The 72089-nt window shown below is 39.7% G+C and overlaps 1 protein-coding gene across 1 annotated transcript; it reads right to left on the reverse strand.

Moving 5' to 3' along the window:
• Window positions 1-7562: 7562 nt before the first annotated feature.
• LOC126188226 (methylosome protein 50-like) lies at window positions 7563-53718 on the reverse strand. Its single transcript, XM_049929779.1, has 7 exons — window positions 53476-53718; window positions 53222-53388; window positions 52625-52800; window positions 52361-52533; window positions 52109-52286; window positions 18000-18077; window positions 7563-7807 (listed from the first exon to the last, which is right to left on the reverse strand). The coding sequence occupies exons 1-7, from the start codon at window positions 53597-53599 to the stop codon at window positions 7639-7641; spliced, it is 1065 nt and encodes a 354-aa protein (XP_049785736.1). The 5' UTR covers window positions 53600-53718; the 3' UTR covers window positions 7563-7638.
• Between the last annotated feature and the right edge of the window lie 18371 nt (window positions 53719-72089).

A 72089-nucleotide genomic window follows, 5' to 3' on the forward strand; every position in this document is an offset into this window, starting at 1 on the left:
AACTCCACTCAGTATGCACGCAGAATAAACATTGGCTTTCTTCCTCTTCTTGGCATCCATGTCCCTAAGGGGCCACATAATCCGCCTAACAATAGTGATGCCCCATCCACTGCAGCTTCAAGCTGTGTAACCGAAGCCATCACAGCCTGGATCTGAGAGCAAAATATCACCAACTCGACTGATCCACACACAACAGTCACAGTCCCTACCCATACTAGAGATCAAGGAAAACTACTAAGACAAACAGACTATCGACATGTGCTGCAGAATTCTACAGCAGACCCTAATGAAGGAGCAAGAACTGTCTCTAATATCCCATAGATTCGTAAACTTAGCTACCAAAGCACTAAGATGAGAATTAATTTAAATGCAGAAACTCGAGAAACTAAACTAGCTAAGCACACAGATAAAATTATACAATTTGCTCACAGTTAGGAATTTCTAAAAGTCTCAAAATCAGTTACTTCCCTGTTGCTGCTTCTGTTTCGGCTGGGTGCTGCTGCTGCTGCCCGACTGGCTGATTAATGCCAACAAGTGGGCACTAGCTTTTAAAACAAACAACTAACGGCTTTGCACTACAGAACTCTACTGTAGCACCTAAGAAAAACATATACGTAATAAATGCTTACGCAATATTTTATTTTCACTGTGTGTCAATGAACGATGACTACAACCTTCTCCAAGTAAGGAGAATCAATCTTGTACATGAGATGCGCATAAATTAATGTAGGATGTATATTTCCTGCATTTTTCTTCACTTTGTATATCAAACACTATGCAATTAAAACTGCCGTGAGTGCCCCTATCATTAAGAGGCTGATCTATTATTACTTCCCCAGGGTTGGCAAGCCAGCGTCCATGTCAGATAATGCATCAAATATAACTAGTAAATGCTGAAAAACATTCCTTTATAATAAGCACATCCAGCACACTGATATCAAAATTTCATCACGAGGCAAACCCTGTTGGATGTACTTTTAGGGAGCTAAACAGCTTCATTTGCACTTACTGTGCTAATAAGCAGACACTCTGGGTTGAGAACTGGGCGTCTTTTGAAGAAGTGGTAAACAATCTGCCACATTCATCTACAAAATGTACACCTGGTGAACTAGGGTTAAGGAAAGGAATGAGTGGAGAGACCCCTCTTTCTTGTTTTCCCAAGGAAATTACCTTGTGGGAAGAGAAAGTGAGGCAAGCTCATAAACCTTACAGAAGGGGCACATCAAAGGAAAAGTAGTTTGATCTTTCACATGGATGAAAAAGTTCTCATAAGAAACCATATTAAGTCCTCACTTATAAACAAAATGAACAAGAAATGGCAACTCAAGTTTATAGGACCATTTGAAATCGTATGTATCCCACATCTAGGGATTTATTTGCTGACACATCCAAGAGTGCATGAAATAAAATGGTCATACCCACATCAAGATTTATTAAAATATGTTCAATAAGATGACTACACATTTATTTAGGATATTCTCTATATAAGATAATTAAGAAATTTTGCTGCAGTGTATACATGTAAATATTGTCCACCTGATTAAAATATAGTATAGGATTTAAGTATGCATGCGGACTGCTAAATATGCATACACTTAAGGCTGTACATAATATATGCTTATGCAATATTCTATTTTCATGTCGTGCATTTTTTCTTCCTTGGTAAATGTCTCGTATATATGTGTATAGTTGTGGCATAAGAGCAGTTTCTAATCAGAAACTATACGCTTAACAGGCCTGACGAGGTAAAATATGCTAATTGTTTTCTTTTCTACACAATCAAAGTAGTGTGCTTTTTAAGGAGCTTATGCGCAAAGTTATTAATGCATGCGCTGCATAAATTTAACTGTAGCCTAGCCATAGTAACAGTTAAAAAGAACACAGGTACAGCTCAATTGCTGTGACCATTATCTTAAATAACAAAGTAAATGTCATTCCTATGAATGTTGACTGACTTCACTTCAGAGTGAATATGGTAAATATGTTTACATATTCAGGGTCCAAGGTATAAGGAAACTATGCCCGAGTAGTCTGAACAGTCTAGGAGAGCATGGCTACCATTAGGAAATATTCCAATCTTGTTACTTTTCTGAGCTTTATTAGTTTGATTCTCTCAGCTCTCCTGATCATTAAAACAAGCAGAGATGGTCACTATCAAGAGTGTGAGAATCGACATCTGTCAAAATTATAACAACACCTATGGTAAACAAGCCAGCGTGACAGAGTAACCAATGAGAAAAAATTCTCCACTGTAGATAAAATATAATAGCCATGTGGCTCACATGCTGGAACTGATGGTCTGAGATACATTTAAGTGTGATGACATGAACAGAACTCTCCACACCAAATATACTGTATATACAAAGCCTGAAACTAGTCACCCAGGGAGAAAATAGTCTCAGTTTAAAGAATAAAAAATGTCTTTTCTTCAAAAATAACAATAATAACAAATAGTTCCTAACAGAAGTACACTTAGTGCATTAAAGTGTGTATTCTTAGATGCAATACATACAAGAACACTAACAATCTTGCTTTAAGACACTAAATATTTAGTAAGAGAGGGTAGACCAAAAGCAAAACTTTGTGGAATCAAAATGTATTGTGTTAATATAACTGTGCAACAACAGTTGTTTGCATGCAGTACACACGAGATCTGAATTCGAAATGATGAACTGATTGTCAATGGCCACAAATAAGATTGTTTCACAAATGTTTAGAACTGGTTTCTGTCACTTACCTTATCTGTAACCAATGAGTTGTGAAATGGAATCCATGTGTGGGTGTAGTACTCATTTATTCACGGACACGCGTCTCAATGGTTCTTGTGAACTACATTCAAAGGAGGCACGCATATTACTGTTTGATCAGGGTATGGCACACACGACAGACTGATACACAGCTGTTATCAACAACATGAAATTCGACAGCCAAGGAACTTTACCTATTAAAGCAAATGTGCTTCAAGTCATTGTGACAGTGTTTTGCTTTAACACATTGTTCGCCGTACATTCAGTGATGGATATTTCACCACCAGGCCACACAAAACACACAGCGTTAGACATGAGGCCACGCTAGTGTGCGGTTCTGCTGTTGCTACTGATATATGAAATTTATTTCTCAAGTATTTTTTGAAATTTTGACCTCTGTTCCCACATACTAATAATGATTATGGTCCAGATAGTTTTAGTTATGTATTACACATAGAAATGTGTCTCTCATATCTGATGAGACGATCAGCAGTCACTCAAGCCACTGTTAAGATGTCCAGAATATTTTAATGGTGACCTCATCTGACATTCTTGACTATCAACTCATCTCTCCCACTGTTTCTGACTGCACTTCGATGACCAATGTATAAAATGAAAGAATTGTGTGTGTGTGTGTGTGTGTGTGTGTGTGTGTGTGTGTGTGTGTGTTACATAATGTGGTTCAGTCAATGGCAACTGTTATAAATAACAGCTGTAATAATAAATCACCTATGCACCTACAACCAACCTTTTGTTTGTTCCTTTAGAACAAAGGAAGTTATGAAACTCCCTGGCAGATGAAAACTGTGGACCAGACCAAGACTCAAACTCAGGACCTTTGTCTTTTGCAGGCAAGTGTTCTACTGGAAGAATTAAAGCTGTGAAGATGGGTTGAGAGTCGTGCTTGGGTAGCTCAGATGGTAGAGCACTTGCCCGCGAAAGGCAAAGGTCCTGAGTTTGAGTCTTGATCTGGCACACAGTTTTAATTTGCCAGGAAGTTTCATATCAGTGCACACACTGCTGCAGAGTGAAAAATTTCATTCTGGAAAGCGAGGCATGGTACTGTTCGTGTAACTGAACATCGAAAAAAATTGAATGATACCTTGATCACCAATCTCTTGTACTTTGGGAAAATCTGAAGATTTTGATGTAATTTTACATGTACTAATTGTTTAGTAAACGGAACTGTTCTGTTGAAACAAGTACTACAAGAGGTTGAAGACCCTATGTGTCACTCTCCTTTGTCTTCCATACACCACTGCCCAATGGTGGTGGTAGGAGTAGGAGTAGGAGTAGTAGTAGTAGTAGTAGTAGTAATAATAATAATAATAATAATAATACAGTAAAATTGTGATCCAAAGTTGAGCAAAATCAATTCAACCTCTGGCAACAAACCATGAGTATAGTAAAGTGTGTAAAATCAACAAAGTGTGTAACTGTTGGACCCACATTAAGTTGCATTAAGGTGGATTGCATTAAAACAAGTGTTCAGTGCATAGTGCTGTGGAATGTGGAAAAACCGCAAATTGGCGTTCATAAGAACAACACCAAAAATGCAACAGGAGCGTAATATGTAAGAAATTGTCCACGCAACCTGCCACTAATGATGCCTTGCAGAAAATAAAGGCGAAACACGTATGGCACTAAAATTGTGTTTTATTCAGTTGCTGTCAGGCGGTCCATAAGTAAAAATTATCAATATACCACATTATCTACCGACTGAACATTAATGTAGTAACGTGAACACTAGCTTCTTAAAATAAAATTCAACAGATGTACATTGTGGAATGTACAAAGAAAACAGTGAATATAAGATTTTGATTTGTACTAATTCTGGTGTGTGAAATGTAAACTAAGAAGAATTCTTCGTGTGCGTCTTGGAAACAAGCGATAATTTGCCACGGAACAATGACGTTGCTAACTCCAATGTATCTCATCTGATATCAAGCTTCATTGTATTTCACTCATTGTAATCAGATAATTTTAAATAATCGTGATGCCAACTTTACAGTGTCTTTTCTCATGGAGAAATCATGCAAGTTGGATTTGTGCATGTTCGAGTCTTACAGTGGTTTTCATTGTTCATAGATTTGCCCTCCTTATCTGTAATTGTTTGTTCATTTCACCATCTGCTTTGATTTAAAAAATGATTTGCAGTTTACTGATGTGTTAATAACTAATTTGTTGATTTATGAGATGATGCAGTGATTGAGTGATGGTCACACTATTTCAAATCAAATCAATTTAGTATTAAAATAGGACCTGCACCTTTTGTAACGTCCGATTTTCATATTAATGCAAATAGTACATTTGGCTTGGAAAGTTAATTTTCATATTTTAATCATTGAAAAGGTCATCTAAACAAGACTGTGATCAGGAATAATGATTTCACTTTCTGCATTGCAATGGCCGTAGCTTTAGAAATGTAACATATGATTTTAACAAAGAATTTAAATGCTAATACCAGACTAGAACTGGAAGCGAGGTGTAGCAAAGCTAATGCAGTGAGCGCTCAGCTACGATCTACTCTCTTCTGCAAGAAGAGAGTCAGTACCAAGACTAAGTTATCTGTGCACCGTTCAATCTTTCGACCAACTTTGTTGTATGGGAGCGAAAGCTGGGTGGATTCAGGTTACCTTATCAACAAGGTTGAGGTTACGGACATGAAAGTAGCTAGGATGATTGCAGGTACTAGTAGATGGGAACAATGGCAGGAGGGTGTCCACAATGAGGAAATCAAAGAAAAACTGGGAATGAACTCTATAGCTGTAGCAGTCAGGGCGAACAGGCTTAGATGGTGGGGTCATGTTACACGCATGGGAGAAGCAAGGTTACCCAAGAGACTCAAGGATTCAGCAGTAGAGGGTAGGAGGAGTCGGGGCAGACCGAGGAGAAGGTACCTGGATTCGGTTAAGAATGATTTTGAAGTAATAGGTTTAACATCAGAAGAGGCACCAATGTTAGCACTGAATAGGGGATCATGGAGGAACTGTATAAGGGGGGCTATGCTCCAGACTGAACGCTGAAAGGCATAATCAGTCTTAAATGATGATGATGATGCCAGACTAGCATAAGTTCAGAGTTCTGTGTTAAAAATCAACCCCCCCCCTCCCCCCCCCCCCACAGTTGAATTACACAGCAATATAAAATATAACTTCAGTGATAGTAGAGTTTCCTACATCATTTTTTACTGTAGGGTATGACCATCCCAAGGATCTTTCACCATAATGAGAAATTATGATTAAAAACTAATGTAAACAGTAAACACACATTTATATGTAAACAGCCATCTGACAAAAAAGATGTCTGTTCAAAACCAATAAGAGTACAATTTGCATAAATAAACAGTAATATCAACAGTGGCTAGTTGCCTTTTTTCCCTTCTTCACAAGAATTGATCCATATGCTGTACACAGTCATGGTCTCAATGTCAGTTTTTGACAAAATAGTGTGCTAACATCTGTAATTACTTTATCAAAAAGTTGAAGTTATTTCCAATAAATGATATTTTCCCATGTATTAAATGCTTAAGGTAAGTATACATTACATAAATATTATTGTTTAGGTCTTCAGTGTGATGATTAGTTATAGGCAGCTCTCTTTGTTCACATCTGCATATTTACTGTGACCTACATAAACACACATTCTTTAAATAAGTAGCAATAAATTAACACAGTCTGCTGGCAGAAAAGCACCAATTCAGACAGATGGGCATATAAACTGTTCTAAACACGTTTTATCAGTAAGAATCAACATGTTTTGGCAATATTAGATTGTCCTGTCCATTTAATGTTATGAGCATCACAGTTTCACTGACCATTTTTTGCTATTGTTCCTAACCCGTAAGTCGCCAGTCAATATGATGAACTAAAATTAAGGTTTATGCTGCGTCATCTGATACACCATGGATATGTTCAGTCATAGGTTACAGCGAAACAACTGTCTCACTGATACACATACATGCAAAACTTTGTCCATCCACAAAAGTAGTAGCAGCATCAAGGTCTGGAAATTTGACAATATGGACAGGAGAGTGGTATGCTGACTATCTGCGTAATGTCGAATGGCTGAGGATGACGTGGCGGCTGTTTGGTATTCCTTGGACCTTCACTAGCTGGACAAGGAGTTTGTCGGTGGCTATTTGTAATTCCTATGGTGATGTTCAATGGAAATCCAAGTGGACTGAACAGAATGACATTTGTCTAATGTCGAGGTAAACTGGTTTAAATCATGTTCCTTCAACCACAGAAACATTGTGACACTGGGCATTGTCAGCTGTCTAGCTGGTAAAATAAACAATTTCCCATTACAGGCTTAGGTAACATGATTTACACTAGGTGACTGTCTATTACAAGAAACAAAGAAAAAGTAATGCGAACTTTCTTGGTTATGTACAGATGATCGATGACATCTTTTTGCTACTACTGTTTTCAGCATTAGTCTTCTCTAGACAGGTTCAAGTAACAGCAATAAGTGAAAATCAGTTGAGCCTTGTCCATTCCTTGTTATTTTTTGTCAACTGCTTGGTCATTGAAACATACTGTTTGCCAAGGTCACTAACATATTCTCTTCTTACTCATTCTCTTCGCATCATTAACTATGTTTTTCTCTTTCAGATTGTTTCATATGATGCAATTAAGTTCGATTCCCGAGGTGGGTGGTTTCAATGTGTGTCTCCATGAATTAATGTTTCTACTGCAGAAGGATGTTTAGTGGGAAAGGACAAATTATTAAGTCCTTAGTAACCAAGCCCCAAGACAATACATTAAGCAACTGCAAGAGACACAAGAAATTAAAATAAAAATATTTACCAGTTGAGAGAAATCCTTTATTTTAAAAAAATTCTTCAAAATTAATAACATTAAGTAATTTTCGAGGAGGAAAAGCTTTCCTAAGAAAGGGCACGATCTCCACCAACTTCGTTTACTTCCATTTCTGCTGAAGCTTCACTTGGAATATGGCGAAATACCTGCTTATCCCATCCACAGGTGTAAAATGATGTGTCCCTTTGATGCCATGCAATACCACGAACAAAGTCCTTGTGACGGTCATCAGAATAGCTGAAATACAAATTAAGTCTTAATATATATTAAACAAAATTTGTGGACCAAATGAGAAGTGTGATTATCAACTGAATCTAGATATGACAATGAATAAAAAAAAAAACAAAAGACGCTGGCAACAAGAGGGATATGGAACAGGAAGTAAGAAAGAAAGCACATCACTCAGACGCCAGGCCAAGAGGATGAGGGGAGACAAAGTTGAAAGGGAAGCAGTAATATGTAACTGATCTGCATGTCCAACCACAGCTATCCGAGTGAGCTGGAAAAAAGAACCTCAAACTTCAGTTTTTGCCTAACTATAAATGGCAGCCAAACAGTGTCACTATAATGCAAAGAAATTCTCCACCAACACATCTATTACACCAGAATTTACAGATTCTCTCCTCCTAAAGGTAATTACCAGACATACATTGTGTCTCCTTGTAATTTTAATTTAAGGTTCTACATGTGTGGAGTAGCCATGTGAACTTACACCAAATACAAGACTAATGTAATTTACATCGATTTAAATTGTGAACTGTGTCATTAAAACTTAGTTGTGGATCATTAAAATTACAACACGCATGTTTAAAATGGACACAGCTTCATCTGGGAAAAGGAAAACCTTTCTTCACTACTCACTCCAGTAGTCTCTGAAGCATCCACTTTAATGGCAGAGCTGAAGCTAGGGAGTTGGAGATCGATCAGTAAATCATATAGTCATTCAAAATAATCTTCAGTGTACTGCAAAAAGGTGGGAATTTAAGGAGATGGGACCTGGATAACCTGACTAAACCAGAGGTTGTACAGAGTTTCAAGCAGAGCATTAGGGAACGATTAACAAGAATGGGGGAAAGAAACACAGTAGAAGAAGAATGGGTAGCTTTGAGAGATGAAATAGTGAAGGCAGCAGAGGATCAAGTAGGTAGAGAGACATATTTAATTTAATTGATGAAAGGAGAAAATATAAAAATGCAGTAAATGAAGCAGGAAGAAAGGAATACTAATGTCTCAAAAATAAGATCAAAAGGAAGTGCAAAATGGCTAAGCAGGGATGGCTAGAGGACAAATGTAGGGATGTAGAGGCATATATCACTAGGGGTAAGATAGATACTACCTACAGCAAAATTATAGAGACCTTTGGAGAAAAGAGAACCACTTGTACGAATATCAAGAGCTCAGATGGAAACCCAGTTGTAACCAAAGAAGGGAAAGCAGAAAGGTCGAAGGAGTATATAGAGGGTCTATACAAGGGCAATGTACTTGAGGGCAGTATTATGGAAATGGAAGAGGATATAGATGAAGATGAAATGGGAGATATAATACTGAGTGAAGAGTGTGACAGAGCACTGAAAGACCTAAATCAAAAGAAGGCCCCAGCAGTAGACAACATTCCATTAAAACTACTGATAGCCTTGGGAGAGCCAGCCCTGACAAAACTCTACCATCTAGTGTGCAAGATGTATGAGACAGATGAAATACCCTCAGACTTTAAGAAGAATATAATAATTCCAATCCCAAAGAAAGCAGGTGTTGAAAGATGTGAAAATTACCGAACTATCAGTTTAATAAGTCACAGCTGCAAAATACTAACGCAAATTCTTTACAGACGAATGGAAAAACTGGTAGAAGCGGACCACGGGGAAGATCAGTTTGGATTCCGTAGAAATGTTGGAACACGTGAGGCAATACTAACCTTACGACTTATCTTAGAAGAAAGATTAAGAAAAGGCAAACCTACGTTTCTAGCATTTGTAGACTTAGAGAAAGCTTTTGACAATGTTGACTGGAATACTCTCTTTCAAATTCTAAAGGTGGCAGGGGTAAAATACAGGGAGCGAAAGGCTATTTACAATTTGTACAGAAACCAGATGGCAAGTATATGAGTTGAGGGACATGAAAGGGAAGCAGTGGTTGAGAAGGGAGTGAGGGAGGGTTGTAGCCTACCCCCAATGTTATTCAATCTGTATATTGAGCAAGAGTAAAGGAAACAAAAGCAAAATTTTGAGTAGGAATTAAAATCCATGGAGAATAAATAAAAATTTTGAGGTTCGCCAATGACATTGTAATTCTGTCAGAGACAGCAAAGGACCTGGAAGAGCAGCTGAACAGAATGGACAGTGTCTTGAAAGAAGGATATAAGATGAACATCAACAAAGGCAAAACAAGGTTAATGGAATGTAGTCGAATTAAGTCTGGTGATGATGAGGGAATTAGATTAGGAAATGAGACACTTAAAGTAGTAAAGGAGTTTTGCTATTTGGGGAGCATAATAACTGATGATGGTCAAAGTAGAGAGGACATAAAATGTAGACTGGCAATGGCAAGGAAAGCGTTTCTGAAGAAGAGAAATTTGTTAACATCGAGTATAGATTTAGGTGTCAGGAAGTCGTTTCTGAAAGTATTTGTATGGAGTGTAGCCATGTATGGAAGTGAAACATGGACGATAAATAGTTTAGACAAGAAGAGAATAGAAGCTTTCGAAATGTGGTGATACTGAAGAGTGCTGAAGATTAGATGGTTAGTTCACGTAACTGATGAGGAGGTATTGAATAGAACTGAGGAGAAGAGAAATTTGTGGCACAACTTGAGTAGAAGAAGGGATCAGTTGGTAGGACGTGTTCTGAGGCATCAAAGGATCACCAATTTAGTACTGGGGGGCAGTATGGAAGGCCAAAATCGTAGAGGGAGACCAAGAGATGAATACACTTAGCATATTCAGAAGGATGTAGGTTGCAGTAGGTGCTGGGAGATGAAGACCACAACAACAATGATTAATTAGGTCTTAGAGATTGTGTTTGTGATAAAATCTAGCTAACTGGTAGTAATGTGTCCAGTTCACTCTGAAGCACCTATCCCGAATGCTCTCTTTCAGGTTATCTACCTAGTGAAAAATTTATCAACACAGTACTATCAGCAGGGGCAGCAGGTGATATCAATGGCCACAAATGGCTCTGTAACTTCTTCAAAATGTATTGTTTGACCTCTGGAAGGCAGATGTCTTCTGATACTATGACCCCTGTGGCATTTCGTGCTACAACCTCAAAGCACAATGTGCGTATTAAAATTCCAATAAAGTACGAATGTCAGAGTGTTGCTTAATGAGGTCTTACAAAATCCTCTTCATTAAATAGATGACGATATGGGAAAAAAAAAAGGTCATACAGTGATATTCAGTGAACTATAGGTGACACCTGTACTGGTAATTTTATCCTAGTTGACAGTGAATGGGATGGAATGGAATAGGCAAGAGGCACATGTTACTTATGAGTAACATCATACAACACTTAACCTGTCACCACCAAGGTCATCTTTCCTATTGAGTGCACCGTCTCTCAGTCCAGTGGTGTTGGTGGTTTTCCAGGTTTCCTGTAAACTCAGGCATAGTGCTTTTAGTGTACTCAGATTTAAAGTTCCTACATGTGAGTTCTGAACCTGTTCACGTCCCACTGAAATACACTTTCTTTTCCTCTTTCTCTCTATCTGCGAGATGCAGCAAGTGATTGGACAAACAATGTTTCATTCACAACCAGATAAAGAACACGCTGAGCTATCTGGGTTGTATTTTGATTCTTAGGTCTTGGTCAGATTTTTATGAACTTTTCTCTTTACTTTTTACTGTGACAAAGATATGTAAGAAGTCAATTACAACTTAATAAAACCCACAAAGACGGGATTGAACAGCCTGAGGTCAAATAGTGGAGTGCCAAATATGAAGACGACAAACAACAAGAGGAAAACTAATAATGGAGATGACAAAGCTTTGTCACAGCACAACTAGCTTTATAGCATGACCAAGAACACTTGCTGTCCAGCAAGATTGGCATGGTACTGTGGCACAGTGAGGCCATCATTGCATCACAGAGCGACACTGGCGTTTGTAGGTGCAGCAGTGTTGTCTAGTGGCCAGATCAAGTTCCATACCCTCCAGCAGGCTTTCAGTATCATCATGCTTTGATACCACCCCTGCAATGGGCATGTAGGGTCGAAAGTGTCCTCGATGATGCATCGGAGAGTGAACTAGTGGCATGGTTGGTATTCCATCACATTGGCCCACTGACTGGTATGAGTAACTGGGAGCTGTGGTTCCTGGGACTGTGGGACCAGGAGACTGAGAAGTTTGCAGTTGTCTCCCATGATGGAGACGTTTGCTGCTTGAACATCCACATAAAATGCTTTGCTTTGTAATTAGAGGAATGGGTGAAATGGCAAACCAAAAAGGTATTTTATGTTGTTGGAGGCATAGAATTGTTTGAAAGCTATCACTATGAATGGTTCGGGGAAGCCCTTCAATGGACAGAACCAGGGTGCTCTAATAACTGAGCATCTGCCTTGACGACTAAGGACATAAGACAGTGGGAGAGGCATGCCCAGGTCCAGGTCTCTGGACTGGTGTTCTTTGAAAAGCACACAGCCCAACTGTGGAATGCACAGTGCATGACTTGCCACAAGAGACACACACACAGAGAGAGAGAGAGAGAGAGAGAGAGAGAGAGAGAGAGAGAGAGTGTGTGTGTGTGTGTGTGTGTGTGTGTGTGTGTGTGTGTGTGTGTGTGTGTGTGCGCGCGCATGCAGTGCAATTCATGGAGCCAAAATTAGAAACCAGTACAAAGTCAGATTGTTCTGTGTCTGAATGTCAAGGGTGTATAAGTGGACACGAAAAAATTTCCACATTTTTCCCCAGATTTTCCAGTTAAAAATGCACTTTTTCTATGTTAAGTGACAGTATACTTTCCCTCAGAACTGTAAATCATATAAATGCTTCGAATGGTTAAGGTTTTATACACTAGTGTAGAACTTCCCAGTGCTGAAAAGAATGTTTTGGAAAGATCTTTGATGTACAGCAACAGGTACACTAGATATTTTCATATTATGAAAATATAAATCCGAATTACTACTGACAGCCTTGGGAGAGCCAGTCCTGACAAAACTATACCATCTGGCGAGCAAGATGTATGAGACAGGCGAAATACCCTCAGACTTCAAGAAGATTATAATAATACCAATCCCAAAGAAATCAAGCGTTGACAGACGTGAAAATTACCGAACTATCAGTTTAATAAGTCACAGCTGCAAAATACTAATGCAAATTCTTTACAGACGAATGGAAAAACTGGTAGAAGCCGACCTCGGGGAAGATCAGTTTGGATTCCGTAGAAATATTGGAACACGTGAGGCAATACTGACCCTACGACTTATCTTAGAAAATAGATTAAGGAAAGGCAAACCTATGTTTCTAGCATTTGTAGACTAAGCGAAATTTTTTGACAATGTTGACTGGAATACTCTCTTTCAAATACTAAAGGTGGCAGGGGCAAAATACAGGGAGCGAAAGGCTATTTACAATTTGAACAGAAACCAGATAGCAGTTACAAGAGTCGAGGGACATGAAAGTTAAGCAGTGGTTGGGAAGGGAGTGAGACAGGGTTGTAGCCTCTCCCCGATGCTATTCAATCTGTATATTGAGCAAGCAGTAAAGGAAACAAAAGAAAAGTTCGGAGTAGGTATTAAAATCCATGGAGAAGAAATAAAAACTTTTAGGTTCACCGATGACATTGTAATTCTGTCAGAGACAGCAAAGGACTTTGAAGAGCAGTTGAACGGAATGGACAGTGTCTTGAAAGGAGGGTATAAGATGAACATCAACAAAAGCAAAACGAGGTTAATGGAATGTAGTCCAAGTTGGGTGATGCTTGATCTCACCAAGCGATGATAGCAAATACTCAGAGCATAGGACATGATGTAGTCAGCCAATAGCAACATCGTTGTCAAGTCGTGCAAACACATCGAGATACGAAAAGTTAATGGTTTAAATTAACACACATAGTGTAGCTACAAGAAAAGCTAAGCATTCATATATAATATTGGTCTTTTTGAAGGTTTTACACTTAACGATACATCACACAAATGTGCCAGTAAAATTTTAAATAACAACATAAATGTATGATCTGATCTGGTTTCTAAATTATTCTAAGTGGCTGGTCCTCAAAGTGTTAAGTTTTAAATGAGAGTCAAAACTGTGCATTTTAGGAAATTCATTGTACATTCTCACATGTAACATAATTCATCTTGCGTAAAACTAAATTTATTTTGAAAGTAATGCGCTTCGAACCACCATTCACAATATTTTCATGTGACCTGTTAGAAATATGTTTGTTTCAGCAGTTGCCAGAGTGTGCCAGAAAACGGGCACTACAGCACATGTGTTGCTACAATGATGTAGGAAGCCCATGTGTTTGTTTGTAAGTATGTAGCATGAAGAGCTCTTACATTGTGGCATAACAAAAATGGAACACCAGAGCATACTCCAAGATCATTGGAATTTTATAAACCATATTAAAATACGAATTGCACTTTAAGCTGAATTACGCATGTCCAGATTCACAATGAAGTAGGCCCCAACCTGATATTCAGCTTTTCACTGCGGTTTTTTGGATGCAAATCTTCTTTGAGTACCACTACTATATTATCTCAGGTTTAGTTCTTTACTATGGCATAATGCCATGCATGTCAGAAGATGAAAACATGCACTTGAAATTCAGCAGACAATTGAAACCAGCCAATAGTGTGGAATGAAATACTTTGTTTCAAATAGATTAACTGTCCCAGCAGAAGAGATTAATAAAAGCTAAATTTCTTTAGCATACTGAAAAAATAACTTCATTGTCCCACAAAGAGATTAATGCTCGACTGCCAAAAACACAGAAACAAAATAAAATCCAAAAACTGAAACTAAAAACATGTTTTAACCTCCTGTAATTAGGTGACTATTTTATTCACTTAATAGCTCACAGCCACAGAAATCTCTTTTGTTTTCATTTGTCATGAAAGCTGTAAATGAAGAGGTAACAGCAAAAACACTAAATGTAAACACAGGCCACGTGGAGACTACTTCCCTTCTCATTACAACTCAGATTGTTCTGCACCTGCACAAATCTGGCAACATGGACTCACCAGAAAAATTTCTCAGGTACCATCTGACTGCTTGCTGCTACTGCTGGTACAACTAACAGCCACACTTCAAGCAGCAATAAGTAGGAGAAGGTACTGCTCATACATGACTCAACAACACATGCACCCACTGGCAACTGCTCAAATGAACATAATATAAACAGTTGCAACATCAGCTCATCGGGAGCAGTTCACTGATATGAAGTATTGTACAGTCTTCGTCCCGAAGCCTTTGACATTTTCCTGTTAGCAGACACCTGTGTGTGCACTGTGTTTTGTTGTCTTAAATGACATTTCCTTTGCAACTTAAGTCCCCCCCCCCCCCCCCCATTTATGTTTTACTGCTGCAGTCATATTCTGCAGTAGCAGAGTATAGTAAAATTCTTTGTTAGGGTATCAGTTCTTACCAAGCAAAATTATAAAAAAAATTAACTAAAAAAAAAATCCCTGAAATTCCAGAAACTTTCCAGGTTTCTCTATTTTCTCCCAGATGAAACAATTCCCAGATTTCCCAGTTGTCCAGGGACATAAACACCCTGCTATGTGGAAACATGAGATTTCCTGTGGGTCAAAGGCCAGGTTGGGTCCCGCAGCTTAGTGAGTTGGAGTGTCAGTATGTTGTGAAGTGGGTTTGTATTTTATGATTTAATTGTAAGAGCTGTGGAAAAGCACTCAGCACAGATCGTTGACTGTCAATTCTGGAACAATGGCGTGCTATCCAAATAACCAACCAGTGGTGTGTGGTCTGTAATTAATATAAACTTAGCCCCGAATAGGTCAACATGGAACTTCCTAATGGTAAAGACAACCACTAACGCTTCCTTTTCTATCTGCAAGGAGATCTTTCGAGTGGAATGTCAGCGCCTTTGACGCATAGGCAACTGGTTGCTCAGTAATGCAACACTGCACCAATGCCATATGGGGAGGCATCTGCAGTCAAAATGAGTGGGTGCTGGTGTTATGGTGGAAAGGGCATAAGGCATGGTGCTAGGTGCAGCACACATTTCAACTATAGCCATCCACCTGTACTGAACGCCTTTTTCCACAACTGGTTTAGTGGATGCACGATTTAGTCCACTTCTCAAGGAAAAAATATGACCAAATAAGAAGACGTCTATTAGTTGCCTCTTAAGACAGGCAAGAAAGGGCCACAGGTCTATTCTAGCCACCACCCACCCTCACCCCTGACATTGCACGGGGGGTAGTGACTGGTATGTCTCCCATTTTAACATATTTCTGGATTAAATTAGTGAGGTTCAAGCTCAAATGGAAGATTACAAACAATCTTTCTTCCTTTAGACTGTATGTGATTGGAACAGGAAAGGGGGTAGGGCAAAGGGGGTTAGGTGTACGCGTGTAGTGATACACACACTACTCTCCTCCACACAGGATAAGGTAGTTTGCAAAGTACAGATGTTATCTAGTATTTTCTAATTTAACTACTTCTCGAACACTGACCTCAATTTGTTCCGTAAAGAGTAACAGTTTTGTTACTGTAAGGCTATCGCCATCTTTTCTAGGTCATAGTAGACATTGAGAAAACAGTTTAGGTCAAACTCCTTACTTTTTTACCTTATTATTCCATGTAGTGGTCAGAGATGACAATGTCAAAGGGCTATAAATCTCTGAATCACGATTACTAGCTATGTCTGCTGAGGTCATGTCAGTACAGCCATTTGTTTGTATAACTTTATCTGTTTCATTAGTGATCATCTCCTCTGGTGTCACTATGATCAAAGGCTTTCCCCAAAGGAGCACCCAGCCGCAGCTACAGTCATCCAGCCAAGTAGTCATTCCCTAGAGTCCCAGGAATTACGGGCAACTCCACACAGCTCAAGCATTATAAGTAGATACCTGCATCATCATGGGGTACACTAAGACCTCTCCACATCAGACTGGCTACAGAGTTGTTTCTCTCTCTCTCTCTCTCTCTCTCTCTGTCTGTCTGTCTGTCTGTCTGTCTGTGTGTGTGTGTGTGTGTGTGTGTGTGTGTGTGTGTGTGCGCGCGCCCACACGAACGAGATGTGCAGGACTGAAAGTATCCTTCCAGATGACATACTGGTGTAAAATTTAGATAAATAATGGGTCAAACCCTAGAGTGGGAAAAAAAGAAGTTGCACTGACAAAATTTAACCAAAATGACGTCCTGATACTAGTTGTATTGTCAATATGGGAGCCAGCCTAAGGTGAGCCTCTATCATTCTCTCTTATACCAATCAGGTGGTAACACGAGCTTGTTCTAACACTCGTCTCATGGGGGAAGCGTGCGCAGGATAGTAAGAGATTAAACTTGCAGTATGGAAATAGCAGTTGAACTTAAGTGTTCTGGGTTTCATGTTTATCACATCTATGCTCAAAACATGATTTCTGAACGAACTGGGTGGGGGTGAGGGCGGAGGGAGCGATAGACGGAGAAAGAAAGGGTGGAGAGGGGATTGCAGCATGAGAAAAGAAGAAATGCCAACATGTCTTCGAAAAACAGTCTCTCAAATGAGTTTTGAGCACCCTGGGAGAGGGGGGAATCAGTTCAATTATCCATACGAAAACACACAAATGTCACAGAACAGTCCACAGGGTACTCACAAGTTCTTATTGAACACAGGGCACAATACTTAAGCATTCCCAATGGGTACCACGAATCAGCATTACAATAATTGACTTATCTGTCAACAAATACAATGGGGTCGGTAAGATATTACATAGCATACCATACTTATTTCCAGTTCTTATGTGTGGTTTTTATGGAAGTCTAAACTGCACGGCTCCTCACAGAACCATTATATATGTATATTGCACCTCCAAGGGACAATGGTTCTGAATATTTTAAAAACATCTTAATTTTTATAATATCTTCCTTTCACAGCCAAAAATCATTTTTAAATAACTTGTCCAAATTAGATACGGATAATCATTTCCATCATTTGTAGACGAAATACAGATTTCACAATTCTTATCCCTGAATCATAATCACATGTTCATACTTCCCAATACAAACAGGAGAACTAAACGGTAAGATATGCTGCATATAAAGCTATGTTCACCAAAAAAAGCTACAAATAACTATGCCACAGAGATACAATTACTTTGTGGAAGAATTCTTGTAAGAAACTAATCAGTTAGATAATCTATCATTAACATCATTTAAAGCTAAAATACTCCTCCCTAATTTGTAGTTTGCACTGAATTAAGAAATCTCAACAGATCAAAGTCATCATAAATTTAATAAAACGGAACACCAAAATTCCGTAAAGATACTTACATTTCTGTTGCTGTGTCGCTCTTAAAGTCGAATACTTTTACTTCTGTACTTTCAGCACAGGCTGCCAACAGATCATGGCTGTTATGAAAAAAAGAAAATCTGAATTTCTGATCAGAGGCAACTTATGATTACATAAAAAGAAATCTTCACTAATGTGGCATCGTGAAGTATAACTGAAAAGATTGGTGAATTCTGCTATGTTTTTACTTCTATGTATTCACTATTTTGAATATTATAAGATACAACAAACACTGATTAAACTATATAAGCTACTGCATTGCTGTCTTTGTATAACACAAACAAACACACAAACACACAAGGTAACTCACATTCGGCTTCTTATTCTGATTACTAAATTAAAAAAATAAATGCAGCAAACACTGTTTCCCCCAGCTCTTCGACAAATCCACTACCGCACACCTGGTTTGTTTCAGTAAATCTAGTCTTAAGTTTTAGATAATCTCAAACTGGGTAGCTCTTGTAGTAGGGTCTTTGTGTGTTTCATTTCTTTGGTGCATTCTGTTGCTGAAATGTATTTTTCTTCAGTTGATGAATTAACCATTTTGCACTGCTTCTTGAAACACCAATTAACGGGAGCACCATTATAGACAATGCATACATTTCGACTCTTTCCGTCCCTTCAGTCTTTGGCATTATCAGAAAAAACAGTAGATATATAGATGAATAGTGTCATCTTCACCTTCTTCCTTATTGTAGAAAAGGGCATAATTCATGGAATCTTTTAGATATCTCAGAGTTCTTTTGAGAATTTGGCATTTTTTGAGGTCGCGGTAGGGGATGGTCTTCCGTGAAACAACTCCCACAGATTGCTGCCCACTCTGTCTACCAAATCATTTATGTATATAGAGACAACAGCGGTCCTATCACATTTCCCCCCAGGCACTCCAAAAGTCCCGTTGTGTTCATCAGAGACAAGTGTATAATCAAGAGTGCCCCAGGGAAGTGTGCTGCTGTTCTCTACATACATAAATGATTTGGCAGGCAGGGTGGGCAGCAATCTGCAGATGTTTGCTGACAATGCTGTGGTGTACTGTATGTTGAAGTATAGTGACTGTAGGAAGATACAAGACAGACAAAATTTTTAGTTGGTGTGGTGAATGGCAGCTAGCTCTAAACGTGGAAAACTTAAGTTAATGTGGATGAGTAGGGATACAGTTTTACTGGTGTCCTGCTTGACACAGTCAAGTCCTTTAAATATCTGGGCATAATGTTAGAAAGTGATATGAAATGGAACAAGCATGTGAGAACTGGGTACGGAAGGAGAGTGATCGACTTCGATCTACTGGAAGGATTTTAGAAAACAGTGGTTCACCTGTAAGGGAGACAGTGTGAGTGTGAGTGTGAGTGTGTGAGACACTGGTGTAACCTATTCTTAAGTATTGCTCGAGTGTTTGGGATCCATACCAGGTGGGACTGAAGGAAGAGATTGAAGCAATTCAATTCAGAGGCGGGCTGCTAGATTTCTTATGGTGGGTTAAAAAAATATGTAAGTGTTATGGAGATGCTTCAGGAACTCAAATGGTAATCCCTAGATGGAAAGCAATGTTCTTTTTGAGAATCACTATTGAGAAAATTTAGAGAATCGGCATTTGAAGTTGACTGCCAAATGATTCTACTGCTGTCTACATACACTGTGCATAAGGACCACAAAGATAAGAGATATTAGGGCCTGTGCAGAGGCATACAGACACTGTTTTTCATACCGCTCTATTTGCAAGTGGAACAGGAAAGGAAATGACTAACAGAGATACAGGGTGCCCTCTGTCACGCACCGTATGGTAGCTTGGAGAGAGTATGCAGATGTCTGGTTTTACTTTCCAAATACAACAGGTAAGGAAATTAAATATTTTCATCCTCTTGATTTTCTTTGCTTTTATTCCGCTTTGGAACTAAAGGAGTCTTGTGACCTTTCAGTCAGTTATACCAATTTCCTCCTCCACACACTGCTCTTGATGCAGAAATATTCCGTCCTCTGTCTTCACTATTTGTATCCCTATGTATGCATCTAGATTTTCTACCACAGTCACTTAAATTTTTCTTCAGTATGTTTTCAGTTTTCTTCAATTCTTTTGCTATTATGATTCTAAACATGCTTAGCTACACAAATTTCTTTTGTTAAATATTTAAATATGTGCTGATCCGATTGATTGAATCTGTCCTGCACCTAGGAAATCTTCCAGTTTTATTCCATCTAAATGGAGTTCATGTACAGAGGTTTATTCAAAACAATTTTTCCAACTTCTTTGTCTTCTTCAGGTATCTTCATGAAAAACACTACATCAATCACTCCTACGGAAATTTTTCTCCACTCAGAGAAAACAACAGTCTTCATCAACAGATATCTATTACTGGCCTGAATAATTCCTTGAAATCCACATCTCTTGTTATTGACAACCTGACAACCAGCCTGGCCTTACATCAACCACCATCTCTGATTTTAAAGGCCATTTGCTTGTCATTCTCTCTTTCCTTTTGCCTCCTTTGGATTTGCCAGCCTCCACACTTTTATCCCATTTTCTTTATATGGACCATTACCACATTCTCATATTGAAGTAATGATGTTCCATAATCATATTTTAACGATTTCTTCAAGTTTGATCTATCCCTAAAATTGTATTTTCTTTCTTTATAGCATCCTCTGCCTAAGTAACTTACTTCTCCTGTTTCTTTATTTTCATTTTCATTTACTTCATTGTAGTATCGTTTGATACTTCACCAATAACAAGATTTTTCTATACAGTTTCTTTTGTCACACTCTTCAAATTCAACTTCTCCACCTGCTTCCTTCTTTCTGCATCAAACAGTCTGCAACCATTTAGAACATAATCAACAAAAATGTACGATTTACTTCTTTCATCTACATGGAAGATGATAAAGAAACTAGTACACCTGCCTAATATCGTGTAAGATCTCCACAAGCATTCAGAAGTGCTGCAACACGACGTGGCATGGATTCTACTATCTGAAGTAGTGCTGAGGGGACTTTACACCATTAATCATGCAGGGTTGTCCATAAATCCGTAAGAGTACGAGAGGGTGGGCATCTCTTCTAAACAGCACATTGCAAGGCATCCCAGATATGTTCAATAATGTTCATGTCCTTGGAGTTTGATTGCCAGTGGAAAGGTTTAAACTTAGTGTTCCTGAAGCCACTCTGTAGCAATTCTGGACATGTGGGGTGTCACATTCTCCTGCTGGAGTTGTCCAAGCCTGTCAGAAGCCAAAGTAGACATGAATGGATGCAGTTGATCAGACAGGATGTTTGCGTACGTGTCACCTGTCAGAGTCTTATCTAGACTTACCAGGTGTTCCATATCTCTCCAACAGCACACGCCCCTCACCATTAGGGGCTATAAGCTCAGCTGAAATTTTTGCAAAGAACCTAATGGAGTTCCGAAAGGATAGGCTAAAACACGTTTGGCGGTGGCGTGTTTGTTGCTGTCAGAAGTAGTTTACCTTGTCGCGAAATTGAAGTAGATACTTCCTGTGAGTGAGTATGGGCAGAGGTCATTGTTAGTAACCGGAATAAAATAATAATTGGATCCTTTTACCAACCTCCCAATAAAGATGATACAGTTTCTGAAAGGTTCAAAGAAAACTTGAGTTTGATTTCAAACACGTACCCGACTCATACAATAACAGTTGGTGGTGACTAATTTACCATCGATATGTCGTCGAAAATACATGTTTAATTCCAGAGTTAATGGATAAAATATCATCCGAAATTGTGCTAAACACGTTCTCTGAAAATTATTTCAGAGCAGTTAGTTCATGAGCCCACGCAAATAGTAAATGGTTGTGAAAACACACTTCACCTCTTAGCAACAAATAATCCAGAGTTAATAACGGGCATCAAAACTGATTCAGGGATTAGTGAACGCAGGGTTGCATATCTAGACTGAATATTGTAATCCCCAAATCCTTGAAAAATAAGCGAAAAATATACTATTCAAAAAAGCAGATAAAAATTCACTTGACACCTTCCTGAGTGACAATCTCCACTCATTCCAAATTAATAATACAAGTGGCTCAAATTCAAAGAAATAGTATCAGCAGCAATTTAGAGATTTATACCAAATAAATTAACAAATGATGGAGCTGATCCTCCTTCGTACACAAAACGAGTTAGAACACTGTTGCAGAAACAACGAAACAAACACGCCAAATTTAAACAGATGTAAAATCCCAATATTGGCGATCTTTTACAGGAGCTCGAAATTTAGGGCGGACTTCAATGCGAGATGCTTATAACAGTTTCCACAATGAAACTGTCTCGAAACCTGGCAGAAAATCCAAAGAGATTCTGATCATATGTGATGTATGCTAGCGGCAAGAAACAATCAATGTCTTGTCTGGAGATACTATCGAAGACAGTGCTGCCAAAGCAGAGTTACTAAACACCGCCTTCCAAAATGCCTTCACAAAATTCCAGACTCCAAATCGAGAACAGCTGCCAACATGAGTAACGTAGAAGTAAATATCCTCCGAGTAGTGAAGCAACTTAAGTCACTCAATAAAAGCAAGTCTTCTGGTCCAGACTAAAAACCAATTAGGTTCCTTTCGGAGTATGCTGATGCATTAGCTCCACACTTATATGAAACCATTCGCTCGACGAAAGATCCGTACCCAGAGACTGGAAAGTTGTGCAGGTCACACCAATATCCAGGAAAGGTAGCAGGAGTAATCCACTAAATTACAGACCCATATTGTTAAAATCAATATGCAACAGGATTTTGAACATATATTGTGTTCGAACATTATGAATTACATCAAAGAAAACAGTCTACTGACACACAGTCAACATGGGTTTAGAAAACATCATTCCTGTGAAACACAACTAGCTTTTTATTCACATGAAGTGTTGAGTGCTATTGACAAGGGATTTCAGATCGATTCCGTATTTCTGGAAGGCTTTCGACACTGTACCACACAAGCGGCTCATAGTGAAATTGTGTGCTTATGGAATATCATCTCAGTTATGTGACTGGATTTCTGATTTCCTGTCAGAGGGGTCACAGTTCGTAGTAACAGACAGAAAGTCCGAATAAAACAGAAGTGATTTCTGGCGTTCCCCAAGGGAGTGTTATAGGCCCTTTGCTGTTCCTTATATTTGGGAGACAATCTGAGCAGCCATCTTCGGTTGTTTGCAGATTACGCTGTCATTTATCGTCTAATAAAGTCATCGGAAGATCAAGACAAACTGAAAAACTATTTAGAAAAGACATCTGAATGGTGTTAAAAGGAACTTGTTAAACTTCAGTTACATGATAAATCATGTCTAATCTAAAAGCCGTAAATTCAACTAAATACCTAGGTATTACAATTACAGACAACTTAAAATTGGAAGGAACACACAAAAAATGTTGTGGGGAAGGCTAACCAAAGACTGCGTCTTATTGGCAGGACACTTAGAAAGGCGTTTTTTGTTGCAACGGAATCTTTTCACGAATTTCCAATCATCAACTTTCTCCTCTGAATGTGAAAATATTTTGTTGACACCGAACTACACAGGGAGGAATGATCACCACAATAAAATAAGGGAAATCAGAGCTCATATGAGAAGATATAGGTATTCGTTCTTTCTGCGCGCTATATGAGATTGGAATAATAGAGAATTTTTAAGGTGGTTCGATGAACCCTCTGCCAGGCACTTAAATGTGATTTGCAGAGTATCCATGTAGATTTACATTAAAGAGCCTCCACCAGCTTGAATAGTCCCCTGCTGACATGCAGGTCCACTGATTCATTACGTTGTCTCCGTACCCATACCCGTCAATCCGCTTGATATAATTTAAAATGAAACTCGTCCGACCAGGCAACGTGTTTCCAGTCAACAACAGTTCAATGTTGGTGTTGAGTAGCCCACACGAGGCATCAAACAATGTGTCTTGCAGTCTTCGAAGGTACATCGGTGGGCCTTCGGCTCCGAAACCCCCCATCAATGATGATTCGTTGAATGGTTCACACGTTGACATTTGTTAACGGCCCAGAATTGAAATCTGCAGCAATTTGTGTAAGGGTTGCACTTCTGTCATGTTGAACGATTCTTCAGTTGTCGTTTGTCCCATTCCTGTATGATCTTTTTCCAGCCACATCAATGTGCGAGATGTGACTTTTTACCGGATTCGTGATAGTCACGGTACACTCGTAAATGGTCAAATGGGAAAATCCCCACTTTATCACTACCTCTGAGATTCTATGTTCCAACACTCATGCACCGACAATAACACCACGTTCAAACTCACTTAAATCTTGATAACTTGCCATTGTAGCAGCAGAACCGACCTAACAACTGCACCAGGAACTTTTCTTACATGAGTGTTGCTGGCCGCAGTGCTGTATCCTGCCTGTTCACAAATCTCTGTATTTGAATATGAATGCCTATTCCAGTTCCTTTGGCGCTTGTGTAGTTTCTGGAAGTGTTCTTTCATCTAGTTTCTGGAAGTGGTCTAAATTTTTGGCAAAAACTCAAGATACAACAGTTTTAATTCTTGACAGACCTAGCCTCCCACTGTTCTGTAGATTTACTTTGATAGCTGAGCTATCGAATAAATGTGTTAGCTGTGTGCACTACTTCTCCCCGTAGCTCTCTGGTCAGTTTGCTGACCACAATCATAGCTCTGGCCTTTTTCATTGTCAGATTTAGTCTACTTTCTCTTTTAGTGTAAGAACTATAGTACATTCCTTTTCCTTCACAACAATTCTTAAACTCAAGACTTGTGTATTCACCACCTATATAATGTCTTCTTTTTGACACAGACTGACTGATTTTTCACTTTCTAACACTTTTTTTTTATGAACACTATACCCACTGACATACATCTTACAAGATTTGCTACACAAAAATGAATGAAATCATTTAATACTGTCGTGTAGAATATGCATCCACTAAATGTTAGGGGGATCACCCCACAGATATCAACATATATTATTTCAAGTGGTCTTGTTGCTCTTTCTCTCACAGCAGGAAATGGCTCTCTTGATAGCTTAGCTCTCACACAAGTTTCACACAGTTTTTCTGTCGAACTTAAACTATTTGGATCTCCATCACACATTCTCTTGTTGGTGTGCCATTCTCATCCTTCACTTGTCAGTAGTGATTGCATTCTGGGTTTAATTTTCACATTTTGTCCTTTTAAAATGTCTTATATTTATAGACGTGAAAGGAATATTTACTAAAAACAATTGTGCAATATTTTTCAATAATGTCTGTGTAAGACATCAGATTTTTACAGTAAGACATCAGATTTTTACATAGTTAACCAACAAACATTACACCCTTGAGAACACAGTTTTCACTTCCGAAATTTCCTGTTGCAACTATTTTTCTTATTTGGCAACTTTCATGACACTATCATAGTCCTTCACATTTGCTAACTTGCCCACTTCTTTTCTGAATTCTATTTCATTCATATCCAATAAATGTAGTGACTCCCCTCTTGTCCTATTCAGTGACAGGATTTTGTTTGACACTTTCTAATGCTTCACTAAGACTGCTAATTTTGGGTTCTCTCTGTCATTAAAATAACAAATTTATTCATGGTTTGTCCTTTTGAAGAGAGGACGGGGTTTGAAAGGCCTTTGTTTTGTTACCACGTCTTCTGTGGTCATTTTTATTGTACACATAGCAAATTCTTCCTTCTCATGCTTCTTGCAAAATTTTGACATTCATTCACAATTAGGTCCTTTCTTTTATTTTTACTAGAATGAAAATCAAAGGCAATACTCTCTTCCTGATTATTACTTTTTAATTGTTCCTCTTCTCCAACAATCCCTGCAATTAAATTTTCAATAGTCTTCTCACTACTGGGTGACTAATTCCATGCAGGAGAAAAATATTTGAATTCATCTGTTAAAACAGACCATGTGTTTTCAGCTCAACTTGGCTGGGCTGCTTTCGCCTTTATACGTTCTGGTAACAAACAGGTATTGTTCAGGGTGGGGGGGGGGGGGGGGGGGGGGCGGGGCAGAGGGGGGGGGGGGGGGGGGGGAGAGAAGTATATTGGACACGAATTATTATTTACTGCCTTGAAACTCACGACACAAAATATTTGATCATCACAGCAATTCTGAACCAAAACTTGAAAAGCCTACGACAGAATATAAGCATGTGGGTAAGTGTGAATGTCTCATAAGGAATCAAGTGTCTGCGATAAAACATGGAGTGTCTATAATAAAACAAAAACCAAAGAACAGCACAGCTGCACCAAGACAACACAGCACTCTTAGCAGCCTGACATCCTTCGACCATAAATATAATAGACTGGCCCTGACGTCATTTTCGTGGCTCCAACATCTCTGGGCTAAAGTCACGTGAATGTTGGCAAAACATGGTTGTTTCATGTTGCGCTTATGGCTGTACTCAGCGTTTTGTCGGGGGAAATGGCATTACATTTCACGTGTGTTTCTATGATAATGCAGATGCGTTTATTGAAATCTGCTGAAGTGACTTTTATATGTTTTTTACACTTGAAATAGAGTATCACGTAAATTAAAGCGTTGAAAGTGATGCCTGTAAACTCAGACTCATATTACATTTTGGAAAGTATCTGTGATAATTCAGTTCCAGAAGTAAGTATAAGTGTTTCTCGTTCCTACTCATAGGTTCCCTAAGGATGAAAACCGAAGACAGCTTTGGATACAGGCCCTGAAACGGAAAAACTTTAAGCCATCTGCACATAGGCGCCTTTTGTATATACAAGGTAAGAGCACCTATAGTCGACATATGAAGAGCATTTTTTTCTACCTTCTAATACTATTAAATAAATGTAGGTTCCAAAATTATTTTCTGAAACTTCAGAGTCTCACATTTCATCTAAAATATCATTTTTTTAAACTGATAGTTTAAACTTTTGTAAAAATAGTAGGAACTGAACCTTTGAAGTGCACCTAAAATTGATACTCTAAAATGGACCTGCTCCTAAAGTCGACAATTTTGGGACCTATAGTTGACATAATTCCCATATCCCATTTTCTTTTATAAGTGACTAGAGCTCAAAACGCGGCGAATCCAATATTTAAAGTTTTGACACGAGCCCACTCTTATTGTTTAAAAGAATTTTAACGACGTTTTACTTTAACTGATAGTTTATAGTAATTTAGTCCCGCTGCCCACCAGAGGGGCCTTCGATACATTTTTTAGATTTTATAAATGGTACTGTGAACAAATCCAGGTCAAATGTAGTTCTGACATAATTTTTCACAAATAAAAAAGTAATTTTTGTTGGAAGCGCTTGGCAGTCAATTGAGAAATGTGGGTAAAATACGATACAAACACAGGATGGCAGACCGCTCATTTGAAATCCCGCCACGTTTTGCCAACAGTCACGTCGTTTATGTTGGAGCCACACGAGCCCTATAGCTTCTGCACAGCAAGGCCAGTCTACTAGTATCTATGGTCGAAGCTGACATAACACTAACTTCCATGCTGCACTTGCTCTGTGCACAACTCAGAACATAAGCTTGCCCATATGTACCGCAAAACGGCTGGTCACTGGGATAGCAGATACTGCTGAAGTAGTCATTACGTCAGCCCCTCAGCAGAAGTGGAGTGTTGGTGTCCAGGATGTGTGGGGAAGTGTACTCTGTGTCCAGAGTGAGTCATCTGTGCTGGTAGTTGAGGTTGTGCTTGCAGCAACAAACTGGTTGTCTGTACTGGAGGCAACAGCTGCCCCTGATTGGCTGTGGAAGGTCCTGCACTGTGGAGTAGGAATGCTGGCTTCACCTGTGATGAAGCAAGCTGGGATAATTTTAATTCCCCTCTTGGTTTGCCATCTGCCCCTAAATTTGTTTTTTTGTTGGTTTTTTTTCCTCTTCAATTTTAACTAATCACCATTAACATACGTGAATATAATCTGCATTTTCATAATAGAGAAAGGTTGACCCTCAGTTTTAAAGATTATAAAAACAGATAATTTTTTGCTTAGTTTTTTGTATGTAATTGATTTTCTAATTTATTTTGACTATTCCTAGTTAGTAACTTTTGTTACAGGGTGAAATCAGTAACTGTTTTGCAACATAAATTATATTGTTGACATATAAACAAACAAATTTTGTAATAATTGTAAACATTTAGAAGACAAAATGCTATTATTCTTAAAGTACCTATTTGGCTCTATTCAAAAATATGTTAGCAAAACCAGCCCTGAATTAATTCCAAAGTAAATAACAGTTTTGTCAAAAATATTGTTTGAGTTGTTAATTTCACGATTTAAACAATTTGGCCCAACTCTTGTAGTAGAAGAAGAAGAAGCTGTTAAAAAGACGTAATTTTTTGACATATTCAGTTGATTTAATGAGTTAAATTTTAGTTGTAACTCCTGTAAATTAAACTCCGAACACTGTAGTTTCAGCACCTATTATGGGCCCAATTTTTGGTCACAAGGCAGTCAGTCCAAGGCAGAATCTCAGACAAGTAGCCTGTGCTGGTTAGAACAACAACAATGCTTCAATTTAACTGTGAAATAAATGTTAAACAATTAGGGCATGTGTAAAAACCAATGACAGTGCATGCTCCATATGTACCTAATTATTCTTCAAGAACTGAACTTTGTGGTTAGGTTTTACTGCTCGTAGACGTTCAACATGAAACTATTGTAGCAGTATGTGAAGTTTCACCTGCTAACTATTAATGATGCTTATCAAAAGTTTAACAATAGTGCACTGGCCATATAAATGTATTATTAGGGGGTTGTGAATTGTGAAAAAGTACTGTAAAACATAACTGTACATATGTCGGCTACATCATTTAAAGTAGTCAGTGTCTGAATCCACACAACCCATTTTTCAGTCAGTACATTGACACTGAGGACAACAAATGATGAAATAAAAGCAGATGGCACTGCCACACACCCTACTAACTGAGACCATAGACTGTCCATTCTACAAAATACCTGTAAGGTGTCTGTAATGGTGCCTTCACTCCTGCCATGCATAGCATGACATGTGTGCACATTTCCAAGTCATGGAGTATGCAAAAATAAGGTGTACCATGTTGAGAAGCTTGCAATGGATGAGCTCATGCTATATGTTCATGAAGCTGGCGCAAGAGTTCCATTTGGTCCTGTTGGATACAGAGAGTGTTTGTATCAACAAATTTACTCTATGTCTGTTTTGTACGCTGTCCTTGAGCCCAAGAGAATGAATGACAAGGCAGTTGTCCAAGACATGTCAATACATAATTGCTGCTTCAAAAAACGGTGCCAAGGCTCCAGCATCCCGTTACTGGCCAGGTGGCAGCTCATAGCCTTGTGATGCTTATACCCGCAAAACTTGGCAAGATAACTGGACAGTTCTGATTCAAATTGTCATCTCCAATCAATAGTGATATTCTGAGGACAACTGAACCTAGCTAACAAGGTAGAGGCAGAAGCAGAGGCTAGTTCAGCTGTAATATTATCTAGGGGAACTGCTTCTGGCCAGTATGTATGCCAACCAATCATTATGAATAGATATCTGTTGCCGTTTAAGGGCAGCAGTGGCCCCACAACATCAAAGACGAGAGACTGAAGGTCGGTCATACTCCTGGATGACATAAATCGTGATTGTGATCAAACGCTTGCTTGGGGAATGCTAGTAAAGGGAACGGATGAGGTCTTCCTTTAGAGACGCTGTAGTATAGTTTCACCTCTGTCCCAGGAATGTCAAACAACTGCAGATGAGGTGATGAACTGGCATCATCTACGAGTGCATGAAGTTCATCACCAGCTTGCTGTGCCTGCATCAGTACTGTAAAATCTATATGGCTTGTCACACAGCTGACGCGCGATAGGCAGTCTGCTACAATATTGTCTAAGGCAGATACGTGGTTAATATCTGTGCAAAACTGGGTGACAAACTCCAGCCAGTTGAACAAGAGTGAGGGGTTAAGTTGTGCTGTTCCATCTGAATGCATGGATCAAGGGCTTACAATGAGTAAATATAGTAAACACGCAAGCCTTAATCTGTGGGCGGAAGTGTTTAACAGCTTCATATACTGCGAACAACTCTAGTGGATGAAGTGCTCCATTTCATTTGCGATAGCGATAGCTTCCTTGAAAAGAAAGCTAACACCTGCCAGGCACTTTGTGTACTGTTGACACGCTGTGGTAGTAAGTTTGACTCGCATCAACAACCAAAGCTAAGAGCTATGCAGATTCAGATGTGCAAGCAGTGTTTCATTAGCAATATTCTGTTTGATGTTGTCAAAGATGGTGTTCATCTCCTCTGTCCACTGTATCAGACAACTGTCTTTCCTCTTTGCTCCTGCGAGCGCTGGTGTCAGCAGTTCCTGCAACTCGGTAGTGAGCAGCAAGTGACAGCCATAGATATTTAACATACCTAAGACTCTGCATAATTCTTTCATGGAAGAGGACTCTGAAATGCGCATTATGGCACCTACTATTGCTATTCAAGGCAGGGAACCGGCTGACGTGATCTAGTGCCCCAAGAAAGGTGATTTCCGGCAGTCTGAAAACTGCCCTTGGCAGTGTTAAAGACACAGTAAATTGGTTGGTTGGTTGGTTTGTGGGATTAAAGGGACCAGACTGCTACGGTCATCGGTCCCTTGTTCCAAAACTTAAAAACTGCCACAGAGAGTAAAAAACTGGATAATAGAGACAACAGACAACACAGGACAAGAAAAACTCAGACAAAGAACAGACATAACAAATTAAAATAACACGGAGTGTGGCAGTGGTTGGCCGACCATAGAATAAAAAAGGAAAAGCCAACCACCGAGAACACATTAAAAACTCAGTTTAAAACTGTAGGCCACAGGCCAGAAACAACACAAAACAATAAAATAAAACATAAGCACTCATATTAAATGATAAAAACCCCCTGCCCGAATAAAACGTAAAACTAAGCCAGCCATGGCAGGGTCATCAGTTAAAAGGGCAGGGAGCATATCAGGCAGCGCAAATGTCCGCCTGACCACAGCTAAAAGGGGGCAGGCCAACAGAATGTGGGCCATTGTCAAAGCCGCCCCGCAGCGACACACAGGAGGGTCCTCCCGACGCAGTAAGTAACTGTGTGTCAGCAGGGAGTGGTCAATGAGGAGCCGACAAAGGACGACTGAGTCCCTGCGGTTGGCTCGCATGGATGACCGCCACACAGTCGTCGTCTCCTTAATGGCACGGACTTTATTGGGCATGATCCAATCGCGCCATTCAGCGTCCCAAAGCACAAAAACTTTTTGGCGGAGGACCGCTCGCAAATCAGTCTCTGGGAGGCCAACGTCCAGAGATGGTTGCCTGGTGGCCTCTTTCACCAGGCGGTCAACATGTTCATTGCCCGGGATACTGACATGACCGGGGGTCCACACAAAGACCACAGAGCGGCCGCAACGGGCAAGAGTATGCAGGGACTCCTGGATCGCTATCACCAGACGAGAACGAGGGAAATACTGGTCGAGAGCTCGTAAACTGCTCAGGGAATCGCTACAGATCACTAAGGACTCTCCTGAGCAGGAGCGGATATATTCTAGGGCTCGAAAGATGGCGACCAGCTCAGCAGTGTAAACGCTGCAGCCAGCCGGCAAGGAAAGTTGTTCGGAATGGTCCCCTAGAGTTAGCGCATAACCGACACGACCAGCAACCATCAAACCGTCAGTGTAAACAACGTCAGAGCCCTGATACGTGGCCAGGATGGAATAAAAGCGGCAGCGGAAGGCCTCTGGAGGGACTGAGTCCTTCGGGCCCTGTGCCAAGTCGAGCCAAAGGCAAGGGCGAGGAACACACCATGGGGGTGTACGCAAAGTGTCCCGAAAAGGAGGTGGAACAGTGAAAACCCTAAGCCCGGAGAGAAGCTCTTTGACGCGGACCGCGATCGTACAACCTGACCAGGGCCGACATTCTGGCAGATGGACGACCAATCGCGGGAACAAGACGATAGTTTGGATGCCCGGGCAAGCTTAAAACATGGGCAGCGTAAGTGGCCAGCAAACATTGGCGCTGTAACCACAGGGGAGGGACACCTGCCTACACTAGTATGCTGTCCACAGGGCTGGTCCGGAAGGCACCAGTGGCTAGTCGTATTCCGCTGTGTAGGATTGGGTCCAGTATCCGCAGCGCAGATGGCGATGCTGAGCCATAAGCCAGGCTCCCATAATCCGGACGAGACTGGATTAACGCCTGGTCGAGCCGTAACAGGGTAGATCTGTCGGCGCCCCAGCGGGTGTGGCTCAAGCATCTCTGAGCATCTAGATGCCGCCAGCACGCCTGTTTAAGCTGCCGAATATGAGGCAGCCAAGTCAGCCGAGCATCAGAAACTACACCCAAAAACCTGTGGGTCTCCACCACAGCAAGGAGTTCGTCGGCAAAATAAAGCCGCGGCTCAGGATGGACTGTTCGGTGCCGGCAGAAATGCATAACGCGGGTCTTGGCAGCCGAAAACTGAAAACCATGCGCTACAGCCCAAGACTGCGCCTTGCGGTTAGCGCCCTGTAGCTGACGTTCAACAGCTGCAATGCCAGTAGAGCGGTAGTAAAGGCAGAAGTCGTCAGCATACAGGGAAGCGGAGACAGAATTTCCCAAAGCCGCAGAGAGTCCGTTTATTGCGATTAAAAACAGGCAGACACAGAGGACAGATCCCTGTGGTACCCCGTTCTCAGGGACTCGGGAGGAACTATGGGAGGCCGCGACTTGCACATGGAAGGTACGATACGACAGAAAATTTCGGATAAAGATCGGCAGAGGGCCCCAAAGACCCCATCCATGAAGCGTAGAAAGTATGTGATGACGCCATGTCGTATCGTACGCCTTCCGCATGTTGAAAAAGACAGCGACCAGGTGGTGACGACGCGCAAAGGCAGTACGGATGGCCGACACCAGACTCATCAGATTGTCGGTGGCGGAGCGGCCTTTACGGAACCCACCCTGAGATGGAGCCAGAGACTCTAGTACCCAACTCAAGTGCCGGCGCTCACCATCCGTTCGAGAAGCTTGCAAAGAACGTTGGTGAGGCTAATGGGGCGGTAGCTGTCCACCTCCAAAGGGCTCTTGCCCGGTTTCAAGACGGGGACGACAATGCTTTCCCGCCATTGCGACGGAAACTCACCCTTGACCCAGAGACGGTTGTAAAGGTCGAGGAGGCGTCGCTTGCAGTCCACTGAAAGGTGTTTCAGCATCTGACAGTGGATGCGATCTGGCCCAGGAGCGGTATCAGGGCAAGCGGCAAGGGCACTGTGAAATTCCCAGTCACTGAATGGAGCATTGTAGGATTCAGAATGGTGGGTGTGAAAAGAAAGGCTCCGACATTCCATCCGCTCTATAATGGAGCGGAAGGCCAGAGGGTAATTGGAAGAAGCGGAACTCAGAGCAAAATGCTCTGCCAAGCGGTTGGCAATTTTGTCAGAGTATGTACAAACTGCTCCATTCAGTGAGAGCACAGGGACGCTGACAGGGGTTCGATAGCCATAGAGGCGTCTGATCTTGGCCCAGACCTGCGATGGAGAGACATGGAGGCCAATGGTGGACACATACCGCTCCCAGCACTCCTGCTTGCTTTGGCGGATAAGGCGGCGGGCCCGCGCACGCAGACATTTGAAGGTAATGAGGTGTCCAATGCAGGGATGTCGCTTGTGACGCTGGAGCACCCGCCGGCGATCTTTAATCGCTTCAGCGATCTCAGGCGAGCACCAAGGCACAGTCTGCCGCCGAGGGGCCCCAGAAGAACTGGGAATGGAAGCTTCGGCGGCAGTAACGATGCCCGTGGTGACCGATTGAACCACCGCATCAATGCCATCATTAGAGAGAGGCTCAATAGCGGCAAGTCCCAGTCTGTCTTATTCATTGCCCACCTGCAAGGGCGCCCAGAAGACTGATGCTGTGGCAGTGACAGAACGATCGGAAAGTGGTCACTACCACACAGGTCGTCATGCACTCTCCATTGGACAGATGGCAAGAGGCTAGGGCTGCAGATCGAAAGGTCAATGGCGGAGTACGTGCCATGCGCCACACTGAAGTGTGTGAAGGAACCATCATTTAACAGCGAAAGATCGAGCTGTGCCAATAAATGCTCTGTGGTGGCGCCTCGACCTGTCGCCACTGACCCACCCCACAGAGAATTATGGGCGTTGAAGTCACCCAGTAATAAGAAAGGTGGCGGCAATTGGGCTATCAGCGCAGCCAGGACATGCTGCGCGACATCACCATCCGGTGGAAGGTAAAGACTGCAGACGTTAACAGCCTGTGGCGTCCACACCCGAACAGCGACAGCCTCTAAAGCTGTTTGTAGAGGGATAGACTCGCTGTGAAGAGAGTTAAGGACATATATGCACACGCCACCAGACACCCTTTCATAAGCTGCCCGGTTCTTATAATAACCCAGATAGCCACAGAGGGCGGGGGTTCGCATTGCTGGAAACCAAGTTTCCTGAAAAGCAATGCAGAAGAAAGGGTGAAGGCTGATAAGTTGTCGGAGCTCAGCTAGATGGTGGAAGAAACCGCTGCAGTTCCACTGGAGGACGGTATTGTCCATGGCTGAGAAAGGCGTGACGGGACTGGGAAGGCAGATTACGCCTCTGGGTCACCTGCTGCCTCCGATGGAGCACCCGGGCAAGTGCTATCCATTGCATCTGAGGGACCGGCGAGATCGAGGTCCTCAGCGGACGCAAGAATCTCCACCGCATCCTCAGACGCAGAGCTTGTAGGTAGCGGTGGAGTACGTGCCACTGCAGGTGCCTTGGTCTTACGGGTCTTCAATGTCGTTTTCTCTCGCTGTTCCTTTGGTTGTCTTTGTTGAGAGGGCTTATTTGAGTCAGTCTCCGGGACCGAAGATGATCGTGAAGCTCGACGACCAGCGACCTGTGGCTTCTTCAGCCACTGGTTGGTGTCTGCTGTGCCGCTGGTAGGAACCTGGGAAGGGAGTGACCCAAGGGATCCCTTCCAAGCAAGAGAAGCCAAAGAAGACTTACACTTCTCCAGCTTAGAAGTGGGGACTGGTGTCCCCGGTGGTTTAGTGGGTGCTGCTCTCGAGGTAGATGGTGTGGGAGCAACAGCGAGAGAAGGGGCCCCCCATCGTCAAGGGGGCAGGTGAGGTCCTCTGACTCCGAAAGTTGACTGTTTGTGGTGAAGCTAAAGGAGCTGGAGCAGGAGTGACAGTTGAGGCATAAGATGCCATCATGTGCACGGGATGTAGCCGTTCAAATTTCCGCTTAGCCTCAGTGTAAGTCAGTCGGTCCAGGGTCTTATATTCCATGATTTTGCGTTCTTTCTGTAAGATCCTGCAGTCTGGCGAGCAAGGTGAATGAGGCTCTCCACAGTTGACACAGATGGGAGGTGGAGCACACTGAGTATCGGGATGAGATGGGCGTCCGCAATCTCGACATGTGAGGCTGGAAGTGCAGCGGGAAGACATACGGCCGAACTTCCAGCACTTAAAGCACCACATCGGGGGAGGGATATAGGGCTTGACGTCACAACGGTAGACCATCACCTTGACCTTCTCCGGTAATGTATCACCCTCGAAGGCTAAGATGAAGGCACCGGTAGCAACCTGATTGTCCCTCGGACCCCGCTGAACTCACTGGACAAAATGAACACCTCTACGCTCTAAGTTGGCGCGCTGCTCGTCATCAGACTGCAAAAGTAGGTCCCTATGGAAAATAACACCCTGGACCATATTTAAACTCTTATGTGGTGTGATGGTAACGTTAACATCCCCAACTTGTCACAAGCAAGTAACCTGCATGACTGGGCGGAGGATGCCGTTTTTATCAAAACTGACCCAGAGCGCATTTTGGACAAGCTTTCCACCTCCCCAAACTTGTCCGCTAAATGCTCTACAAAGAACTGAGGCTTCACGGATACAAAGGATTCCCCATCAGCTCTGGTACAGATGAGATACCGGGGCAAATACGTGTCACTGTCATTCATTGCCTTTCGTTCCTCCCATGGTGTGGCCAGGGATGGGAACGATTTGGGGTCATAAACGTTACCTTTAAAATGAGCCCTCGAATGCTTAGAGACTGCTGGTGGCTGGCCACCAGCAAGAGATGATGTGCCACACTTCACTGCGTGTCATCCACCCTGATGCCACTTACTCCGACCAAGGGCCCTCCCCATGGGCGCCACCCAGCCACAGCAAGGGCCACCTGGCAGGATGGCCATTGCCGGGAGTCCTGATGCCCCAGGGAGATGGGCATCTACTCCTTGGCATACATGGGGAGTAAATGGCGCAGGCATCAGTAGAGCGATCCCTGTGTTGTCAGGGGGCTACAACCAACAGGGTACATGGCGGACCCACCACAACGGACTGGCTACCGTGCTGGATCTTAGGTGCAAAAATGTATGAGGTTGTCGTCGCAGCAAAAAGCAACACTGCACAGTGCAGCGTGGAAATCGCACCCAGGGACGTATCCTCGCCCAAGAGATGGAAAACGAGCTGGACACCATTGCAACGGCGAGAAAACCGGCTAAAGGTCTCAATGCACAACAGATACAGTGCACCATGTAAGGCACCCTTCGCCAATTGGCTCGCTCTTTGGAACAATTTAGAAAGATGGAGGTCAAACCCGAGAGCGGACCATCACATAAGGCCGAAACATTTGAGACTCCTTTTAGTCGCCTCTTACGACAGGCAGGAATACCGCGGGCCTATTCTAACCCCCGAATCCACAGGGTGGGGAACACTGTAATTTTCTAGGTGACTAATACCCTCTTGCCGGTGTTTGTAGTGTTGCTCCTTGTCAGCTCAGAACACTAGCAGATCATATAGATATGTGAAGCATAATGGAAGGTCTTGGAGGATCAAATCTACAAAACTGTCAAGTCAGTGACATTTTGGCTGAGTACTGTGGCACAAACATGCCCTTAAAAAGCCCAAAAGGCCTGAAGGAAGTGTGATCAGTAGCACAAGGTCAACGATATAAAGTCAGTTCGCAATAAAAATATTTCTGTTACTGTTAAATCAGATATATGTACAGTATTTAACAAGCATTTTCTGAACATTGCTGGTGAATTAAATAAAAATTTAGTTTCTACAGGGAATGATATAACTTTCTTGGCAAATGCCTTTCCGATATGTCTGAAATACTCCTCTGTGATACATAAAAGAGGGAGATTGAGTCAACAATTAAATCACTAAGACTAAGGACTCATGGTTATAATGGAGTGTCTAGCAGAATATTAAAGTACTGTGCTGAACACATTAGCCCTGTATTTAGCAATACTTGTAATTTTTTCCTTTAAGAATGGTCAGTTTCCTGAACAATTAAAGTACTCAGTAGCAAATCCACTTTATAAAAAGGGAGAAAGGGATAATGTGGATAATTTTAGACCTATTTCTATGCCATCAGCGTTTGCAAAAGTTATTCAAAAGGCTGTGTTTGTAAGGATAACTGATCATTTTATACCACGCGATTTGCTATCAAATGTACGGTTCGGCTTTAGAAGTTGTTAAACAACTGAAAATGCTATATTCTCTTCTTTGTGAGGTACTGGATGGGTTAAACAAAAAGTTTTGATCACTTGGTATATTTTTTGATTTAACTAAGGCATTTTGTTTTGTTGATCACAAAATATTGCTCCAGAAGTTGGACCATTACAGAACACAGGGAGTAGCTCACAATTGGTTCACTTCTTACTTTAGCAACAGCCAGCAGAAGGTCATTATTCACAATGTTGAGAACAAGTGGGGGCTGTTCCAGGGATCAGTGTTGCGGCCACTCCTATTCCTTATTCATATAAATGATATGCCCTCTAATATTATGGGTAACTAAAATAGTTCTATAGTAAAGGGTGTTGTGTGCAACATTGGCTCAGTTTCAAATAGTGCAGTTCATGATTTAAGTTAAGGGCTAGCAGAAAATAAACTAATGCTAAATCACAGTAAGACTCATTTTTTACAGTTTCTAATACAAGTCAACAAAAACTTACATTTTAATTTCACAGAACGGGCAATTGATTAGTGAAACAAGAGTTCAAATTTCTAGGTGTTCAGATAGACAGTAAGCTGTCATGGAAAGCCCACATTCAGGATCTTGTTTAAAGACTTAACACTACCATTTTTACTACTCTAACTGTATCTGAAGTGAGTGACTGTTCGACACAAAATTAGTCTACTTTGCTTATTTTCATTCGCTTATGTCGTACGGTATTTTATTTCGGGGTAACTCTTCCCATTCTAAAAGGATACTTTTGGCTCAAACAGGCTGTTCAGGCAATAAGTGGTGTAAGTTCGCTAACCTCGGGTCGATCCCTGTTCATGAGTCTGGATATTTTGACATTGGTCTCTCAATACATATATATTCCTTATTGTCATTTCTTGTTAACAATATTGGCTTATTCCCAAGAATAAGCAGCTTTCATTCAGTTAACACTCTGCAGAAAAACCTGCATTTGGATCGACTTCCTTTACTCTTAAGCAGAAACGCTTGCAGTATATTGCTGCATCCATTTTCAATGAGCTACCACTTTAATTCAAATATCTTAGCAGTAATCCATGCACTTTCAAATCTAAACTAAGAGTTTCCTCATGGGTCACTCCTATTCTATGAAGGAGTTCCTTGAAAAATTAAGCTGATTCTTATTTTATTGTTGACTGCGTTTACTTAATCTTATGCACTGACTTTTTTCGGGTTCATAAACATTAATTTTTAACTGTTATTACTTTAATGTCGTAATTTTATGTACTGACACATTTCATGACTTGAGGTTTGCTCCTCAATTTGATCCTACGGAACTTGACATGTAAAAAGAAAACTACAGAGGGTTGTGCCATGCAGAGTGTGGTTGTAATCTTGCAGCAGTGGCACGAGATATCTGATCAGGTACCATTCTTGCATTTAGTGCATGGTACTCTCCGGAAGGGCACCAAACCCCATTCTTTTCAGGCACAAGGTGCAAAGCTGAGGACCATGAACTGCTGGATGGTCTGATAATGACATCATGCACCAAGGTGCTAAATTCTACTTCTGCTATGGCCAAGCCTATCGGGCACCAGAGGTCTCATCCTGCACGAGACGTGCAGTCCACGTGTTGTATGTGCAATATCTGTTTCGGAAGTGCTTGGCGGTCTGGTTATGCTTGGGTAAAGGGTAAGCAGGATGATGTACTCACCCTTGTGCACAGACTACCTTCACACCGTGTCAGGTGGTACTGCGGTGGAATCTGGCGGCAGCAAGTCTGGTGATACTGTCAAACAGCCGAGCATTTACCCCATCAGGCAGAAGGTTGTAGTGAGCCAAAAGATAAGAGCCGATGGAGTTCCATGCGCTCTTAGTCCTAGATTCATTTCCAAAGCCATCCCATTCGTAGCTATGGCTGAGCTGTTTGCTGCCATTAAGAGTGCAGTGGATGGTCCGCAGCAATGTCTCTGAAATCGTGGGAGAATGCTCAAGTCAGATTCAGTATCAATGAGAAACTTCAAACCAGAGCTGCAATCAGTAATAAACAGGCACTTTGATGATGACGGGCCACCAGCCTACCTCTAGGACTGCCTTCTGTGGGCATTTAACATAGCTGCATGGTGTGGTACATTTCCATGCTTGCTCTCTGAACCATTAATGGTACCAACACACCAGCTGTTCTCAACAAGATAATTTGGTACTGCTGGTAGACCGACTCCTAGAAGTCGGCTACAGTGCCTGCAGCAGTTGTCTTCTGAACTGTTTGGTGACAATAACTTGCCGAGCTGGGCACACAGTAGCTTGACTTTGGTCACAAGGGAATCATAATCGGCAAGTGCTACAGGCATCTGTGGTGCCGTGGTACTATAGCACTGCACTAACCTGTGCTGGAACAATTGCTTCTTGCATGCCATCAGCCAGTTCCTATACTATATCCAATGGGATATCATTCCAAGTTGCTATTATTGCCTTAACTTGCAGCAGTAACCTGCAGCTTCACAGAGTGCACAGCAAATTATCTGAAACCATGATTAGTATCCACCTTACTGTGAAGGTGCTGTAAATACTGTGAGGGTTTTAGATGATCTAGGTCCTTTTTTCATGAACACCTGAAATGTCTGGAGCTCTTGTCAAGCTGCAACTTGCCGTATCAGCTCCGATTTTAGCTTAGCATATGATTTTTCCTGTGGTAGCACAGTGATAATGTCCTACACTTCAGCTGCATAGTGATTATCTAATTGGCTCACCGCGAGTGTAAATTTTGTCGTGCCTGCAGTAACTCCTGCACAAACCATAGGACTAGGTTACAAGGCCAGAATGAAGATTGGCCGACAGCCAGACAGGAAACATTCAGCTCTTCAGACATTTCACTGTATGTTAAACGAATAAACTGATCTTTTACTCTTTTCATAGTTTTCCACTCAAGAATGCACCTGGGTCATCACTTGTCAATTTTAGGCTCCACCTGGATGGCTGACATTGCCTTTACGTGCTCTATTACCATAAAACAGGTAATGTTCCGGAGGGAACAGTTTCGTTGGATGCAGAAATTATTCGCTGCATTGGAAATCACAATACAACCAATTCGATTAACACAGCAATTCCGAACAAAAACTCAAAAAATTTGAAAAAGTAAGTGTGTGGGTAAGTGCAAATTTCTCATAAGGAACCTATATAATACAAAAACAAAAAACAGCACAGTTGCACTAACAAGGTCAAATAAGACATGCCGAAACCTACCCTGAATTTTTTTTACACAGGAAGAAGACAATGAAAGAAATGCATTGCCAAAATTTTAGCTGCTAAGAGGCACAGCAAGTAATTTCTAAAAAATGTTGAAGTTACACATTTTTACCATGCGAAGAACAGCAGCTTGTACAGCCCTGCCCACTTAGAGTGCAAATCGGCAAATCATTCACGCAGCACCGGAGTTCATGGACACCATTTTCAATAACCTAAAGCCGGTTTACAATGGAGCGAATGGAAATGAACACGTGCATGAGCATTTGTAAGTTTCATCTTAGTATCGGCTATGAATTTATCTATAGCATTGTCTGTCACTGACAGCTGTTCTACATGTTTACATGACAAACATGGTAATTTTGTTACTTCCTATTCTGTACAATTTCTTGAACCTGCAAAGCCAGGTCAATGAAGCCCGGAAATTAGCAATGTTCATGCCGCAAGCAATTTGGAGGGCCCAGTCTTTTATATCTCCATTGGCAACAGTCCATAGCCTCTCAAACAGCTTTAAATCTTCCAAACAGTTTTTCATTCAGATTGTTTCGGGTTTCCGTTTGGCACATATTTCTTACTTCATGTAATTCATTCTTCCGTTTTTACAGTTCATGCGCCGATTTTACAAAACAAAAACGCCTTTGCACACTGCGTAACATCAAGCGTTTTTTCCCTCCTTCATTTAACCAATATTTCACTGCCTTTTCTTTGCCGCTGAAAGCTGTTACTGTATTTTTTTTAAGGCTTGGAAGGTATTTTTCTTCAGAACTGTTACTGGCACAGCTGACATCTGAGCCACAATTATTGGAATCTTCAGTTATTTGCCATTTCTTCTACCGTATACACAATTTCAAACAAAATGTCGAAATCATTCAAATGAATGTCAAGAAAATCAACTAACAAATGACACATATCATATATACGTCCTCAAAAGAAGTAGGCGATTTCAGTTGGAAACCAAGTTTTTCATATTTCACCACTCCTAAAATGAGAACATTAATTTGATTCCACACTACGGTGAAACTGGAAGGGAAAATAAAGAGGTACTATTAGCACGCGTGCCTTATGAAAGAACAATAAATTTTAATTCAACTTTATCTGTATGGTCAATGCTTACCAATGCTGCAAAAAGCAACTGATAATTCGTAATAGATGTTATACAAATGTACTGCCGAACTAGAGATAGAGATAGAGAGAGAGAGAGAGCGCGCGAGTGCTGCAGCACCACCAGGGGTGTACATTTCTACCCCCGCCTGGCGCACAACAAATTTGGAAATTTTCAGATATTTTTCTAGTACTTGCAGTGCCTCTTAGCAACTAAAATTTTGTAAAAGACTTCAGGGTAGGTTTCAACATGTGTTATTGGACCATTCCCTTGTGAGACCCAACACTGTGTTCCTAGCACTTGAGCACCATACCAATTTCCGCACTGCACTTGCTATGCACAACACTGCCAACACATACCGGGGAACTGCTGGCCGAGGTTATAGCAGACACTGCCGAATTTGTCACAACAGTACTCCGAGTAGGATTATAGTTTCCAACATCTTTTCTGCCTTGCAGACAATTCAGTTCAAATGTCCTATTCTGCAATGCCATTATATTACTAGTCTAGTTTTATCATGTTTACAACTATAAAATTATTTAAGTAACAGCCAAGATCTTTGAGAAAAATCGCTTTTGTGTATTGCTTAAAGTTTATTGGACATAGCCTTGGAAGTTCCACAAGACATGTGGCCTGATGTTTTTGTCAATTGTCCTCAGCATATAATGCTATGCCTTTGTCTTTTTATGCTGTTTCGCATTTTTCAAGAGATTCAGTTCCATCCACAATATCAGAGAGATCTCAAATTTTCTAATTTCAACACCCACACGACTAAGTACAGTTGTCTGAGCACATTTAAATCACGAAATTCATTTTCTGGATACACTGAATTTTTTCTACTTTTTGCTTGTTCTTATGACCTTTCATTTTTTTCTTTGTTACTCATGTCCTCTATTTTAAACTTCTTTTTAGAGGTCTCAGGTCATAAGCTGTTGTATTTCCACATTTCTGCACACTGGCAACTTCAGGGATCACTGTCACTGCCTGGTTGCAGTGGGATACCAGCAGTCGTGGCTGCTATGCCTCCCCTACTCTTTCTTTTGGTAACTGGTAAGTTTCCTTCCATTTTCGTTGTCACCAGCTGAGGTTAGCCCCATTCAAAATTTTGGCTTCTATACTGACTGAGGCAGTCAGCTCGAGAGGCCCAGGCTTAAATACTTCAGGCACGGACAATGCTGTGAGCAGCTTAGGCTGTGTGTGCATTGCAGTCAGCATGGCCACGGTTGGCAGCAGGGCCTCAAATACTCTCTACAGTGCCTCAGCCAGACGTGTCACCTTTTTGAGCACTGCAGAGTGTGAGACAACTATTGCAGCTAGGTCACTGTTGTTCGCACTGGGTGCTGCACGGCGGCTCGGTGCAGCTGAGGCGTGGTCATAGTGTTGCCACACCTCCTGCTTTCCACCATGTTGTCTGCTTCTGCTCTGCATGCCTTCCTTCTTGGTGGGTCAGCTCGCTGATCTGGTGTGCCATCCCAGACACACTTCATGAGACAGATGCGCCTTCTCCGATTGCCATTTGCTTATGGGCCACGGGTGTTGTTCTCGCTGGCCAGTGTCATCTTTACATGGGCCTACCTTGTCATTGGCTGCATGCCTGGACACAAACAGTGGAAAGACTATCCGGCTGTCTGCTTGGGTGGCAGCTTGCTGCGTTGGCGAGCTACTGTGGCTATTTTAACTTCACAGCCTCTAACTCACTATGTGCGGACCGCTGCAGTTTGCACTCTTGGGTGTGCGCGTCTGGATATGAGCAGTGCCCGCTGGCATGGTTCTTGGCACATTTTGCACATGCCCCTGGAAAGGAGCAGTGGCGAGTCTCATACCCCACCTATTGGCAGCAGAAACTCTTCACCATCCCCTTCTGCTTCAATGATCCACTGACCTTTGTGTTGGCCACCCACTTGAGATTTAAGAGTTGTCTGTTCTCAAGTGTGTCGGCCGTGATGACCAACAGCAATAACATCCCCTCGTATGTGACACAGGATTTGATGCATGTTACTTTACACACATCAAATTTCATGTCAGTCAGCTCCTTCTTCAGGAATTCAGGGCCTATTGAATTGGGGAAGCCCTTGCATATGACCTTCAAAAGTTTTTCTGGAAGTGAGGCACACGAGTACCAGTGGATCGCTCACACTGATGCCTCAGCCGTCACATCCGGTAGTCTGCTGAATTTACAACCTGAAGTCGCACCAGGTTTTCTCCTGCTGCCCTTACTATGTCGTCAGCACAGTCAACTTATTCAGGAGCTGCAGGAATCCTCAGTAGTCCTCCTCCACTTTAAGTACAATGGGAAGTGACCACCTCTGTCCGGTTGACTGTTGTTGCTGGGTGGGAGTTAGCAGAATCTTCTTGTGTAGGGTGGCCGCCTTGGGCAGCGGTATCACTCCCCTGCTGCTCTGCCATATCTTCTTCCATCAACATGTTGAAACGGTTGGCAGCTTATGTAAACCATGGGGAGGGGGAGAAGCTGGCCTCGCTGCTCGCTTTGACTAGAAAAAGGCAAGCCCCGCCATGCTGTTGTCAGCTATGGTGCCCTTTTTGCTGCCTGTAGTTGAGACAGTGGGCTATCTGTTCTTCTTGGGTGCCTTCTTTTGGATGCCTGTCTGCACCACATCTGACCTCTTGCGCCACTCGCCATCGAGGTGGAACAGCACGCTGGCAGTTTTGCGATGCTTGCACTCTGCAGTTGGAAGCGTGCTTAGTGCTGGGTTGTGCACCAGTCGGTCTTCATCACTGGACAAGTCTTCCATCTGTTAAGTCCAATGCAGGCAGTGTCCGTGTAGCAGGCGAGAGAGAAGGCTCCACCTGACAATGGTCTGCCACATCCAACTCTTCTGTCATCAGATGTGAATGGCCAGATGAAGCCTGTTCGGAAGCAGGCTCAACCAAGCAGTGACCCACCACCCCATCCTTCGGAAGATGTGTGCCAGGTCGCATCCATGAGTCATCACAGTGGAGCGACAGCATTAGTACATCTGTTCTCTACTGCACCGAGCGTGCGACTCATGATACTTATTTTGCATTCATTTTACTTTATATATTATAAGACACCGACTAAACTAAGTAAGTTGTTATATTGCCATCTTCATAAAACACAGACCAAGAATATCATCCCCCCCCCCCCCCCCCACACACACACACACACACACACACACACACACACACACACACACACACACACACACACACACACCTCAATGCAAACAACTGTGTCCAATCGGATGAGAAATCTTGGGGTGGGGAGGGGAGACGGGGTGGGGAGGTGGGAGGGACAGAAGTGCTGCTTGAGGGAGCATACAAGAACAAGGTGCAGAGAGGGTAGGGTAGCTAGGTGTAGTCAGGAGGTTAGATGGAGGGCAGGCTGGGGTAGGTGAGAGTGGGAAAGGAGAGGAGTTAAAAGGCTGTGGGTGTGAGATGTTGTCTAAACTCAGCAGCAACTGACTCAACTGCCTCTCATTATGCCCGAAGATGAAAATGTTCTACCCTCTATCCTTCCCATCCTTCCCCCAAGAGTGGTATTCTGCCACCTACCAAACCTACACAATATACTCGCACATCCCTACAGAACCCCTGCTCCCAAACCCTTGCCTCATGTCCCTGTAATAGACTTGGAAGCAAGACCTGTCCCATACATCCTTCCACCACCACCACCACCACACCTGTCCCGTAATAGGCAGAACTGACTGAAACCATTCATGCAATCTTAAGGCCAAGCTGCATTCTACGTGGGCGTGACAACCAACAAGCTGTCTGCATGAATGGCCACTGAAACTGTGGCCTCAACCTTTGTTGGTCATTGTCCTCCACCCACCAATCCCCATTGTGTTCCCATTAACACCCTTCTTTTCCACCAATGCACCCACATCCACAGTCTACTTCTTTCCTTTTTCAATCACCCCCCTCCCCACCACCGTCTAACCTTCCGTCTGGACCTGGCTGTGTACCTCTCCACCTTATCCCTGTATGCTCCCTCAAACAGAACTTTACTGTCCTCACCTCCTACCCTTCTATCCCTCCCCCTTACCCCTACCTTCCAGATTACTTCTCCCACCATGCACAGTTGTTCGCAGTGGTCATGTGTTTGACTTGCATTTGCATGAGTGTGTATGTGTGTGGTCTAATTCAGAAGGCCTTTTTGACAGAAAGCTTACTTATTTAGGAGTCTCTTCGTTGTGCCTATCTGCGACTCAACATTCTCCACTATACTGTTAGCAGCAATCTATCCTTTCCATAATACACTTCCTATACATATTATGCTCTCTCTTTTGCATATATGCTTTCTCTTTTCCGTTTAACCAGACGGAGCCACAGCAACACATGGGTGGGGACAGCTGGCATATAGCAAATACGACCTGTCAAATACTGTGGGCAAAGTTCTGCACATGAAGAAGAGTGCATGGTAAGTGCTTACTACAAGTAAAAAATACTCAAGCAATATCGTTTTGGGACATTATTTAGGGTAAAGGTCAAATAACAACAATGTGAAAATTAGCCACTGGGGGAAAATAGTGAATTTTTTAGAGCTCAATTTGGAAAAGGGTGAAACAGTAAGAAGTCCTCATAATGCCACTGCAAAATTTTCAAGGGTACTTGAAATGGAAATGTGTAAGACCACATCAAACAACTGCATTTACAACAGTCCAATGCATCTGTTTATCCATTTGGCTGTTTCAATGGGTAAAGTGCAAGTGATCAGATTCTTTGCCAATTCCCTCCCTACCTCCCCTCCCTTTTTCCAGGTGTGGCCACAAGTCAGCTTTTCTTCATGCTAATCTTAAAATAACAGTGAAATTTTTGTCACCTGAAGATTATTTTTGCTGTAAATAATTTTTATGCAAAGCTGTAATTAATTTCTTATTTGAACAAATAAGAATTAGAAACACTGAGCTCAAATTTTTATTTTGAAATTATTTGCTATATGGCTTACTATCTTATCAATTCACCCTTGCAAATAAAAGATGCAGCCTTAAATGAAAATATAGTATATCTTCATTACAGGAACGTGACGACAGGAGAAGAAATATCAATCATTACTGTAATGAAATTAGTTATGACAATAGCCACCAGATGACAAACAAATTACTCGGGTAAATACATTTGATATGAATATATGCACTATCCTCACATAATCCTACCTTACTTTGTATACCTTTTATATATATTTATATTTAATCTGTAATGTTTCCAACATGTTCACTCCTTTTACCACCCTGTAGGCAGCAGTCAGCCAGCCAGAACAGACACGAGGCCTAATCCTCGAGTGGTGTTTACATATCTGACACTGTTGTGCTGAACGGTGTGAGGATGTGAAACAAGACAACATCTCTCTTACCACATCCCCGTCTACAACTTTGAAAACATTACATGCTAAATATTTTCTGACGTCTTACGTTATTTCAACCATGTCTGTCTTCAGAAGGCTATTCCCACTAACATGCGTAATCTACTACCCCCTATATAACGAGTACTGACTTGACAAAAATTTTCAGCAGCCATTCTGCAAACTACAGACTACTATATACTTCTATAACCCAGGTTAAAGCTCAAAGTGAAAGTGCTGCCTCTGTTAAAGGAGAGATAGACCTACGAGTCCTACCTGTGTTGCTTCACTGTCAAAAATGCTTATTCACTTTTTAATTTTGCAGTAGAAGTTCTGTTAGTATATTTTTAACTGGGCTAGAGAGTGAGTGTTCCCGTCCCTTTCACAAAATCTTGGTTGTAATGACACTGTTCAGTAGCATGGCCTGGATTCTACACTAGGGTGGAAAGTGATAATTTGGTTGAGAGTTTGCAAAGCCATCAAATGTGAATGCAAAACAGACGTTACACATTGACTTGTAAAAATCTGAAGTCGGTGTTCACAGGAAATAAAATGCATTTTTCCATTATAATAACAAACTGCACAGCAAATTCAGAAAATATACATTATATACTGACCAGCACAAAAAAACACCACCCAATAAACGACACGTTATCTTCACGTAATGATCTGTTTAATCAAAGCAAAGCACTTCAACAAATTTTTTGAGACAGAATATAACACTGGCATTGCTTTGCAAGCAAATGATGAAGTGTTGATTGTTTATTGCACTAGCCTCAATTGTTTCCTGCACAACCTGGAAGACATTACTGAAAGTAAGTGAATAGTGCATTCCCACTCTTATTGTACACTGAACTGTTCCCCTTTCAGTCACACATTTTTGTAGGATCTTTCTGCGATTGTCATAATCAGCTTTCTGGAGTAAACGTGCCATTAATAGCCCCGTACAAGCTGCAAAAGATGTTTTGGTGGAAGATACAAGTGTTACATTGCAGAAGTGTTGAGAACTACGCCTTCCACAATTTCCATAAAAGTGTCAAATTTAAAATAAATTTGTTTTTGTAAAAAGTGAAGTGCTGCACTTTTCATGCCAGTCAATGTATCAAGTGCAAACCTCCAATATTAGGAACACATAACACATATAAACTACAAAAAATGAAATGGGATCTGCTATGCGAGATTTAGCTGAGCATGCTTCAGAAAATGGTTATTGGATTAAATCTGATAAAACATCTGTACAGGCTCACACTAACAACTGCCAATACAGTAATTATAGAAGCTGTCAAAATAAAACTCACTGATAACACCCTTAATAGAGAGTGGTCTGTAACTCAGCATGGTGTGCAATCCAGTGATTGTGAAGTTGAAGCAGACACATCGAACACCAAGTCATTGGGTGTCCACATATCACAACCCCACGAGCACATCCCAGCTGACAGCTAATAAAGGGCAGAATAGTATCAAACTGGCAGTCTTATCACTTGACAATAGCCGCAGAGCACCTGTCAAAAGCTTGTAGAATTTTAATGACTATGTGGCTGGAAGGCCGAGAATATTTTATTCCATGTTACCAAACCAAGACACTTGCATTCTTACACGACTGCCGAAGTTTTAGTTTGTTACTGGTTTGAACTCCTGTGACAAAAGGCAGGCAGAATAATTTAACAGAAAGGTACATCCCTATACCACTCCAAATCCCAATCCCCTGCCACATTTATCACATCCCTGTGGAACACCCAGGTGGAGCTCAATCCACCCACCCTGCACTTCCTATTCCAGTCCTATCACAAGTTAATCCTATCCCATCAGGGGCCTGAACATCTGCAATAGTGGCCCTGCCATTCACCAGCCTCGTACGGCTTTTTTTTTTACTCATATGATTACCAACCAGCTGTCTACCAGGATGAACAGCCACTGCCAAACTATGGCCAAGAGCGAAGTAGACCACCCTGTGGCACAGCAAGCAGCTGAACATCATACACTTAATTTCAACTGCTATTTCACTACCCGAGCCATCTGGATCCTTCCCTCCACCACCGGCTTCTCTGAACTTTGCAATGGGATTTATCCTTAAAATACATTCTCCACTCCTGTAATTATCCCGGCCTCGACCTACAGTAACATACTGTTAGCACACCCTCCAACAATTTCCATCCCATTTGTCCTATTGTCTCCTCCCCAGTCACCTCAGACTATATTTGCAGCCATCTGCCAACACATCTGCCCATCTTTCCCCGTTCCTCTCCTCCTTTTCCCATCTCCATGCCCCACCACCTCCTGATGCTGCGCATGTTGGCAGTCTAATCCCTGCACACTCCACCAGACAGTGTTCATCTCTCACCGCACCCATACACTACTATCCTTCCCCGTCCTTCCAGATTGCGCTTGAATCCCACGTTGCATTCTGGCCCGAGATGGAGTTAGCGGTCATGTGTGCATTACATGAGCCTTCTTGTGTGTGAACTGTATGTCTCTTTACTAATGACGGCTGGGGCCGAAAGCTTTATGTAAGTGTCTTAATTGCGCTTGTCCAACTGTGTGTCTTTTACAGTAAGTAGTGATCTTTCTTTTCCTATATGGTTGATACTTCTACCTGGAGTTTCCATTGTTGGACACCTACGAATATGATTGACAAAACTGTTGGTTACACAAAATGTGTGTGTTTCAGAACGGAGATGTACAATTCAATATACAAGGGGGAGAGATTCTTTGTTTATTTCCTCTTCAGAAATGAAAGCTCCTTTTGGAGTTCTATTCTTTATCGCTCTAAACCAAAGTAACTGCACCAATTCCTGAAGAGCTTGGAAACATAATGGTGCAGGGATGATGGTATGCCGAGTTGTGTTTCCTACAACAGATGTATGTTTCTAATGGGAAGACTCAGGTCTGATGAGAGGGCAACCAGGAAAATACAAGGAAAAAACGATAAATTAGCAGCCATTAGGGAGGTGTACTGGGACTTTTAAAGAAGTAACTGCAAAATCAATTACTCGCTATCAGAATTTGTGACGACTGATGAAATTCTGCTTCCCTTTCAAGGTCAGTGTAGTGTCAGCCAATAGATGTCTGCCAAGCATGCGAAGTATAGCCTGAAATTGTACGCCATGTGCGATAGAAGATTTTATGCGCACAGCTTTGAGATATACTGTAACAAACAAAGGAAATGTTCTTGCTTTACATCAAACGAACCATTCGACATAGTTAAGCAACTGGTTCAGGGTATCTTTTGAGTCTTTCAGAAATTTAACTACCGCCAACTACTATACTAGCTATCCGTTGGCACAGTTTCTTCTGGGCAATGGTGTAACATTTCTCGGTACAATGACTATCCCAAAGAAGAAAAAAATGTGTCCGCCTGTTATCTACAACGCACGATAGTGAGGAAACAGACACAGAAACGGGAAAACCTACCCCAATAACTGATTATAACCATACCGAGGGAGGGCGTGGATAAAGTTGACACAAAGTGCTCATTTTACTAGACTTCAAGAAAAACAACATTCTTCAGATATTTGAACATGGTAGCAATAAATTCACACACATTGTGGGTGTGCAGTAATGAACATCAAACATGTAGCAAACAGGATTTCCTGGAAAATATTGCTTTCAGTCTCTTTGAACACTACATATATATATGCGTGCATGCGCATACTGCCACCTCACATACTACCGAGGTCCAACTAATACCAAACCGACAAAACAGTTTAATGAAAAAAAAAAGATAGGTCCATGCCAGTAATGCGGCCCCACACAAGAATAAAGACTACTGTACATTGTTCAACATCAAAACATTTTGTATGCAAGAATCAACATGCCAAGTAGTTTTCGACTGTTGTCATCAACGAGGAGATGGGGAAATTGAAGTGCACAGCAATTGATATTTAGCGTTTTCATATTTATGTATGTTGTACCTTGTAATTCGTTTCAGTTAATATGAGAAATACATGTATACGTTTTATACTTTAATTATTCAATATTATACATTATAATTAAGCAATACTTTTGATTTCAATAAAGTGCATAGCTACATATTAATTTATCTTTATCCTTTAAATTGGCACCAAAATTAAAATAAATACTATTTTTCTGTGACTTTTAATGTCCTTAGATTGTACTGACATTATACAGGTATTTATACTTACAAAAATATACAAATGGTACCATTTTGGATATGCAGCACCAAGTCCATGCACAGTACCTTACGAGAATGTGATACACGCGGTATTTAGAGGATTAAACTCATCCAAAAATATTGTCAAGGTACAAGATACTACAGTATTAAACAATTAAACACAGAGAGAGAGAGAGAAATCTCTAGCACTGCGGGTACTCAGATTCTCAGTTTACAGGAGATACTGATATTCGGCCGAGTTACGTCACCACATTAAACAGAGGACCTATTACCCAGATATCTTGCAGGGGGGGGGGGGGGGGAATGTTGTCATATCTACAACAGAAGATTATGTTGCTGTATCTAATGCAGCTGCTGAAATAGTGTGGCTTTGCACATTCTGGCAGGAGATCTGTATCAATGTGGAACAGCCAACTCAATTCTTTTTTGAATACCAGGGCACAATGCCATTGTTAAAAAAATAATGATCGCCACAAAAGAACTAACTAACTAACCACAGAAAAAGTGGTGAAAAGGTCAATGATCGTTTTATTCTTGTATCCTGTACCAAGTCGGATCACTTGGCAGACATGTTTAAAAAAGCACTTACCAAAGTCAAGTTACAAACTAGCTAGATCATTATCAACTGTCTCTCTAAAATCAGCAAACAAGATAGGGAGTGTTAAGTGGTATGGCTTGTTGTGCCGATTATCTTGGTATGTCTGTGTGTCAGTGGATAGTATCTTATTAGGGCATCTGATATTTCTATATCTCCACTTCTTCTGATTGCTTTGTGTACCTGTTAATAAAACCTGTTTATCCCGAACTGTAATAATTTGATCACCAACACAGCGCAACTAAACTATTACCCATTGCACACTACAAGATGAGTACACCGCACTGTAATTATTGCTACTTAAGTCACTGGTGAAATATGATGTATAATATGCCAAAAATAAAAATTGTAACTGAAGTGTTTACTTACCAATTGGAAAACCTAAGTTTATAGACAGGTCTGCTAAATACAGTCAACGTATCCAGAGGTTGCTTCGGGTGCCGAACATCGACAGTAAAAATATCACCAGTTATGGAACCAACAACAACAAACTCAGATTTTTGTGGCCGCCAGTCTACTGAAGTGAGCCCTATATCCCTCAATAAAACTGCAACATTAAACATACATTAGTCTAAACTGAAGCAAGAATAATTTAAATGTCATTTAACAGTATATTTCTACCTGAAGATGGTTGGGATTTCCTCGTGTCCCACAACAGTGCTGTACCATCAAGAGAAGTTGATGCCAGAAGGCATCTGTCCATAGAACTAGTTGTCACTGACGTCACATGATGTGCATGAGCAGGTCTGTACGTATGTTCTGGAGCTAGTGCCTCTATATCCCATACCTTTATACTAAATATGATAAACATTTTAAAATTAAATTTACCCACAGTAATAATGCATGCTTATAATTAACTGTGGCAAAACATGTGAGATATATTACCTGCAATCAAAACTTCCTGAAACAACCTTCTTCTTATCGTTAAATGTTGAAAGGGAGCTAACACTATCATCATGCTCGCAAGCAGACCCGAGGCATGTAAAATGAAATGAATCTTTATCCTCAGATTCAATCAAGGCGAGTACTTGAATAACACCAGAGTCTTCGCCAACAACAATCTAAGACATGAAATTTTAAATCAACATTTGTTGAAATGTAGATGCATATATACTTACTGAGTACATGCAAAAACCACTGACAATATTGTTTAGTATATCAATAAACCTAACAAAAGCTCCTTCAAAGCGCAGAACTGTGCAAAATTCGGCCAACATGGGTGAATGTCACTTGTTTCCCGAAAAATTAAATACTTCTAAAAATGGTTCAAATGGCTCTGAGCATTATGGGACTCAACTGCTGAGGTCATTAGTCCCCTAGAACTTAGAACTAGTTAAACCTAACCAACCTAAGGACATCACAAACATCCATGCCCGAGGCAGGATTCGAACCTGCGACCGTAGCGGTCTTGCGGTTCCAGACTGCAGCGCCTTTAACCGCACGGCCACGTCGACCGGATAAATACTTCTACTGAATACTTACTTTATACTTATCTTGCAGGAACTTCCCATCGCATACACCCGTCTCACGATCAACGCCTGCTAGACATTTATACACATCTGGCGTAAGTTCTGCATCCTCAAAATACCACAGCGAGCCACACCAAAAGCGCCCCGTTAATTCTGAACATCCAAGTAACGTAGATCCATCTGCAGAACAAACAAATCAGTAACACACACACACACACACACACACACACACACACACACACACACACATCACTGAAACAAACATACCTTCAGCAATTTCGATGATATCTAAATATTTTGCAATGCCTGTAACAGGTTCTTGTTGCAAGTTGCGATAAGCTTCAGCATTCCGATTAGGCTCTACTTCGTACAGTCCTACGTCTGTCTCCATTTCCAAGATGCTCTCTAGCTAGTACCTACCTAAACTTAACAATCCCTCTTTTCTGCTACAAAATTCGAAACATGCTCTTTCCGCTTGTAACAAATGCCCTCGGCCAGTATTGCCAACATACCGATTAACATCGTCGTGTATACCCATTCATATTTAGTTACCAACCACTGACCATACACGTCATATAGGTGTCGTCAGTATACATTAAAAAGTAAATAGAATTAAATGCATAATAAAGTCACAGCTATTCATAAAATGATAACAACATTAACATCGGACAGAGAAATCAACAGAATAAAATACGACAGTACGGCACAATATACTATGATACGTACTACTTATACTGTTAGATAATAAGTAAATACATTTAGATATATACATACACGACAAGTATATATATCGTAATAAACTATTTCAATAACAGGGTAGAGAAATCAAGGGAAGAAAAATATACAGCACAATATGCTCCTTATACTAATAACACAGGTTACAATTTAACAACAACAACAAAAAATGAACACTTAAATCTTTATTTCACTTCATTTATTTGACCCATTGGTTCATTACATAATTAAATAGTATACTGAATGTAGGACAAGTCAAATTAAGAAGCAGACTGAAAGAGAGAACAACAAAAAATTCAGCCTACAAATAACAATCATAAATTACAAGAAACAAAAACAACACAATTTGAATTTAGCCATAATTACACGTTCAGTTTACAAGGAGGCTTTTCATAATTTAACAACTTTTTCTGAGTGATAACACTATTCCATCAAATATTACTTATGGCTTTAACTAACTAGGTAGGCTGCTGAACGATTAATGACTAAACAACTGGAAATTTCAGAGATAATCATCAGCAATTACACTGGGATGAGGTGTACAAGGAACCTGATGCTAATTTAAAATATATCTTTTTTTCATGATACACTTGTAAGAGAATTTGAAAACTGTTTCTCCAAGAAAGCAGTTAAATCTAATTATAAGAAACCATGTAGAAAACCTTGGATTACTAAAGGAATAAGATATCTTGTAACCACAAAAGGGAACTGTATCTAACAACAAGAAAGTGCAATGAACCAGAAACAGCCAAATATTATAAAAACTTCTGTGCTACATTAAGAAAGGTTATTAAAAAGTCCAGAAGCATGTGCATAATGCCTGAGATTAAAACCTCTGATAACAAAATCAAAACAATTTTGAATATTATTACAAGGGAGACAGGGCAACCAAGAGTACAGGATGATGGCATTACCATCAAAGCGAATGGAAACTTGACAAACAACAAGCCATTCTATATTCACAAAGATGCAAAGCTGATACTTTTTGCCGATGATACAAGTATAGCTATCACACCCAACAGATAAGAATAAACTGATGAAATTGTAAACGATGTTTTTCAGAAAATCACTAAGTGGTTCTCTGGAAATGGGCTCTCATTAAACTTCGACAAAACACAACATATACAGTTCCACATAGTAAATGGAATGACACGGTTGATAAATATAGACTTCGATCAGAAATTGGTGAGCCTAGCTAAGGAGAATATTCAAAATTTCTAGGTGTCTGCATTGATGAGGGGTCGAACTGGACAAAATACATTGAAGATTTGCTGAAACGTTTGAGTTCAGCTATTTAAGCTATTAGGGTCATTGCGAATTTTGGCGATATACATCTCAGTAAATTAGCATAACAAGCCTATTTTCATTATCTGCTTTTGTATGGCATCATATTCTGGGGTAACTCATCATTGAATAAAAGAGTGTTCATTGCACAAAAGCGTGTAATCAGAATAATTGCTGGAACTCACCCAAGATCAGCCTGCAGACAATTATTTAAAGAGCTTGGGATCTCCACTGTAACCTCACAATATATATATATATATATATATATATATATATATATATATATATGTGTGTGTGTGTGTGTGTGTGTGTGTGTGTGTGTGTTCAATTATAAAATTTGTTATTAACAGTCCGAACGAATTAAAAAGTAATAGACGTCAACTCCTTCTGCTCATTAGATGAATTTTTGGATATAGTAAGTGGGTAATTTCCCCAACCCCCACCCCCCCAAAAAAAATTAAGTGTCATGTAATATTTTGTGTAATGTGATATCTTGTATTGACACCTTTTCTAAACCTGACACGTTACACATCATTACGGAGTGTCACATTTGTGATCTATGGAACAAGTGCTAGTCTAATCTAATCTATTTAACTCTTATCAGTGAAACACTTTAGTGATACAATACTGTTCTATACTGAAACATGTGGATATTACTTATGTTTCTTGTGCTGTGACTGTGGATTATGCGTATTTTGTCATAGATGTTCAGTTCTGGTTGAAAGATATTCATTTGCAAACAGAATACATTCATATACATAAGGGCTTGGCAGGCTCATTGTTTCCTACTTTCTGAAATGAGGTCTGCATGTTTCCAATTTCTTTAGGTTTCAGACAGCTGGTGGCTAAATTCCCCGAAAAAATTAGCCCATACTGGAGTAATAAATGAAAGTATCCATATTATACAAGATTCACTGTTGACTTGCTTGCATTGTGACGTAACATGCAAAGACCATAAATAATTCTGCTAGACAAGCTCAAGTATTGTGGCATGAGTGGGACAGTGCACAAATGGTTTAATTCGTACCTAACTGGAAGAGAAGTTATATTATATCTCTGGCAGGAAACAAAGGGTGTTATTAGGAAAGAGACATGTATCAAGCTATCAGGCATCATCCAACTGGGAGTTAATGACATGTGGGGTCCCACAAGGTTCCATTTTGGGGCCCTTACTCTTCCTTGTGTATATCAATGACCTTTCATCAGTAACATTACCAGATGCCAAGTTTGTTTTGTTTGCTGATGATACAAACATTGCAATAAATAGCAAATCAAGTGTAGTCTTAGAAAGATCAGCCAATAAAATATTTGTGGACATTAATCACTGGTTCCTAGCCAATTCTTTGTCACTAAACTTTGAAAAAACACACTACATGCAGTTCAGAACTTGTAAGGGGTGTCCCAAGAGTATATGTCTAACATATGATGACAAGAAGATAGAAGAAGTGGACAGTGTTAAATTCTTGGATTACAGCTTGATAATAAATTCAACTGGGAGGAGCACACCACAGAACTGCTGAAGCGTCTTAACAAATCTCTGTTTGCAATGCGAATTTTGTCAGACATAGGAGATATAAAAATGAAAAAGCTGGCATACTATGCTTACTTTCATTCCATAATGCCATATGGGATTATTTTTTGGGGTAATTCATCAAGCCAAGCTAAAGTTTTCCGGGCACAAAAACGTGCAGTAAGAATTATATGTGGTGTGAACTCAAGAACATCCTGCAGAAGCCTGTTTAGGGAACTAGGGATACTAACTACAGCTTCCCAATATATTTATTCCTTAATGAAATTTGTCATTAAAAATATATCACTTTTTCAAACCAACAGCTCAATTCATGGAATCAATACTAGAAATAAGAATAATCTTCACAAGGATTTAAAGTCACTGAGTCTTGTACAAAAAGGTGTGCATTATTCAGGAACACACATTTTCAATAACTTGCCAGCAGCCATAAAAAGCTTAACAACCAATGAAATTCAGTTTAAGAGAAGCCTAAAGGATTTATTGGTGGCCAACTCCTTCTACTCCATTGATGAATTTCTTAGTAAAACCAACTGATTTGTATATAAGTACAACATAACTTCTGCACAATTTCAGTGCAGTAATGTGTTCACTGAAAATTTGTGTGTCTGTGTGTGTGTGTGGTTGTGTGTAAGTATAATCTAACTTCTGCACCATTTCAGTGCAGTAACGTGTTCATTGTAAATAAGTATTTCAGTAGTTGTATTACATGTTTATTACCTTATAAATAAATAAAAAACTTTTATTTTAAATTCAGTGCATTAGTATTTGTAAAATGACTCTTAGTGTTCATTAAAATATGACGATCATTCCACTTGGGACCTGTGGAATGGTACATTAGCTTATTTGCTTTAGTTGTAAATATTTGTCATGTATTGTTGCTTTTCTGACATGTTCCACATCCTGGAGGACCTCCTCACTACGGATCAATTGGAATGAAAGTAAATCTAATCTAATCTAATCTAAAAGTTGAAATAAGTAGTTCTCATAATACGCAAAGATCAGCACATTCCTCAAACTGGAGTACTATCAAGAATGGGGTTCCACAAGGGTCAGTCTTGGGTCCTTTGTTGTTCTTAATATATATTAATGACTTGCCATTCTATATTCATGAAGAGGCAAAGTTAGTTCTCTTTGCTGATGATACAAGTATATTAATCACACCTGACAAACAAGACTTAACTGATGAAATTGTCAAAACTGTCTTTCAGAAAATTACTAAGTGGTTCCTTGTAAACGGACTCTCACTGAATTTTGATAAGACACAGTACATACAGTTCCGTACAGTGAATGGTATGACGCCATTAATAAATATAGACCTTAATCAAGAGAATATAGCTAAGGTAGAATATTCCAGATTTTTAGGTGTATCCATTGATGAGAGATTAAATTGGAAGAAACACATTGATGATCTGCTGAAACGTTTGAGATCAGCTACTTATGCAATAAGGGTCATTGCAAATTTTGGTGATAAACATCTTAGTAAATTAGCTTACTACGCCTATTTTCACTCGTTGCTTTCATATGATATCATATTTTGGGGTAATTCATCACTGAGGAATAAAGTATTTATAGCACAAAAGCGTGTAATCAGAATAATAGCTGGATTCCACCCAAGATCATCCTGCAGACATTTATTTAAGGATCTAGGGATATTCACAGTAGCTTCTCAGTATATATACTCTCATATGAAATCTGTTATTAACAACCAAACCCAATTCAAAAGTAATAGCAGTGTGCATAACTACAATACTAGGAGAAAGGATGATCTTCACTATTCAAGATTAAATCTAACTTTGGCACAGAAAGGGGTGAATTATACTGGCACTAAAGTCTTTGGTCACTTACCAAATAGTATCAAAAGTCTGAAAGATAACCAACAAGTATTTAAGAAGAAATTAAAAGAATTTCTGAATGACAACTCCTTCTACTCCATAGAGGACTTTTTAGATATAAATTAAAAACAAAAAAAAAACAAAAATATTAATAAAAATAAAAAATAAAAAAATTAAAATAAAAAACACACAAAATGAAAAAGTTGTTATATTAACTTAAGTATGATGTTAAATTAACTTAATTATGTCATGTATTGGAAAATTTGACTCGTTCCACATCATTACGAAATATCGTATTCATGATCCATGGAACTAGTATTAATCTAATCTAATCTAATCAAGCCTTTGAAAGCTTTTTTTCATCTTCTTTCCCATGACAATTTCGATTTAAAATTGTCTATCCCTAGAATTTTAGGTTCAGTAACTGATTTCAGTGATTTGTTGTCAAGATACAGTATTCTATCAAATTCTTGTACCAGTGGAGATGTGTGGAAACTCATGAAGACAGTTTTTTCCTTTTGTGTTATTGTGATTTTTCTTTTTTAAAAAAATCAGCTAGTAACTATGGACACTGAAGGATCTATTGCTACTTTCATAGAAATTTTCTCAGCAGCTGTTATTAAAATTTGATGTTGTCAATAAATAAGATTTGTTTCTTCACTTTAATAAAGTCATTAAAATCATCAATTAAAGGAGGAATAGTAGAGGTCCTAGGATAAATGTGGTGTTGTTGTAAGGACATTTCCTTTAATGTTACCATGCTTCAGAAGCACTAGATATTTGCTGGCTATCTTCTAGGTAATATCTTATCCACTGATTCTAGATCCTTCTGATATCTTTTTGAGCTAATCAGTGAATGAGAAATTCATGGTCAGTTATATCACATGCTATTGAGAGATCTAGAAAAATACCAGTAGCACGTTCTCTGTCATACAGTGCTTTACAAAGAAATTCTAAATACTCATATACTTCCATTAATGTAGGCTTGTATTTGCTGAATCTGTGCTGATTTGGTGACTGTAATGATTATTTTGTAACATATCTTTGAAGCCTGTTGTGGTAAATTCTTTCAAATATTTTGCAGGAAACACACAGCTGGGATCTTGCATGGCAGTTATTTACATTTTCAACGTACCTTTTCTGAAGAGGAGGCTTACCTTAGCTGTTTTTAAGCTCCTGGGAAAGGTTCCATTGGTAACAATGTGTTTTATAAATATGTCAGTGGTTTTATTAAATAACCAGAAGACTTTTTAAATACATAATCTGACACACAATCTAACCCACATGAATATTTGTTTTTGAGCAACCTTATTATTTGTTTCATCTCTGTCTAGTGAGTGCTTGTAGGAACATGTATCTAAGACTAGCATTTAATTAATTTGGTAAGCACATCTACATACTGTTTTGGATTAACTGATTTGCTGTATTAGTAAAATACACATTAAACTTATCAGCTACCTCTTTGGGATCTGAAAGGCAGTATTTTTCCAATTTCCAGAGAGATATTCTTAGATGAAAACGGTTGTGTGCCAGTTTATTCTCTAATAACACCCCAGATAGCTTTCAATTTATTTTTTTCGCTTGAAATGTAATTATTGCTTTTACTTCTAAAATCCCAGACCTCATAACATCTAAAAACTAGTATCATTTTCCTGTAACTTTATTTACTTCGTAACTAGCCCAATTTCCAATAGAACTTCTTTCATCCTCATTGAGCTCATTTATTTATTTCCTCTTCTGCTCAATTGACACACAAAGGAAACGACAGTTTGTCACTTTTATTAACATTTACTTGTATTGATAAAACTGGGTGATTCAATTCTACCAATGTCTCTTCTTTTCTTGTTTCTTGATCCCAGGTTCTTGAAATCTCCTGTGGAGAGTCACAATACAAGTTTAGTAGTGGTGTGAGAAAGTCTATTATGGGTGAATTCATTTCCGACTAATAAACTTCCCAGTTAATGTGAAATAATATTGTATGATTGAAGTGTTCAGATATACATTATTACACTTCCACAAGATTTTAATAATTCCACCTGGTACAGTTTATCTTAGAATTGGAAGCTGATTGCTCTGTTTTAATGCAGTAATTCCCATTCAGTTATATTGGCATTTATTACTGGTTGTGATGTGAACTGCTGCTTGGCAGTGTTGGTGAGTATTCAAAACCTACTTGCAATTAATGTTCCTTTATCAATAAGAATAGTGTTCGTCAATGAAATGCAATGTCAATGAAGTTACACAACAGTTGGTAATTTAAATTTTGAAACTGCTGGTTTATTGGCATTCTGGAAAAGAACACTCTTATACTCTCATTCGATCAGCAAATTACGTGTAACAATTTGTATGTGTAATGGGACTTATTACATTGCAAATCATTCTATTGAATGAATTGATTTGCATTACAGTGTTGCTAAGCAGCACAATCAACAAGATCATATGTGTCCCAATTAAAACAAAACCTCGATATTCTGAATCAATTTTCGGTTCGTTTTTATTGTTATCACGATTCAATGGAAAGCTCAATCATGTGCCAGTGTGCAACGTGTTTTAAATCGAGCGCGCAGGTTTCAATTTTCCCTGATGTGCTAAACTACTTTTTGTAATAACGTGATGTGTCTATCTCACATAAAATCTAAATGAAACAGGATTTGTCTCTATTTGGCTCAAAATCACAAGATGAAATTCACCGCACAGGTCAGCAAAAGGTACACGCGCACTTTTAGCAGTCTAAGTGATAACTCGTCTAAGAATAAAAGCCACACATAAATTCACAATTTTTACATGCATACAAAAATCAAAGCACCTTTATATTAAACAGATAAATTACGTCATACAATTACTAATTAAACATTTCCTATTCTAAATAAACATCAAGAACGTGTATTTCATAATCAATAAATTTTTTTCCTGTAAAAGAAACTATTAGTCTGCTAAAATGGATTCAGTTTACTGTCAACTCATTTCTGGACAATGACGTCACGAATTGATACTTGCTTGGAATGAACGAATTTACTGAAAAATACTATCAGCTGAGTAATTTACGGACTTTTATGACAAATTTGGTACCCCTTGTATGGCTACACTGCCCCTCAATCTGTAAAATTGCGATAAGATCGAAGACGTTTCAGGATTCACTGGAGCTTGCTAGGGTTGTGTACTGTGCTGTTACACCTTAGTCCAGCCATCCCAAGATTCAGACCACAAGTTGTAACATACACTTTACATCAAGTTTTACATGAGTAATTGTAAATGGGGGCCTAACAGAAATTGCCCATTTAAATGAATCTCCAAAAGTCAATGAATTTGTTCGAATTTCTTTTTGACATGATGCACTTCATACTCACTACACAACACACACAGAACACTACACTATTTGGTGCGAAGCCCTTTCAACTGGCTGCACAAAGCAAGGATTGCAGCCAGTTCCGATAGAAAATGGATATAACTACGACCTCCACCCAACTTTATACGCAACCATAATTAGCTTGGTCATCTTCTTCTTTCGTGCTTTTCAAGTGAGGCGCGTACAGTGCATGGAGGTAGAATAAGGGGAGATGGCGCTACAGACTTACGCTGTACGTTGTTTTGAAGCCAGTAGGCGGGGCCTGCCGCCATCTTGGATCCCCCAAAACTTTAGCAGACGACTGTTTACAATTGCTACTTGTTCGTTATTTCTGTCGTGTGCTCGCGATATTCGTTTTATATAGTAAATGTTACACTGTTTTAGTGAACAATAAAGCATAAGGAACGCAAATTCAAACGTTTTTCTGGTCTTAAATGCGTATTCGATACAGTAATACGACACGAAAATATGACGCTTCTGGCCACAGTACTGTAATTCCTTTTTGTTTATACACTTCGAATAACCGAGAAGAGAAGTATGTGCTATGAAAAGCGTGCTTTCGTGATCCATTTCTACTCACTTTTATTGTGTTTGTGTCGATAATTGATAAAGCCGGAACTCCAAAAGCAGTGATTTATAGTTTAGAGGCACTGATTTGTATTCGTTGTATTTTTAAGCAAAATTCAAATTTTAAATGTTCCAGTTTGCAACAAACTTACCTCGTTTCCTTTGGTGTCCCATAGATGTATGCAGGGATGATATAAAGAAGTCAGCTGTCATGTCAACAAAGGGAAAGATTCGTTAAATTACGAAGGAAAAGAACTGAATCTAAGATTGTCAGGCCCACTGTAGTTTACACATCTGCTTTGTTTTTAAGTTGTACTTACCAAATGACATTCAGTGTGGCAAATAACAGCAATTCACAGGGTAACACAAGAACACAGTGATTAATGTAATGATCTAAGCCTGGTCTTAGATAGAGAACTTTGCTTTAACAAATATGTAACCCTCTAAGCACTTATAATTTAACCACTGTAACAGGTGTTCCACACGTTTTACTGAAGATTTAATTAACTAAATGTAGTTACATTACTTTTATATTAAACTATTGCATTTTAAAACATTAGTCCCCATTTCCAGGATATTTCTTGCCAGGACTTTTCAGTTACTTGGGAATAACAAAACAATGAAAACCAAGTGTACTGCTCACCTCCAGAGAATTCTTCGCGTTGGATTGATACGAAATCTAAAGTCACATCACAGAAATAAGACCATACTGTAAAACTTAACAGTGCATCAGAATTTCAAGTATATATAAGAAAATAGCGCTTAAATAAGCCCACTTACGAATGAAATGCGATTTGTTTAAACTTTAGACTACAATCAGAACGATTAGAACACCCGTAAGCGACGCAAGCTGGCATTTTTTATCAAAACACTTCACGACTACACGGAGTAAAACCACCAGAAGCGAATGTTTTGGGGTATCTAAGATGGCGGATCTTCACTTGGGTCGGTTTCAAGTTTGTGACGTCATGACAACTCTTCTTATGGTACAGTGTCAGAGAAGCGTCTCGCGGGCCCCGAGGAATCATAGAAGCGTCTCGCGGGCCCCGAGGAATCATGACGTCACATCATGACATGACGTCGTCTCTTATGCTAGCCAATATCGCTGGTAGTTTTCGAAACGCGGATATTCTTTGAACATGACATGGTAATGCCTTGTGGGTGTGTGTGTATAATGGCGTGTTTTGTGATTTGTGTGCGTTCAAGCTTTTCAATCACGGAAAAAAATTGATAATACACGCTGCAAAAGCAGATGTTTGCAGAGGAGAAAGGATAGTTTATGTTCCAGGTAATGGACGGTAAGTAACTTCCGTTAGTAATCTTATAATGCTCAAGAAAAGTAAAGTGTATAGTAAATCTACAGAAATTTCATTGTTTGTGCCTATAGTATTCTGATGCATTACGTTACCCAGTAAAGTTTCTTTCAATGCATCTATGTGGATTATTTGTGGTAATGGAGTATTCTCATAACAAATGGCTTCGGTATTTAAGTCGCAATCATCATAACTTTTTCCTGATCAAAAATTGTGTAGTAACTGTATTCTAACGTCAGTAACCTGCACATTTGAAAACTTTTGAATGTTCAAAATTACATCATTCATCATAGTCAGTATTTTTTACAGTTAAATAGGTATGAATTGCAGTGACTGAATCCAGATTTGTGAGTGATGTCATCTGTTTTTGTAATGGATGTTTCAGTTTCTGAAGTGAAAATCCAAAGAAGAGAAGACAGCGAGAAGTAGCTTTTTGTCCTTTTCGTGGTTTTAGGCCTACTGGGGAAACTCGCCATGTAAAAAAACGAGTAACGCATCAAGCTTGGTACCTCTATGGTGATGTGGAAATCCCAGCATTGTTAATAAAGAAATTAATTCAGTGTGTGTGTGTGTGTGTGTGTCTTTCTTTTGGTTCCTTTATCATGTTGATTATAGTAGACAAAACTTAATTAAAAAACCCAGGTGATAATTTCAACATAAATTGGACTATATGCATAGCTGTTTCTAATGACTTTACTACTTCTCAGAGGCAAAGTATGAATATTTACCATCATCTGGCATGTACATTCACTAGTCACTTATGGCAAAAGAAATCACTGACCGAAAGCATAATTTGCTTGGTAGACATAATTGGAAATTGGCTTTTTAGTTATAATTTTACGTTTTTAGATTATAGTACTCCCTGAGAGTTTATCTTCTGCATTTCTTGACGCTGACATGATTAGTAATGGAATTTTCACCACCAGGTCAGGCATACAGCAATAATTGTCCTGCTCTGCTGTGTGCAGCAAGGTAGTCAATGTGTTAAGCAAGCATTTAGGAACTTTGAGTGTGAAGTATATGCATCTGTACATTCGTGGCTAAAAAGAACGGCTACAATGCTAATTAATGTTTCAGGAATTATCCTTCACACAGTTAAATATGTATCTAAAAATGAATTCGTGAATAACTGCAGTCATTTAATCGCTTGGTTTTGTAAGACATTTAAATAAAAATACTGCAGACCCAAAAATAGTCTGGAAATGGCAAGGAATATTAAATATAAGTAAATATTTTTCCTCAGTAAGATTAAAGTGTAAAATTGCTGATACCTGGTTGTTACCATATCACTGCTGTGACCACCGGCACCTTCGTGCTAGCCAAAGGGTTAATACACAAAACAGGGCAGTGCAAGACTTGGTCCGTAATTCTCATTGGTTGAAGCAACTAAAATCAAATTTCTGAGGTGTGCTGGAACTGTGTTATTGGTATATTCCCCAGCATGATTTAAAATTTTTGCATTGAAATGGCACTGACAGTGTGTAATATATTTTTCAACTGAGAATAGATACTAAAAAAATTATGTGGGAATATATTTCAAGAAACCCTTTCATACCAAACCTGACAATTATATTGACACACAAGTAAACCCACCTGAATGGCACACTGGGTTACACAAGCATTAGCTGTAGGTGTAGAATAGGTAATTTACACAGAAAACTTTTCATACAAATTTTATTGTAAAGCACACTAAAGGTAAGGGAAAGGTGCGATGCCTAGATGAGATAAACTTGGACACACAAGAACTGGTTTTGCTCAGATATATGAAAAATTAACTGTAGTGTTATATGACATACAACACATCTGAGGTGCAAATTTGTGGAGAGGAGAGATTGCATTGAACCTGTTGTGTATGGTGCACATTTTGTTGCAGTGCTGGGATGATGTCATCCAGATTTCAAAATTAGTGGTCTAGTAATGAAACTCTCATCAGTTTTAATATTTAAAAATAAACATGCCTGAAAAAGGAAGCTGAATTAGGACTTCCAATTAAATTGCAAAAATGTTCTTGTTTTGCACATTCACTGCCGATGACACTTAAAAGCATCGTGTTAGTAGCTCTTATTGACCTTTGTGTCAGCCACAGTGAACATGTTGAAGGTTTTAAAGTAACAAAGTAGTTGTTGACATTCAGGTATTAATGGATGACAGCAGCAAACAGCAATGAAATAATGTGAATTACTTAAACCAGGAATTAAACAAGTCTACATAGCTTTGAACACAGTCAAAAAATGGTTGGTTCAAATGGTTCTGAGCACTATGGGATTTAATTTCTGATGTCATCAGTCCCCTAGAACTTAGAACTACGTAAACCTAACTAACCTAAGGACATTACACACATCCATGCCCAAGGCAGGATTCGAACCTGCGACCATAGTGGTCGCGTGGTCACAGACTGTAGCGCCTAGAACCGCGCGGCCACCATGGTCGGCGAACACAGTCACTTCAAACTTGTTATTCACTGCATATTTGTATGCTATAACTAATACAGCAACCTTTTATTTTCTCATCTTTGATCTGGGACACGTGTCACATCTTACTTGTTTTCCTAGAGCAACTCTAGGTTTACAAGATCCACATTTCAGAATTCTGGTAATTGCTAGTCCTACCTCATGCTGAAAGTGTGGGTTGGTAGCTGTCTCTTCAGATATGATCTCATCAACAGCCATTTCAGAAACTTGAAGCAAAAATGTGATTATTCAATTTTCTGTCAGTGATGAATATATCACTAATGATAGGTTTATTCATGATGGTATAGAACAGTGCAGGGACATCTTCTGGAACACCTGCTGGGTAGACTAAACTGTGCACTTCATATCCAGTGCATCAATTTCTTCATAAGTAGTATCATAGTACACTACTATCTCAGACTTGATTGTTGTGATGCTCAACAGCATTATGCCTTGAAGACACTAAACTAACAGCCTTCTTAAGTTTTTGAATGAAGGATATAGGAAGTAATATATCCAAAAACAATTAAATTTTACATTTTGCTGTCAGGAACTCTTTTGGAAACTTTCCTTTTAGTATTATTTTGTACATGTGTGGCCTTTTTGTTTCCTCTTCCCAGCTTGACAAGCACATCTGATTTGCTTATTGGGGATATTTATGGTAACAAAAAATAAATAAAAATAAATATGTGGATACAATGCAACCTGCAAACCAAGATCATCCTCCAAAACTTTACAAGCCTAGGAAATAAGCACAATGATTTGGACATAATAGCATGTTTTAATAAACCAGATGTTTTAGTTATTACTGAGCACTGGATACCAAAAAAGAATCTTATTATGCACCCATTAACAAAGAATTTCTGCTCATCTTTCAGTAGGGATATCAAACCTTATGGTGATGTTGCAAAAAGTGGCAATAATTGGTGTTGAAGGTGTTACTGAAGTTTCTGCGATAAGCTATAGATGGGAAAGGAAACATAATTTTAGATATAGAAAGACCTCCATCTGAAAGTACAGATATTTTTTAGCTAATCGCTATCAATTGCTTGTAGAGAGAGATAGTAAATACTCTGGGAAAACAGCTGGGTAATTATGCTGATAATTGTTCACAGTTTAATAATACCTTATCTAACACAAATCAGTTTTCACTCTTAAGGATGGTGAGTGACACACACAGATCTAACATTGCTGATATGTAATACAAGGTATCCAGGACTTTGTACTGGGATACTTTCTTTTGTTTATTATATAAATGACAAAATACTGCTCCCCAAATTCAAGGATAGTTCTGTATGCCGATGCTACATCCATTGCATGCAAGTGTAAAGATCATGAGCAACTACAAAACTATGAAACTGTATTACAAATGAAATAATTCGGTATTTCTGTGAAAATCATCTCATTGTCAGCACAAGATAGCAGCAGTAACGGATTTTCACCCCACAAGACAGATTTTGAAATTCAGTTGTGCACTGGAACTGATATTGTCATCAAAGAAAACTACTGCTTGGTTACAGTTAAACTTTCTATATTTAACATGCTATAATGTGGAAACTAATTACCATACAAGAACATAACTCGGTAGCATTAATGTCAAGGACATGGGGAAGAGAAATAATGCAGAATCAATTCAATTGAAACACTTAATGTGCTGCTACAGTCCACCATACCATTACATACCAGTACCATTACCGGTGATGGTGATGGAGGCTGTTATGAAAAGCTTGCAATTTTATTCAAATCTGATGTGGCAAGTCAATAGAACTTTTTATCCATGTGAGTAAAACTATTGTGTAAAATCGATAGCGCAGCTTCTTACAGAAGTCTCTTCAGGGCCCTTCACAGTCTTTCACTTACATGTCAACATATTTACTCCCTAATAGTAATTGTTGTTCATAATAGGGGTAATTTTACTCCTTTCAGTTAAATGAACTTGCAAAATACTGGAAGTAAAAACAATGTCCATGTAGACTATACATCCATGCCTACAATTCAGAATGGAATTTCACATTCGGATCGAAAGTCTTCAATAGGTTGCTGCAAACCATCAGGCAGAAAACTGAAAATCCTAAGATATTAATAAAATACAAAATAAAAAATTATTTTATTAGTCTCTCCTTCTATAATTATAATTAAACGTAATGTTTCGACTCAAGGATGCATATGCTACTTAACACTATGGTTCAAATTAACAGGATTTTAATTTTATCATTTTATGCAGGACTGACAGTACTCATTGCTTTGTACAAAGTATGAGAGAAAAACAGAACTTGAATTAAAAAAAACATTTCTAGCTGTCACGGTCATTACTTCCTTCCTCTGTGAAGATGAATATCTTTTGTGACTGGAAATGAGGGGAAGATCACTTACACCACCCGTATAGAACACTTATGTGACACATTCGTGAGTATTACTCCAATGTTTGATATCCAGGTCAGATTTAAGCAACACACTGAAGCAACTCAGAGGTTACGCTAGGTAGGTTACCAGTAGTTTCAAACTATGTGCGAGAATTATGAAGATGCTTGGCAAACTCATGTGAGAATCCCTGGAGGGGAAACAATGTTCTTTTTGTATAACACTATTGAGAAAATTTGGAGGGCATGAGAAAACAGGGCTCGGATAGTAGATAGCCTTTCTTCCCTCTCTCTATTTTAGTGGAACAGGAAAGCGTATGATTTGTAGTGGTACAAGGTACCCTCCACCAGGTACCATTTGGTTGCTTGTGTAGTATGTATATACATCAAAATACGGAAGAAAATTGTGACTGCTTACTACATTAAGAAGTAATAGTTGAACTAACCTAAAGCTTCGTGATTTACTTCAAATGTTTTTCCCCACTGATACACTCTGACAGTCAGTGACTTGCATCTATAGCAGTCTCACAATTTGGAGATGTCAGTATTGCTTAGATCCATTAATATTCCCTCAGTGAGCTCTTTTTATCTTAAGATCACATAAACTGGATTTTTGAGAAACTACACACAGGAAGACGGCATATAGCTGTTTATAGAAAAACAACGATAAAAATTTAAGCATATCGGTAACACACACTGGGCAAGATCACATATCTGGGCTAGAGCACTATACTGGATTTCGCTCCCTTCCCCCACCCCCCTATTTTCCCTAGAAACCTTGGCTATTTCGCCCCCTCCCCCCCGCCTTTACCCTAGAAACCTTGGCTGGAGTTATAAATTTATTTGTAGCATAGTCTGAGGTATAGATTAGGGTGAAAAGCGATAATTTCGTTGACAGTTGTGGAACACAGCGAATGAGAAATAAAGGTTGTAGTAACAGACAGACGTGTGGCTTTGCCTAATATTTGTTTGCGGCATATTTAAATGTATTTTCGCACATTTAACGCATTTCTCATAATTAAAAAAATAATAAAACTACTAGGTCATCCACAAAAACATATATTAGAAAATGAACAAGCATCCGTCGTGTTTTGATGCATATTACATACAGATATCGTAAACAAACTGGAAAAATGCAATGGGCGTTCCACTACGTATCCTTTACCATATTTGATTCGTTTTTCCGCATTTGCTACTGCTGGTATGGGTTCAAAGACAAATTCGTGCTGCAAACGTCTCAGTGGTAGTTAGTCTACATTAGTAAGCTGCAGGTAATGTGTTAAAAACATTTAGACACATTGTCCTCAATGCATAATATTTGTTATGCTATCAATCACTCTGCCTTTCGACCAATAATTTGTAATCATTTGGCTTCAATCAATCACGTAAGACTCTAATATGTAACTTTGACTACGCTGCGGATTATTATGTCACCATAATCCAGATTATTCGCATTCAAACCTTCTTTCTACATTTAATTCTGTTAACAGAAGATTCATTCAAATTTCAAACAATCTGGATTGATCTGACGTTCCAAAACGACAGCTGAAGGCAGGTCTGTATAAACGCTGTTTTGACGTCACTGACGTCAACAGAGTTGTTAACAGGTCTAGTCACCAGGCAGGCTGTCACGCTTTCAGCCTTTCTGATGACGTCATGAAGCGATTCCTCGGGGCCCGCGAGACGCACGTCAGTGTCAGATTGGATGACATATCAGCTGGTAATATCATATCTGCTTCTCTACCATGTGTCTTGCGATTCTCTCTGGAGTAGATGTTGTGTCTCCGCCCGATATTGTTTTGTCAACAGAAAAACGACGTGAATGCGTAATTCTGGACCACTCAATTCTTCCAGTTATTTGGCGAATGTCTTTCATAATTTGTTTAATAATGATCATTTCCTTGAAATTTGTATTACAGTATTTTTTGTCTGTTTTGCAGCTTGAAGTTGCTTACTACAGCTTGGCAATACCCTTATCGATGCGTGTATCGTGATATACCGATATATAAGGTTTCATTCGCCACACATCAGCTTCTGGTTAATTGTTATAGAAACCGTGCTACAGATCTGCTTATACATTTTTTCCTTATTGTGCAGATATGCGTCTTCATCATAAATACTGTCAGTATTGATCACCTGTGCTTGTTTTGGTGCATTTTTTTCGTTGTATACATCGTTATCCAATATTGAAGTTTGTTCCATCACATCAGTTTATATGCCTCAGTTTATATCAGACAATACTTTTTTCTTCTTCTTACCACTGTACCTTCAAACGATTTGTATTCAATTCCATTACTATAATGGTTATCGGTTTATCATGAAATTCAAGTAACTATTTTGGTATGTTTTGTATCATGCTTACATTGTCTTTAACACACGGTTGTCTTCTTATTGTGTTTTCCTGATTATAATGTCGATTAGACAATTCCATCAGCTTCCTTTTCATTCCTTTCTCATATTTCCTTTAGCTCTGGTCGTGCCCATTACATATACATGAATATACTTTCTACTATTAATACATATAAAATTTCTTCAGCAATTCATAAACACAAAATACTGATGAATCTAGGGTACCATTCTTTTAAACTTAACTAATCAACCTGGAGTCATTTAATCTTGCTTTCTCTTGTTGTTCAATTTAGTATTTGCTTCTTTCTCTTTCCAGAAATTATCTTTTCTGTGAACTATTTCATTTTAATCTTCTCTTTGATTATTTTTCTTTATCTCTGTGTGGTGGAATAAATATTTTATCTCATCCGAATCACAGTCAGCAAGTACATAACTTCCTTCATGGGAAATTTGTGTTATTTTCTATGCTCCAGTATATAAATAATGTAATTTTGTATTTAACGTTTTTTTATCGAGGTCTTTGGATGGTTTCTCAACAATATTTCTTCTCCAGCAGCACATTTTTATCGAATTTAGCCTTTCTTAATTGAGCTTGATGTAGTAGATTTAAGTAAACTTTCTTCGAGATGTCCTCTTTAGTGAGATTGTCTTCTTTAATTTGTGGCCATCCCTTTAGCCAGTCTTGGCTTGGTTGGGTGAATATCATGTAGAAGTATGAGGCAAGTCGTTATAAATCTTTTCAAATTCTGATAACCACTCTATCCATTTGTAATGTTGGTGTGTGGTATACGTACATGGGAATCGATTTAATTCGCAGAATAATCTTCCGATTGGATTCCCACAGGGATAAAAAAAGGTTATATATATATATATATATATATATATATATATATATATATATATATATATATATATATATATATATATATATATATATCAAGCAGGCTTCCGCCCCGGTCGCTCATGCATAGAACAAATATTTAATTTAAAGACAATATTAAAACACAAAGCAATTAGAAATGCCCCCATAATTTGTACATTTGTAGATTTTAAGAAAGCCTATGACTCAATTGACTGGCAATCTTTGTTTAACATTTTAGAGGAACTTGGACTT

The sequence above is a fragment of the Schistocerca cancellata genome, chromosome 5 (assembly GCF_023864275.1).
Source record: "Schistocerca cancellata isolate TAMUIC-IGC-003103 chromosome 5, iqSchCanc2.1, whole genome shotgun sequence".
Classification (NCBI taxonomy): domain Eukaryota; kingdom Metazoa; phylum Arthropoda; class Insecta; order Orthoptera; family Acrididae; genus Schistocerca; species Schistocerca cancellata.

Coding starts and splice junctions, on each gene's coding strand:
- LOC126188226 (XM_049929779.1), bottom strand. CDS start 53,599: ATGGAGACAGACGTAGGACTGTACGAAGTAGAGCCTAATCGGAATGCT. Junction 52,534..52,624: donor TCAGGAAGTTTTGATTGCAG/GTAATATATCTC, acceptor TATCATATTTAG/TATAAAGGTATGGGATATAG. Junction 18,078..52,108: donor AAACTTAGGTTTTCCAATTG/GTAAGTAAACAC, acceptor TTTTCATAACAG/CCATGATCTGTTGGCAGCCT.